Source organism: Peromyscus eremicus, unplaced genomic scaffold, assembly GCF_949786415.1.
Source record: "Peromyscus eremicus unplaced genomic scaffold, PerEre_H2_v1 PerEre#2#unplaced_124, whole genome shotgun sequence".
In the NCBI taxonomy this organism is placed as follows: domain Eukaryota; kingdom Metazoa; phylum Chordata; class Mammalia; order Rodentia; family Cricetidae; genus Peromyscus; species Peromyscus eremicus.
The window spans coordinates 84,246-156,334 of NW_026734363.1; the positions used below are offsets into that span (position 1 = coordinate 84,246).

The following is a 72,089-nucleotide window of genomic DNA, read 5'->3' on the forward strand; positions in this document are numbered from 1 at the left end:
GTGGCAAATGGGTACTTGGCTGCAGTGATTATGAGCACTGGGAATGAGACCTTTCTCTATTGTCCTGTGAAAAAGTGAACCTGGGGGTAGGGGTGTAGATAAATGTTGGTCTCTCATCTGGGAAGTAAAAGGCTGGGAATTTAAGGATTATTAGTATAAATAGGGAACATGAAGAGAGAAGACAGATGTCAGATTGATCTCTGCGGTTTGAGCATTCATAGAGATGTCATTCAAAAGAGACCATGCATTCACAAGGTCACAGGGCAGGAGCCACATGCCCCGGCTGGCCCTGAGGATGATCAGTCCTACCAGGAAAGGGAGGCAAGGCTGATTTCTCCTGTCTCCTGGAGGTCCAGATTCAGCACACAGGAAGCCATCACGTCCTCACCTGAAGGCCTGCTGCTCAGAAAGAAACCAGAGAATATTGTCACCAGGGGACCCAACCAAAGAGAGGAAAAGGAAGACACCATTTCCAGTGACTTCTAGCTTCTATTAGTCATGGAAAGGAAAAAAAATTTAGCGAATGGTTGTAAAGAAGCTCCGTCTTTAAGGACAAATCTGCCACCCTGTGGCAGTGGAGAAAAATACACTTAAAAAAACCCCTGCTTGGCGTTTCAGCCTAACCTAGTGGAAGACCCACAGCATGAGATTTCAGGGTTTTTATGCCATGTATGCTAAATATTACTTTGTATTTCTGTTGATTCATTTTGGAAACCTTAAGTCATCTTAGAAGGAGAGAACCAAATAGCCTGGTTCAAGAAAAGACGCTTGTCTTTGTCTTAAAGAATATTTATGTATATGTTTATGAATGTCAAGAATGTGTGATAATTTAGACTCAAAAAACAGAGAAAAATATATCCTTCTCAGTTGTTAACATGGTGTTTACACAGATAGCCAAGAAAATACTCTCACTTCTCTTTCATATTTGCTGTCCATCTTCGCAGAAAGCAGCCTTCTACCTAGAGAATTGCATCCCGCAGAGAATTCTCACCACAGTGGCATGTGTTGACTGTCTTATCAATAAACAGTGTACAGGGTGGTCCTTGACTTCACTATCAGGACAGAAGTCACCAGAGCACAGTGGCGAGTCACCAAGGGCACCGACTGCAGAAGCAGGCAGAACCTGGAGGTATGGGGAGTGCACAGGACTTGGGGTTTCTTTCTGAGTGGAAATAGCCTTGCCAAGAAAATGAGGTGGACATCTGGATTCCATAAATTTTAAAGGATTAAATACGATGATTTAGCTTAATGACTGTCACAAATTATGAAAAGAGTGGTGGCCAGTGGGTACGGGATATCCAAAGACACTAGGAAATAATTTTTAAATTTTGTAGAGTGGAGTAATAACATACTAGATATGCAGAATAAGTGATCTTGATCTTTGCAAGTGGCTGATCTCTGAGTTTTAAGCCAGTCTGGTCTAGAGACCCAGTTTCAGAAGAGCCAAGCTTAGGCAGTGAAGGACAGAAAGCCAGGAAAGATTTCAATTGAACAAGTGGGTCATGTTCCAGCTCCAGTAAGCAGCAGATCTTGGCAAATTTGGCCATGTGGTTCTGGCTTTAGAGTTAAGGATAGAAGAAATGGCATGTGTCAGGATGTCCCTGAATGGAGGCCTAGGAGAGAGGCCATTGTGTGAAGCTGGGAAGTTGAAGCCTGGATTTCCTTGGAGAACCCAATGTTAGAGATGCCAGTGTCATGGGATACCTGCAGAGGAGAGCTGCTGATGGAGAATGGAACCAGCTCAGGAGAGAGAGAAATGTGTTGCACTCAACAAAGTTGAACAAAGTTGGGCATCTGAAAAACTTTCTAACATCAGACATTGAAATGCAGCATTTGGAGTTTGTCTGGCTGATTTTCAGTCTTGCTTTGATCCAGTTTTCCTCACTATGCTCCCTTCACTGCATTTTGGAATGTTAATGTACATCCTGTGCTATTATATGTTGGAAGTATGTGATCTGGTTGTTTTATTTTGATTTTATAGGGGATTACATTTAAGAGACTTATGAATTTCAGAAAAGTCCTTGAACTTTGGACTTTAAAACATTGTTGAGATTGTGATAGACAATGGAGACTTTTGAAGTTGACTGTATTCATTTTGCATTATGATATTTTTACAAGTTTATGGGTACAGGGGAGTGGAATGTGGTAGTTTGAATGTAACTGACCCCCATAGTTTCATAGGGAGTGGCTATTAGGAGGTATGGTTTAGTTGGAGCGGACATGACCTTTTTTGAGCAAATGTGTCACTGTGAGTGTGGGCTTTGAGGTTTCCCATGCTCAGGACACCACTGAGTGTCTTAGTTGACTTCCCACTGCCTGCAAGATATAGGAGGCTCAGCTACTGCTCCAGCACCATGTCTGTCTGCATGCTGCCATGCTCCCCATCATGATGATAATGGAGTGAACTTCTGAAAGTGTAAGGGAGCTCCATCAATTAAATGTTGTTCTTCTAAGAGTTGCTGTGGTCATGGTGTCTCTTTACAGCAATGGAAACCCTAACTAAGGCAAATATGCATGAGGGTGAGGTCTAAAGTGCCATGGACACGCTAGGATGCTGGCGATGCAAGGAATGTGGGATGTATGTAAGCACGCTCACATTTAAAAAGTGGAATGAGCCTGAGAGAGGCCAGATGTACTGCAGGAGTTAAGGCTGAAAAGGGCCTCTCTATGTCCTTTGGAGTTCATTTCTTGTAATCATATTCCCCACTTTCTTGTGCTGGAGCTGCAAGCTTTGGTATTTTTCTCACTTGTATTTGGTCTCGCTCTTTTTAAGATTTTTGTGTACCATTACCTACACTTTCCTTTTAGAATGCTGGTCTTTAATTTGTGACTTTGTATGTTTAAAGACTCAATATTCATTCTGATTTTGCAAAGGATTAAAGCTTTGAGACTCAGAAGAGCCTTTGGATTTCAGACTTTTGTACATTGTTTGAATTGTGAATCATATGGGGACATTCCAAGTTGCAATAAATGCAGTTTACATTATGAGAAATTCATGAGCCTTATGTATGGAATATTCTTATTTATTTGTGAAGTGTCTTCCAGAGAGCCATCCAATAGATTCCTTCCCCAAAAATAGAGGTGCATTTTTTTAAAAGTTGTGGGATCTTTAAAAGTTAAGGAATGCCCTGTACAGTAGATCGCTAGAGCCACCCCTTTGAGGGATTATCCTCAATCTTTAGTTTCAGAAGTGCTCAGCTTATAGGTCAACCATAAGCGGAACATCTGCCACCTCACAGTTCAGCCACCTTCCACTGATTTCCTACACCATGCCTTCTTCATTCACATGGACTTAAACTCTCTAAAGTGATGTGCCAAAACCATGCTTTGTTTCTCAAATGGTGTTTGTCACACGACTTAAAGAAGTAATATAGTATCATGGAACAGACAACATTTCATAGTAAATTTTCTTTCTCCTCCTGTCCTTTTCAACAATGAAAGAATGAATTCTACTGAGCAAACATTGTCCAAAATAAATTCCCATCAGGGCTTGGTTCTGAGGCTTAAAGTATCTTAAAAACAAATATTGACATATCACATATATTTTTTCACATATAAGACTGTTTTTGAAACAGAAAATTCCTGCATTTATATTTATCTCAAACTATAAATAAGGACATAGAAAAGTGTTCCAATGCAGCAGTTTAACTAAAGCAGTGCTTCAGTCTTGATGGACAGGGAAGGAGCTTGGCCCTGTCTCAACTTGGCATATCATGCTTTGTTGACTCCCATGGGAGGCTTCATCCTTTCTGAGGAGTGGGTTGGGGAATAGAAATGAGGTTGGAGAGGGAATAGAATGAGAGAGGAAGGGGTGTTTGTGGGAACTGTGGTTGGTATGTAAAATAAACAAAAAATTTAATGAAAAAAAAGCAAAAAACAAAGTAACAAGAGAGGGACCAATATTTGCTGATTGCCTTGTATGGGACACTCAACAGTCAACAGAAAAGGCTTCAGTAGGTTTTATTTTACCCAGAATCACTGGAATGGCAGTAAAAAAGACATTGCAAAAGCAATTAGGATAGCTACTATACATAAAAGGAAGAAGTGTCAGAAAGGGTGTGAGAAATTGTAACCTTTGTGCATTGCTGATAGGTATGGAGAGTGATGTAGGAGCTGGGGGATACAGTATGGCGCCTCCTCACAAACCTAAATGGGGAATTACCATATGATTTTTTATACATATTTATATTTACTTCACATCTATATTTATTCCCCAAAGAATTTCATTTCAGGCCTCAGATACTCATGTACTTCTGAGAAAACACACTTCTGCATTGCTCATTATAATTGCAAGATACCAAGAAGAAATCCATTCATGGGTAAAAGAATAAACAATAGATAAACGAAAAAAAACTAAAACAGTGCTCATTTACATAAAGAAGGTATGGATGAACCATCAATGACCATCATCAAATACTGTATAGCTGCATTAGTAACTAGAAGAGCTAAAGGGAAATATAGCAATCAAATGGACTCGAACAACTTTGAATGGGTAATTAAATTATTATTTAATTATTATTAATTATTAATTATTCAATAACTTTGTACATTCAAAAATGATATCTTCTAAAAATATATTACAAAGCACATAAACATATATACATATAAACATATATACATATATACATATATACACATATACATAAACTATTTACATCAAGGGAAGGAAGGTAAATATAAAATAAACACTGAAGATAGCATAGCATATTAACATAATATAACATAATCTAATAAAACAAGATAAACATATGGAAATAAAAACTGAAGATAATATAATAGTGTAATATACTATAACATAATAAAACAAAATAAATAGGTGAAAATAACACTGAAGATTATGTAAGATTATGTAATATTATTCTAAAACATAAAATAAAAATATGCTTTTTTTTGAAGCAATTATTGGAGAAGAGACAGATTTTCTCCTGAGTTGTCTTATTGTGGATGGTCGGAGAAGTTGTCAGGCAATTGTCGAGGCTTGTCCAAGTTCTAGGATGAGAATAATTCATTTTAAATGCACAGTGTTCTCTTCTGCTTTATAAACTATATGGTGAAAAGAGCTAGTTAGAGCATTCATAAAATGAATTTCTAGAACATGTGTGCCAACAGAGACGTTTTTGTAAAGTTCACCTTTCATCCATCATGAACATTCCATTGACTACTTCACTTTCACGACAGATCGATATGCTCTATGACATTTGTGAACCTTAATGCTAACACCTAACTCTAACCTTAAATCTACTCTAACTATATAACAGGAAGCCTAATCGTAAAACTCAACCGAGCCTTAAACTCTAAATTGGGTCCTAACTCTAGTATGTAACAACAGTGAGGAAAACATGGAAGATGGTTAGGAATACCTTTTCTTTTTATCAATGAAACCTTTGTGTTAGAAATCGATTTATGTTCTTTTTACATTTTCAACACCATACTATTCCTTTTCTAAAGAATTTATTCTCTCCCTGACCACCAGACACACTGCCCCATTTTCCTCCTCTATGTCCAGTATTTGAAACTGTTCATATTCTTTAGCTCCCAGCTTTCTCTCTTCAGCTTTATTTCCTAATATTCCTGAACTTTTGAAATGTGACCAAAACATACACACACACATTCTATCTATCTATCTATCTATCTATCTATCTATCTATCTATCTATCTATCTATCTTACTATCTATATCTATATAATCTATCTAAATAACTGTATATATATGTATATATATGTATATATATATATATATATATATATATATATATATATATATGCGATTGATGACAATCTTGATTTAGCCAGTTGTTGACTCATGAGATAATCATTCCATTGACAGTTAACTCTTTTTATCCCCCATGCTGCACTGAAATACTTATACTCCTGAGCTGGAAAACTGAGTATATATTTTAGATAAACATTCTTTCTAATACATTTAAAAAATATAACTCTTACCATCACTTTTTTATGTTTTCTCTTCTATTTCTTGTAGTGGGAAGAAGAGCTCCGTTTTTTGGTGAAACATGCACAAAAGCATGCTCTTATAGCATCAATCTGAAAGAGATTATGTAAAATAAGGAGTTTTTAAACTGAAAATTAAAACAATGTCACCAAAGATTTGAACCATCCATTCAACTAAAAATGGCAACTATGGCTGATTGCATATTTTACGTACATTCACAATTTTAGAATAAGTTACAATAGTATGAGAATTAAGTACTAGGACTCCTTCAGAAAGGGAGGGACTCTGAGTTCTAGGCTTAGGCTACCTCTGATGTTCCAGAAACTCCAGAACCAGATGAAAGATTCTGACTTCCCTTTAGGACCACATAAGATACCCATGAACTTTGTCCTGGGGCCTGACTTGCATGATCTCCTACAACAACATAAGGTCCAGGGATTTTCCTCCAGAATCCCAGGCAGTATGACTTCCTACACCAAGTGAGGGACCCTGCCTTCTAGATGTTAGGCCCACTGATGAACTAGGCAAACTCCATGACCAGTTGAGAGGCTCTCACTGCTTTGATTCAACCTATGTATTCTGCTCAGGACCATTCCCACAGGTGGCTATGTTTCACCTGCCAGGCACCACCTGTATTGACACATGAACCCTGCTCTAGGCTTAAACAGAGGCTGACTCCCAGAAGAAGGATATCCTTCAAATCACAGACATATTTAAAAATCTCCTTTGAATGTAATTCTAAAATCTAAAAGAAATGGATGTATTTCTAGATTCATTGTATGTAATGAAATTAAGTCAGGAGGAATGATTATATATATATATATATATATATATATATATATATATATATATATATATATATATATACACTATTGAGATTGAAGAAGGAACAAAATACTTTTCAACTAAAAACTGACCAGGACCAGATGGAGTATTTGAAGAATTTTACTGAATACCAAAGAAAAATGAATATCATTGCTACTCAGATCATTTCATGAAATAGTAAAACAAAGGATTTCTCCAAAATTTTTATGATGCCAGTAATACCTTGATACCCAAACTAGAGAAAGATTCATACGAAAAGAATTAAAACCACAGACTGATTTTCATGATGAGAACAGATACAAAACTTCTAAATGTGAGATTGACAAGCTGGGGTTTGAGAAATGCCCCAGCATTGACAAGCAATGCCTATTCTTCCAGAGGACCCACTTTCAATGCCCAGCATCCACACCATATCTCACAGCTGTCTGTAACTCCAGTTCCAGGGAATTGGATGCTCTTTTCTGGCCTCTGAGTATACCAAGCACACATATCATGCACAAGAATACATGTAGGCAAATAACCATATATATAAAATTAAAAATGATATTGGCAAAGAGAATTTAAGACCATAACAAAAAGATTATCCATGATGGCCCTTTTGGTTTCATCCAAGAATGCAGGGTAAGAAAAATGTATGTAAATCAATCAATACAACAAATCAAATAAATGGAATAAAGAAATTCACATGATCATCCCAATATATGCATGAACGACCACTAACACAATTGAACATTTGGACCTTAATGATAAAAGTCAGGAGAGGCTAGGTATGGGTAGAGAATATGTCACAATTATACAAGCAATAAACAACAAGCCTACCATCTACATATTCTAAAATGGAGAAAAAATATTAATCTAACCATAATGATGAGAAAAAAAGGCAATCATTGTTCACTGTCTCTATTCTTTTTAATAAAGAGCTGAAGTTCTAGACAGACCCAATAAGGTAAGAAGAATATTAAAGCATACAAAGTGTGAGAGAACTCAGAATGCCCCTACTTAAGGATGGTAGGATTTTATCAGCTGTAAAAGGGTTGAGGCTCCACAAAAAGTCTTTCAGCTGATAAACACTACAACAAATTAGCATTTCACAAATTTAACACCAAAATCAGTGATAACAAACTGAATAAAAAAAATCAATGAAAGAATCCCACTCACCTGCCCTAGGATATAGAATCAACCTTGATAGCCATCAGCAGATGAATGGATAGGGAAAATGTGGTATATACACACAATGGAATATTACTCAATAAAGAAAAATAAAATAGTAAAAATTGCAAGTAAATTAATAGAACTAGAAGAAGTTTTACTCAATGAGGACAGCTAGGATTAAAAAAGCAAATGTGATATGCTGCCCTCATGTGTAGATATTAGACTTTTGTATGTTCAAATAGGATTACACGAGGAAACCTAGAAATTAGACGTGGTCTATTATAGATGGACCCATTGAAAGGGAGGTAGTAAAATATATGTAAAATTAAGTCAGAGAAGGAGAATACTGGATGTTGACAGTTTCAATCACGGAAGGATTGGAGGATAAAGGACAGAATGATGAGTGCCAAATAAAAATGAAGGTCTATGAATAAAGCCTTATAGGAACCAAGATCTTGCAAATTAAGTAAAATATAATTTAAGGGGAGGTAGAACACAGGTGACAAGAAATAACACTGGAGCGATAAGTACTCTGGGCTAAGGTTTAAGTGGCAATGAAGGTAGAAGAGTAAGTCAGAGCAGGGACTAAGGTGTAACTGAACATAAACTAAGGCTGTATGAAGGCTTGTGGAAGCAACTACTTGGTCAAATAGTTTAAAAGACATACTAAAAAGAGTTAGTTCTGAGGTACCTGGAATGTGTTGACTTATCTCATAAGACATGAAATTTATATTGAAACTCCAAAACAAGGGACAGCATACCTCCCTTTGAGTTGTCTGTCAAGTAGGCCTCCATGTCATCTCAAATAACAATCTATTTCTACACATTCTGGTTGTTTGTCATAACTAAATGGTAAGACTCTTTGTTGAAGATACCACACAGTCTGGTTGCAGGGCATTTAGAATTCAATCCCTAGCAGACAAGGAATTTCTGCCTTTCATCATAATAAAAGTTGTAATTCCAGCCACTGGTCATGAAATACATCAAGAGTCTATCCAGTCTTGGACCTTTCCTATGACAACAGTGACCAGCCAGGCAAGCTGTCCACAATGGTTGTGTGGTAGTTATGTAAATAACCAACCTTGTTAGGAATGGATGGGAGACCTGCACCAAGCAATGGATTAAATGTCTGATGCTGTAAACCTTGTCAAAAGCTTATGTCTGGAATAGTCATAAGCTAGTTCAGGAGAATTAACTAGTGCTATTATTATTTACATTTATACTCATAGGTTTGTTCTGCTCTCATTGTTGGTCATATGATATTTTTTTTCAGAGGGTAATGGTTAATGTTAATATTAACTAGTTAACATGATAAGGATAAGCCAGTGTGAAGGTTCATCTGCAGATGGGTCATTTGCATTGACTTTCCACTACTGAAAGCTCAAGAAACAATGAGGAAGAATGGTCTGAAAACAATGTAAGAGTTTGAAGTACACTGAAATGTTCTTTTGGGGACATGGCATAACGGATGCACAGATCAACTCAGAACAGTTGTGTCTTATACTAGACTTGCACAAGCTCAAGCCAGTCAAGATGCCAGCATGAGTGAGGAAACATCTCTCAAAGCCCCAGCACTAGATGAGGAGCAATTGGCCATGGCTGGTTGTGAAAGGAGGAGATTAATTTATCTGTGGGCTGTGGCTTAGGACAGATTGCTCATGTCCCAGAAAGTGTCTTCACACACATTCACAGATGGTCAGCCCTACTTGGACTCAGTGGGCTATTAATAGTAATTTTAAGAGCCAGGCAGTGGTGGCACACACCTTTAATCCCAGCACTCAGGAGGCAGAGACAGGCGGATCTCTGTGAGTTCGAGGCCAGCCTGGTTTACAGAGCAAGTTCCAGGATAGGTGCAAAGCTACACAGAGAAACACTGTCTCAGAAAACAAAAACAAAAGTTAATTTTAGGAGACATTAAGCAAAGAAGAGGAAGAAGAAGGAGGAGGAGGAGGAGGAGGAGGAGGAGGAGGAGGAGGAGTTCCACCAGCACAAGATGGAAGGAGTCAGTGGTGAATGTAGTTTTCAAAGAATAAATAATAAGAATACTTAAAAAAAAATTTACGTTCTATGTATTAATTCTAGAAGACATACTAAATTTAACCTTATTTGGCCTATGGAACATTACTGTGGAAACAGCATAAATGTGCAATGTAAACTGAAGTATATACTTACAAATGGCCGCTTAGTTTTTCTAGCACTGTGCTGCTTCTGCTCTTCTGAGGCATGCTCTTGGTCTTCCATGACAGATGCTGTTAAGAAGCGCACATATTTCACTAAGCAAAGTACAATGAACATTTAGGGGAAAAGCTGTCCATTGCTATAATGAAGGCACATTAGGGATGATAAAATATTTATTTTCGTTTTCCCAAGCAATAGTTTGAATTAATTATAAACTGCAGTGGAAATATTTAAATTTTCTTCCCTGCTTAATAAAGGATCTCTCTCCAAAACATGTGTCTGGGTGTGGTTTTTCTCTGAACAGAGGTTTAGGAAGCAGCCCCCACTGAATGGGAGTTCCCTTCACTTATATATTCAGATTGATCTCATATATTTCTGAAGATAAAGCAAATGAAATATGGACACCTGAGAGGTGGGAGCAAGGACTCTGTCTTTGACAAACAAAATCTTATCTGTTGCTCAGATTTGATAATGTGTGTGTTATTACCATTCTACTAATCCTTTTGCTTCCTATATGTGTAGTTGTCTGTCTATTACAGATAGTGTTCTGTTCTATACACAATCATTCTATAGAACAAATATATTTTAAAATGTAGTACTTACTTCTCTCCTGATGCATTATTACATTTTTTTCTGCATCATTGTCCATTTTGGATGAGTTGGGACCTGTTGTAGAAGATTCCTGTGGTCCATTAGAATCAGACACACTCTATCAAAAGGCGTATTGGTAACATATGTTAGAAAGGTCTTATTTGATTTCTAAGAACATACTTGAATTCCTAATTTTATGACACGTGTACTTGAAATTCTATGTAGTGTATATTGAAGACAAAGACATTTTAATAGCAAATCTATTGCGCACAGTAAAGTTTAAATCTATCCTTCATTTTTCATGGCACTTCAATATGTAAGAGGTACAAAGAAAAAAGGAAACACATTCAGAGGATTTGACCTGATGCACAATATTAACAAAACAAAAGCAACTACTTTTATATAAGAACTGTTAATGCTATTTATATTCCCAAATGAATTTGGAGATATTTATAAAATAAAGAATTGCCTACCCTATTATCAGGAAAATTTCTTTGGACAGTGTGGTACTTTGAATGCAAATGGGCCCCATAAGCTTATAGGAAGTGTCACTATCAGAAGGTTTGGCCTTGTTGGAGGTGGTGTGACCTTGTTGGGGGAAGTTTGTCTCTGTGGGGGCCATTTGAGGTCTCCTGTGCTCAAGTTACACCCAGAGTAGACACAGGCTCTTTTACTGCTTGCTGATCAGGATGAGAACTCTCAGCTCCTTATCCAGGACCATGTCTGCCTGCATGCTGCCATGTCCCACCATGATGATGGTGGACAAAACCTGTGAAACAGGAATCCATCCCAATGAAATGTTTCCCTAATAGGAGTAGCCATGGTCATGGTATCTCTTCCCAGCAATAGAAACCATAACTAATGCAAACAGTATTGATTTCTATTCTCCTATTTCTCTCCCTTTAATTTTGTTCTCCTGATTTATTGCTCCAGCTAATAGATTGAGCACAACATTGAAAAGGATTCAAGATGATAGACAAACCTGTCTCTTATCACCTCAATGCACTCATGTTTTCTTCCATTGAGGATGATGTTGGCTCTGAGTTTCTCCTTATATAATTGTTATTGTGTTGAGGTATTGTCCTTCTTGTCTTACACTCTCTGGACTGTTATCATGATGGTATATTGGATTTTGGCAAGGGCCTTATCTACATGTATTGAGAAGTTTAGGTGACTTTTTGTCTAAGTCTGTTTCTGTGCTTTGTTAAATCTGTTGACTTGTGTATTTCAAACCATCTCTGCATCTCTGAGATAAAAACAACTTGTTCATGGTGGATCATTGTACCTAGAGTTTTTCTGCCTGGCCCACAGTCAGGACAAATCTCTCTCACCTGCCAGTCATACAGATGCTAAGACCCAACCAAGTAAACACAGAGACTTATGTTGCTTACAAACTGTATGGCCATACCAGGCTTCTTGCTAACTGTCTTACAGCTTAAATTAATCCATTTCTATAAATCTATACCTTGCCACATGGCTCATGGCTTACCGGCATCTTCACATGCTGTTTGTCATCGTGGCGGCTGGCAGTGTCTCTGACTCAGCCTTACCAACCAATCAGAGCAACACATTTGCCATACAGAACATCCCATAGCACTTCCCCTTTTCTTTCTTTTTTTTTTCAAAAAGGGAGGTTTTAACCTTAACAAAATAAAATTACATATATTTTGGGAATTTGGGTGTAGCTTCTCTTACTACTTCCTGCTGGAGGGGGCACTGTATCTTATGGGGACACAAAGAAAATTTTAAGATTATGGAATAGCCCATGAGGGTGTATCGTCTGAGCCAGTTGCCTTCAAACCATTCTGGATGTTGGATCATTTGGGCCATGGTGTCATCGGAGACCTTTCAGGGGGTCTTGGCTGGTCAAACCTGATATATCTTAATCTGAAACAAATCCATAGCCTCTGGCTTTCTGTGGGAACAAAAGCAGAGCCTCCTTTCCAAAGCAACACATCCTTACATCCAAATTTTGAAGTCAAGGTATCTTTAAAATATACATACTGGTTTAACTCAACATCTTTTACAATCAAATGTTTTTCTGCAGTTAAAAATCCCAAAGACAACACAATCCAGATTCTCTGTGTAATATACATCTTTACGTGGCTTATTTTTTATATTAATTTTATTGTCTCTTTAAAGACTTTATTTTTTAAAACTATGTATTTGTTTCTATAACTGTATATATCACCTTTTTTGTCTCTTTCAAGCCTAAGTATATTTTACACACATTGTAAACTATTACATCTGAATCTGTCTTATTGTGAATCTATTGCTTTAAACTGCAGCATTTGTAAGACTGAAACGGTGCTAAATGGCTGCTGGCTCTGCCCACCTCAGTTTCCCAACATGGCGGTGGTACATTTACCGCCAGCTCTGAGAGCTATCGTGGTTCTATACTTTCATCCAAGCAGCGTGTAGCCCAGAAACCTCTTTTTTTGTTTTGTACTAGCAAAGGCTAAATCCACCATGCAGCTTAGTGTGCCACTTGCAGAGGCCTCATTCCTGCCATACTGCAGGTCGAGTGCGCATGTCAGGAACCCACAAGTAGCTCAAACGGGCAGGTGCTGCTCATTTAAGAGAGACTATTAGGAAGCTATTTTTAGCTCCGTTTTAGAATCTTTTCTCAGGTTTTAGGTGGAAACTCTTGCCAACTTGTTGGGCGCCATTTGTAGCTAGAGTTTTCCTGCCTGGCCCACAGTCAGGACAAATCTGTCTCACCTGCCAGTCCCACTGCCGCTCAGACCCAACCAAGTAAACACAGAGACTTATATTGCTTACAAACTGTATGGCCATACCAGGCTTCTTGCTAACTGTTCTTACAGCTTAAATTAATCCATTTCTATAAATCTATACCTTGCCACGTGGCTCATGGCTTACTGGCATCTTCACATGCTGTTTGTCATCGTGGCGGCTGGCAGTGTCTCTGACTCAGCCTTCCACTTCCCAGCTTTATTCTCCTCCTTGTCCTGCCTATACTTCCTCCTGCCTGACTACTGGCCAATCAGTGTTTTATTTAGCAACCAATCAGAGCAACACATTTGCCATGCAGAACATCCCACAGCAGATCATCATTTTGGTGTGTGTCTATTTTAGCTTTGAAAGTTATTTTATTGAGTATTTTTCAATCTCTATTCAAAGGCTCTTGTAAATTCTGTTGGTTGCTCTCCTGATCTGTAATATCCAGGGCTTAATATCACAGCATATATTAAATATTCACTACATGTGAATTACAACTTTTTGGTTTTATTTTAAATTTATTTATTTATTTCACATCCCAACCACAGCTTTCCACCCCACCTCTACTTCCTGTGTCTCTCCCTACACTGTCCCCCATGCACTACTCAGTTTCTATTCATAAAAAGGCAGGCTTCCCATGAATATCAACAAAACATGGCATCACAAGTTCCAGTAAGACTAAGCACAAATGCTTGCTTTAAGGCTGGGCAAGGGACCCAAGTATGAAGAATAGATCCCTAAAGCCAGCAAAACAATTAGAGAAAAGTTCTGCTTTCACTTTTAAGAGTACTACAAGAAGGAAGATCTACCCAACTGCCACTTATATGCAGAGGGCCTAGGTCAGTCCATGAAGGCACTCTGGATGTCATTTCAGTCTCAATGAGCTCCTATGAGGCCAGGTTAGTGGATTCTGTGGGTTTTCATGTGATGTCCTTGACCCCTCTGACTCCTATAATCCTTCCTCCCATTATTCAGCAGGATTCCCCCAGGCTAGGCCTAAATTTTGGTTGCAGGTCTCTGTATCTGTTTCCTTCAGGTGTTGGGTGAAGCCTGTCTGATGACAATCGAGCTAGGGCACAATCAAGTTTGTATTCTGGTTCTGGGTACCTCACTCAAGATGATTTTTTCCAGTTCCACACATTTGCCTGCAAATTTCTTTCCTTTTTCTTTTTTTGGTTTGATTTTGGTTTTTGTTTGTTTTCGATTCTTTTATTTATTTGTTTGTTTGTTTGTTTGTTTTACATCCTAACCACAGTTTCTGCTCTCTCTTCACCTGCCTTTCAGTCCCTCACCTCCATTCACTTTCTGTTCCCACCCCCCATCAACTCCTCCTCTCTTTTGTTTAAGAAAGGGCAAATTTTCCATGAGTATCAACAAAGCATTGCATATCAACATGACATGCCAGTTTAATGATGTCAGTTTTTTAACAGATGAGTAATACTCCATTATTTAAATGTACCACATTTTCTATATCTTTTCTTGTGTTGTTGGACATTTAGCTTGTATTGAGGTCTGGTCTGTTATGAAAAAATAACTCTGATCACAGTTGTGTAAGAGTCCTTGTGGTATGATTAAGTGTGCCTTGGAATATACCCAAGATTGTTATAGCTGCGTCTGGAGGTAGATGGATTCTCAATTTTTTGAGAAATCTCCATAGTGATGTCCAAAGTGGTTGTACAAGTTTCCACTTCCACCACCAAGAGAGAAGTGTTCCTATTGCTCCACATCCTTTCCATCACGAGCTGTCACTTTGGCTTTAGGTCTTAGCCATCTTGATAGGTGTAAGATGGACTCTATTGTAACTGTTTCTTGGCCATTTGAGATTCTTCTACAGAGAATTCTCTGATTAGATCTGTGTCCTGTTTTTAATTGAGTTATTTGGTTTATTGATGTGTAATTTCCTGAGTGTTTGTTTATATATTTTGGAACTATTTTCTTTTTTAGAAGTGAGGTTGGTGAAGATCTTATCTCATTCTGTAGGCTGTCATTTTTTTACCATTGATGGTGCCCTTTGCCTTAGAAAAGATTTTCAGTTTCTTGAGGCTCCATTTGTTAATTATTGACCTTTGTGTCTGCTCTACTGGTATTCTATTCAAAAAGTTGTCTCATGTGCCAATGGATTCAAGATTATTTCCCAATTTCTCTTTTATCAGGTTCAGTGTAACTAGATTTATGTTGAGGTCTTTGATCCACCTGGACTTGAGTTTTGTGCAGGATGATACATAGGAATCTATTTGCATTCTTCTACATGTCAACATTCAGTTATAGCAGCACCATTTGTTGAAGATGCTTTCTTTTTTCCATTGTATTATTTTGGCTTCTTGGTTGAAATTCAATATCCATACATTTATGGATTTACCACTGAGTCTTTGAGTCCATTCCAATCAAATACTGGAGCTAAAAGACATTATGACTCACATGGACCCAACAGATCTCCTGAGACCATTTCATCCAAACACAAATGAAGACATTTCTCAGCACCTCATGGAACACTCTCCAAATTGACAACATATTCAGTCACAAAGCAAGTTTTGTCAGATACAAATAAATTGAAACACACTCCCTGCATCCTATCAAACCACATGGATTAAAGTTGAATTTCAACAACAACAGAAACAAGAGAAAGTCTAAAAATTCATGGAAACAGAACAACTCTCCAGTGAATTACCACTGGGTCAAGGCAGAGATAAGAAAGAAATTAAAGACTTCCTCAAATTCAATAAAAGTTAATGCACAACATATTCACATGTATGGAACACATTGCACGGGTTGTTAAAAGGAAAGTTCATAGCACCAACTGCCTTCATAATGAATTTTGAGAGATCTCATTTTAGAGACTTAAGAGAACACCTGAAAGCTCTGCAACAAGCACACCAAGAGGAGTAGACTGCAGGAAATAACTGAACTGAGGGCACAAACCAATAAAATAGGAAGAACTTATCTAATGAATTCAATTTAGAGGATAGCACTTTCACACCATCCATTACAGAAACAGACTCAAGGACAAATAGCACATGATTATGTCATTAGATACAGAAAGGGTCTTTGACAATATTGATTGTCACTTTATGATAAAAATCTCAGACAGTCTAAGAATGAAAAGGACATATTTCTGCATAATAAAGCCGATAAAAAGCAAACACACAACTAACATATTGTTAACACTCAAATCATTCCTTCTAAAATCAGGAACCTGACAAGGATGACCACGCTTCCTCCTTCTGTTCAATATAGTACTAGAAGTCTTAACTAGAAGAGTAAGACAAGACAAGATACATGAAAGAAACCAAGAGGTGAAAATATTTTCATTTGTAATAATATGATTCTATAAATAACATATTTTGCCCAGAAAACTCCAATGGCTGATAAATACATTTAGCAAAGTAACAGGTTTTAATCTGAGCCTCCAAATCAGTAGCCTACCTAAAAATACTGCACATACTGAGAATAAAATCAAGAAAATCATGCTATTCCAAATAATCTCAAAGTGTAATGAATTAGGATAAATGTCACCAAAAAGTGAAACTTCAACAATGAAAGCAGTAAGAAAGTGAAAATAAGAAACTGAAGATATTTCGATAACTTGCAAAGACCTTCTGTGATCATTATTGTAGGGTTAATATTGTGAAACTGGTCATCCTAATAAAAGCGATATATGAACACCACATGGTCCACATAAAATTTCCAGTTCAATGTTCATAGAAAATGAAAAAGAAATTTTAAATCCCAAACGGAAACCCAAAAGACCAAGAATAGCTGAAACAATTTTGAACCATGAAACAAAAACAAAGCAAACTAAAAAGAACAAAAACAAAAACTTATGGAAGCATCACCATTCCAGATTTCAAGTTACGATAACCAATTGAAGTAATAAATAGAGTATGGCAGTGGTCCCCAAACAAACATTGATTGGTGGTAGAAAACTAATGACCCACATATAAGCCCACAGTCCTGCAGTCTCTTAATTTTTGTAAAAGAGGCCAACGATTCACATTGTAGAAAACAAATGGTGCCAGTCACATTGGACAGATTGGACTATAGGTGGATGAATGAAGTTAGAGCCTTATCTCTCACCCTGCATAAAACTCAGCTTCCAATGATCCAGGTATCTCAACACAAGGCCCAAATGTTACAGATTAATGATTAATTCTTTGGTATAGCTAAATACTTTCTGAGCAGGTCACTGGTACAGACACTATAAACAAGTAATTACCAAAGTAATAAATGGGATCCCAAGAAACTAAAAATCTTCTGTGCAGCAAAGGACACCATAAAGTGATTGACAAGGCAGCATGGAAGAATGGTTAAAAATCTTTACACATTGTACACATGAGAGAGGGTATGTAGAATATAAAGAATGCATTGTTACTTCAAAAACCAATCCATGATATTCACATTGAGTCTTGTCTTTACGCTGGTGTGTAAATACATTAAAAATAGAGCAATTACAATTATCAGAAACTTACTTACTATACATCAAAGGAAATATTTAGCAATGTCATGGCATTCTAAGAATACTTTGTAATTAAGAATAGATTAAATGTTTTCATTGTATTACTCGATTATTAATTTTTTGACTGAATAACGTGGTTTAAAATGTAGCATGTGAGTCTATGGCAAAGTCATTGAAGCAAACAATAGGAAATGAGAAATTTAAATTTAAATTTTACGTACAAATTCTTGATTTTCTGCACTCTTATCAAAACTTCTCTCATTTTCCACTTTAAATTCTGTTATTTCTTCTTCTAGTTCTTCTGAAAATATTATATCTTTTACATAAAAAATATGAACAACAATTAGGCAAAATAATACTCTATAAAAATAGAAATAATGTAAAGTTAGGGTTTTATTTTTTATATGTTATTTCAATTAACCACATGGTATAGGTGTATATTTACATCCTCAAGAAAACTTGTAATTGTAGACAAATCAACACTTGGACAGGTACTACATATTGGCCAGTTTTGAGTCATATACATGCTTCATATGATTTGTCAGGAAACTCATAAATGACCTATATGCTTACATCCACATATGAAGGAACTGTGGAAAATAACATTTTCATCCTGTAAACTATCCTTGCCTTGCAAGAGTAACTTAAGTAACTCACTGTTCACTTCCCCCAAATGGTACTTGGTTTACCACACATTTTTCTGTGAACAGGATAACATGCTTTTGCTCTGCACTGAAACTGCTCCTTTTTTTTTTTGGTTTTTTGAGACAGGGTTTCTCTGTGTAGCTTTGGAGCCTTTCCTGGAACTCGCTCTGTAGACCAGGCTGGTGTCGAACTCACAGAGATCTGCCTGCCTCTGTCTCCCAAGTGCTGGGATTAAAGGCACCACCGCCCGACAAATTGCTCTTTTATGACTCACTTTATCACATGGAGTCATTTTGTACTGTACATCCTTTTTTTCCCAAGAAAAATGGGTATTGCTGTAGCTACCCTAGCTTAAGATAATGCTTAAACTCTTCTTTTGGACTTCAACTTGAACCCACTTTGTTACGGTTGTATCCGTTTTTCTCCTTGACATGTAGAAACTATATTAAAGGTTATTCTAAGATCGGAAGATCTCATTTGCTTTTGTTTCCTGTTTTCTTTTAATTACTTTGTGTGATTCTGATAGGTTTTGACTTTTAAGTTTTGAAAGTAAGTAAGCCATGGCAGACATGGTTTCTTTACTGATATAAACACAGAGAGATGAGTTTCAGACAATAGAGTACAGAGAAATGAAAAGGTGTAAAAGCAAACAAGATGTGCATATAAGTAATGAGATTTTCAGTGACTGAACTGCCATATGTGAGTGTACCCTAATTTATTGAAATAGATTATAGATATGGTTTGAAAATGCCATTCCTATTCCTTGTAAATCAATTACAATGCTCTGCAGATGGAGGAAGGCAGTGCACTATGAGTTATAAACAACACAAAAATTGATTTTCTTTTCTGAAGAGGTGGTATATTGCTGTTTGTCCAGCCCAGAACAGAATCTCTGAGCTCAACATGTCTCTGCCCTGACCTTTCAGGGAGCTTTACTATAGGTGTGCGTTTTGAGACCTAGGTGTCCAGAAATGATGTTCAAACTTTAGGGAAGTCACATTAGTCTCATGATTGACTTACAGAAGTCACTAATAAACAGGGAATTTACACACTGGAAAGGTTAAGGTGAGTGAACCTGGGTATTAAACATTGAAGCTGTGCTTACATTTACTAATAATTCATATTGTCCTTGTGAATGTTTTAGAAGCATGTCTGCCACTAGTAAGATGGCATTGCTTATGTCAAACCCTATCATCACCATCATCAAGATATAATGGGCGTCAGGAAGTCTGTGTGCATTTGAAATGTATTAAAATAAACTGATCAGAAGAATATGACATACGAAATTTACCTGGTTGAGATTGGTGTGGTAGAGACTCAGGTTTGGAGATTGGACGTGAATAATCCCTCAGCTGAATGGATTTTCAAATGAGATACTTAATTAATGTTTTGGAATTCAATAAATATTAATCATTTAATATAAATTTTAAAAGTCATTTACCTCTGAGTGAGGACATTTTTCAGCCCACACTAAAAGAAAAAGGATAAATTTATTAATCTCCTACACAATGGGAAATACAAAAGTAACTTTATATAGGCTTTGGATGGCAGTGAGTTCTTATTCCCTTCTTCCTAAATAAACACCTATTAGTTTACTGGTTAGGACAACAGCTGACAGAAATGACTGAAACATTCTAAAAGCAATCTATAGATTTAATGTAATTCTCATCAAAACTACAACATAATTAGTCAGAGAAATTGAAAAAAAAAATAACCACACCAGCATGAAAAAGCCTTTCAGCTCCACATAGAAATAAAAACAAATGAACAAAGAAAAAACCCTGGAGAGAGGTAAAACAAACCCCAATACAAAAAGAGTTGGAGAAACCACCACCCCAGATTTCATGACTTTTACAGGTCTAGAGTAATAAAAACATCTTGGTTTTAGCATCACAGTATATGTGTTGATCAATGAAATCAAACTGAACACCAAACGTAAGTCCACACACCTATGGACACTATTTTTGATAAAGAAACTAGAAAGACACGCTGGAAAAAACCAGCTTCAATACATGGTGCTCACCAAACTTTATGGCTTCAAGAAGAATGCACAGAGAACTGTATTTCTAACCCTGAATAAAACTCAACTCCAAGTGGATCAAGGATCTCAAAATGAGACCAGAGACCCTGAGTAAGACAGAAGACAAAGTGTGTAATAGGCTTGAACTGACTGGTACAGGAAAAACACTTTCTGAATAGGACACCTGTGGCACAGGCACTAAGACCTACATTTAATAAATGGGACCACATGAAGCTAAAAGCTTCTTTATGGCAAGATATGTATACCAGTTATGGGATTTTAAATAATCACTCCATCATATGATGGTGTTATTGAAATAAATTATAGATATGAATTCTAAATACATTTCCTATTTCTTGTTACTAAATTACAGTGCAGTACAGATGAAGGTAAGATATACATTATAAATTCTAGAACAAAACAAAACTTGATTTTATTTTCTGAAGATGTGGTATACTGCTGGCTGTCCAGTGCAGAACAGAATCTCTGAGTTCACATATGTTTTTGCTTTGCCCTTTCTGGTAACTTTGGGTACAACAGGTGTTCATTCTGAGACCCAGGTATCAAGAAATCATAGACATTGGAGAAATCTCATTAGTCTCACGATTGACTTCTATAAGTAACTAATAAACAGAGAGCTTGCACACTGGAAAGGATAAGGCCTTAGATCATGAGTATTAAATATTAAAGCTGAGCTTATTTTGCAAATTTTTTATATTTCCAATGTAATATATTTTCCAGCATGTATGCCACTATCAGATGGCATTGCGTATGTCAAAGTCTACCATCACCATCATCAAGATATAATTGGCATCAGGAAGACTGTGTGCTTTTGAAATTTATTAAAATACCTTGATCAGGAGAATGTGACTTACAAAATTTACCTGCTTGAGATTGCTGTGTTTCAGACTTGGGTTTGGAAATTCGATGAGAATAATCCCTCTGCTGAATGGATTTTGAAATGAGATATTTAATCAATATTTTGGACTTCAATCAAGATGTAATTATTCAATATTACTATTAAAAAGCATTTACCTCTGGGTGTGGACATTTTTCAGCCCAAACTGAAAGAGAAAAATGTAGAGTCAGTCTCATGCACAACGAGATCACCAAAACTACCTTTATGTAGGCTTCAGATGGCAGTGAGATTTCATTCCCTTTTTTCATAATAAACTCCTATTATTTTACTGCTTAGGACAAAAACTGACATAAATATACTGAAACTTAGCAAAGCAACTTAAAGATTCAGTGCAAGAGCCATCAAAATTCTAATATAATTTGTCAGAAAAATTGAAAAAAAGAAAAACCAACCACAACAGCGTCTAAACACCTTTCAGGTTCATATGGAAATCCAAAAAATAAAAATAAAAAAATAAAAAACCAAACAAAAGAATGGAGAGACTCCACCAGCTCAGATTGTCCCCGTTCTCCTAGGCGCAGTTACAGGCCAGCAGGCAACACTCCTGCAGGCAGGTCTGATTCCCACCACCCCATCAGATCCTTTAATCACAAGTCCTACTCTGTCCCTCTAAGCCTACCCACTGCACCAAGACTGCAGCTGCTCCCTGAGACACACACTCTGCTAGCTCCAATTGAACCAAGAGGTGAATCATTGTTCTTCCAGCCAGTCACCCAGCCTCTAGGCCTTAGGCCCAGGGGCACAACCCATGCCCCCATTCCCCCACCCATTGCAGCCCCAATTTCAGGCCAGTTGGAAAGTCTCCTGCAGGCAGAACTAACTACCTCCACTCCACATAAGACTCTGTTATCTACAAGTCCCACTTGCTCTCCCAAATCCACCCATCCCCCAAGACCATAGCTGTTCCCTGAGACACAGACTTGGCTGGCTCCCATTGGACCAAGAGGTGACTTACTGTACTCCCAGCCGGTCACCCTGCTTCAGAGGCACAACCCAAGCCCCCTTACCCACACCCATTGTAGCCCCAGTTGTAGACCAGCAGGCAAGACTCCTGTGGTGAGGTAACCCAGGCTCAGAAAGACAAACATGATATGTAATCACTCATCAGTGGATACCAGATGTAAAGAAAAAAAATAATCAGACTACAACCCACAGCTCCAAAGAAGCTAGGAAACGAGGAGCCTAAGAGGGGACACATGGATTGCCATGGGAAGGAGAAACAGAGGAGATCTCCATGAGTAAAGTGGGGATGGGGAGCAATAAAGGGGATGGGATAGAGGAAGAGAACATGAGGGGATGATGGGATGGCTGAGCTGGGAGAGGGACAGAGTGGGAGAGCAATGAAAGAGATATCTTGATAGAGGGAGACATTATGGGGTAAGGGAGAAACCTGGTGCTAGGGAAATTTCTAGGAATCCACAAGGATGACCCCAGATTAGAAGACTGGCAATAGTGGATAGGGTGCCTGAACTGGCCTACCCTGGTATTCAGATTGGTGAATTCCCTAACTGTCATCATAGAGCCTTCATCCAGTAATTGATGGAAGCAGATGCAGAGATCCACAACCAAGCACCAGGCTGAACTCTGGGAGTCCAGTAGAGAAGAGGGAAGAGGATTCTATGAGCAAGGGGGTCGGGGTCAAGATTTGTAGGGAAATCTACAGAGACAACTAAACCATGTTTGTAGGAACTCAGGAACTTTAGACCAACAGCTGTGGAACCAGCATGAGACTGGACTAGGCCCTCTGCATATGGGAGACAGTTGTGTAGCTTGGTCTGTTTGAAGGCCCCCTGGTAATGGGATCAGGATCTATACCTGGTGCATGTGCTGGCAATCTGGAGCCCATTACCTATAGTGGGATGCCTAGCTCAGCTTTGTTGCAGTGTGGAGGTGCTTGATCCTGCCTCAACTGAATGTACCAGGATTTGCTGACTCCCCATGGGAGACCTAACACTTTTTTGGAGGAGGGGCTGGGGGTATACTGGAGGGGAGTCGGAAGAGGGATGAGAGGGGGATCTGTGGTTGGTATGTAAAATAAAATTTTAAATAAAAAAAGAACAAAATAATGAAAGACAACACTGAATAGAGATAAAAGGATACTTAATATGAAAAGAGGATGGAGAAACCACTATCTTAGAGTTCATGTTTTGTTACAGAGGTAGACTAATAAAAACAGCATGGTTCTAGCATCACAATAGACATGTTGATCAGTGAAATCAAACTAAACACCAAATGGAGGTCCACACACCAATGGACACATGATTTTTCATATAGAAACCGGAAATATACACTGGGTAAAAAACATCTTCCACACATGGTAATGAACTAATCTTGATTGCTGCATGGAGAAAACTGCACAGAGATCTGTATTTACTACCCTAAATAAAAACTTAATTCCAAATGAATCAAGGATCTCTAAATAAGACCAGAGACACTGAATATAACAGAAGAGAAAGTGTGTAATAGGCTTGAATTCATTGGTACAGGAAAAGACTTTTTGAATAGGACACCTGTAGCACAGGCACTAAGACCCACACTTAATAAATGGGACCACATGAAGCTGAAAGTTTCCTATGGCAAGATATCTATGTAAGCTTTGGGATTGTCAATGACTGCTCCACTATATGATAGTGTATGCTGTGTTATTGAAATAGACTGTAGATAAGAATTCTAAATGCATTTCATATTCCTTGTAATTAAATTACAATGCACTATGAGTGAAGTGAAGCAGTGTACTATGAGTTCTAGAGCAACACAAAAATTGATTTTCTTTCCTGAAGATATTGTACATTGCTGTTTGTCCAGTCCAGATCAGAATCTCTGAGCTCAAATAAGTTTCTGCCTTGTCCTTACAGATAGCTATGTGTGTAGGTGTGCATTCTGAGATCCATCAAGAAATTATGGTCACACACTGGGGCAGTCTCATTAGTCTCATGATTGACTTCTACAAGTCACTAATAAACAGAGATTGCACACTGGAAATGATAAGGCAGTCCAACATGAATATTAAACATTGAAGCTGAGCTGACATTTCTAAATGTTTTATGTTGTCAATGTAATAATTTTGAAGCATGTATGCCACTAGGGAGTTGGCATTGCTTATGACAAAACCTTCCAACATTATAGTCAAGATATAATTGGCATCAGGAAGACTGTGTGTATTTGAAATGTATTAGAACAAATTGATCAGGAGAAAGTGACTTACAAAATTTACCTGTTTGAGACTGCTGTGTTTCAGGCTTGGATCTGGAGACTAGATGACAATCATCCCTCAGCTATTTTGAAAAGAGACATTTAATCAATATTTTGGATTTCAACAATATATAAATATTCAATATAAATATTAAAAGGCATTTACCTCTGGATGTGGACATTTTTCAGCCCAAACTGAAAGAAAAAGAAAGTATAGTCAATCTTATGCACAATAAGAATTCCAAACCTACCTTTATGAAGGCTTCAGAGGGCAATGAGTTCTATTCCCTTCTTTCAAAATAACCATCTGTTATTTTATTGGTTAGGAAAGCAGCTGACAAGAAATATATTGAAATATATCAAAAGAAATCTATAGATTCAATTTAATTCCCATCAAAATTCAGAGAAATTTAAAAAACAACCACAACAGCATCAAAAAGCCTTTCAGGTTCATATGGAAATACAAAAAAATCTTGGATAGATTTAAGAAGATTCTCAATACTAAAATACGCTGGAGAAATCACTATCCCAGATTGCATGTTTTGTTACAGAACTAGAGTAATAAAAACATCATGATTCTATCATCAAAATAGACATGTTGATCAATGAAATCAAATTAATGTCAAAACACCTATGAATACATGATTTTTCATAAAGAAACTAGAAATACACACTGGATAAAAAAATAGCCTCCATACATGGAGATTACCAAACTTCATGGATACATGAAGGAGAATACACATACAAAACTCAACTCCAAGTGGATCATGAATCTCAAAATAAGACTAGATACCCTGAATATGACAGAAGAAAAAGTTTTTAACAGGCTTGAACTCACTGGTACAGGAAAGACTTCTGAACAGAACACCTGCAATAAAGCACTAAGACCCAAATTTAGTAAATGGGACCACATGAAACTGAAAGCTTCTATATGGCAAAGGACACCATCATCAGGCTACATAATAGGAAAAGAACTTAATCATTCAAACCTCTAATGTACAGTTAGTATCTAAAATACATAAAGAAGAAAAATTGGACTCCCAGGAAACAACTAACCCAATGATAATGGTGTTCGGGAATACAAAGACAATTTTTAAAAGATAAAACACAAACTGCTGACAAACTTTTAAAGAAATGCTCATCATCTTTCTTTATCAGGAGAATGCAAACCAAAAGTACTTTGAGATTTCATTTTTCTCCTGTCCAAAGGGCAAAGTTCAATTAAGCAAATGACAACTCATGCTTGTGAGGATATGACGAAAATGGAACACTTGCTCATTACTGATGAGAATGTAAACTTTTACAGCCATTAAGGAAATGACTCTGGCATTTTCTCAGGAAGCTGGCTACTAATCCTTCTCTAAAGCCACCTATACATCTATCTGGCATATACCCAAAGGACTCTATATCCTACTACAATAAATACCTGCTCATACATGCTCATTATTGACTATTTACAATAGCCAGATTTAGGGAACAGTTTAGATGTCCTTTAACTGGCAAATATATAATGAAAATATGGTGAACTTACACGATGGGGTGTTTTGCTTCTATCAAAAAAAGGAAATTTACATATAAGTGTAGGAAGCTAGAAAAAAATCATCACCAATGAGGAGACCCAGATCCAAAAGTCAAATACTGTATAATTTCCCTTATATGTGAGTGTTAGCATTTAAGTCTTCAACATGTGTGCTAAAATCCATAGACTCTGCATCAAGTAAGGGACTGCTTGCGAGGATCGTTCAAGTAAAGGGAAATAGAATATATAATTGTAAAGAGACAGTGGGGGGAAGGGCGATGCAAGTGAGAGGTTAGGGTAGGAATATGGGGATGGACAATTTACTAAAAACCATATGGAAACATACTGCTGTAGAATATTTCTAAATACATATGCATATAAAATAAATCCAAATGGAGTCTCCAAATAAAAGAGGAGATAAAGCCCCAATTAGACATCTTTTGCTAAACATGAAACCTTCAGTTATACCTAGTTGAGTCAATGGACAAAAGGGCAATTTAGGTATCTCAGGTAGAAGAGAACTCAGAGATCCTTCTGGGAGTATCTCAATTTTACACATCGCTCATGCATATTAACATATGGGGCTTATTACCACTTTTGTTGTCTTTTATTTAAGTGTAAATTTATTCAGTGATTTCTTTTGGTAGCACAACATACCAGCATTTGTCTTACATAAAGTCTCTTCATGATGACTCTTACCTTGAATTATTTCATTTTCTTCTAGACCATTTCCTATGTTGGATGACTGGGCAGCTTTCTGCAGTGGATTAGGGTAAAAGACACTCCGTCACGTGATATTAGTAGTGTAATTTCAAAAGGTCTCATTTTCTATTTCTGAACATATCATGATATTGGACTTTAAGAAAATTGTTCATGAGAATATATGCAGTATATATCAAAAACCATGGTATTTGAATGGAGAATCTTATATACACAGTCAAGTTTAAGTCTTTCATTTCCCAATTACATACAAGAAATATAGAATAGAGGAAAAACATCCATAGACAGAGTAATGCCTGATGTGTATGTATCAATAAAAGTAATTATTTTATATTACAATGCATAAAACTAATTTGTTCTTCTTAGTAAAGTTGGAGAATGTTAATGACACAAATGTTCACATCTTTAGTAAGGCCATTCCTCTAGGACACGATTAATATTAATCATGAGGTGTTATACAATGACATTATTTGTGTGGTTAGGCTTGATAGGAGATATGTATTATGTTAAAAAGCATTCATGTTATATCATGCTGATTGTGTAGTGAAGAAGGCAGAATGTGCTTAATTTCGGTAAAAGTGAACGAACAAAACTGACGTATTTCGTTAATTTCTTATAGATGGTAAATCTGGATCAAAATGATAAGCAGACAAGTTATTTCCTATGTTACCTTTAGACAATAACATTAGACCATTATGCAGTTTTAATATTTTGCAAATGTTTCTCAATGAACAGAAATCTTCCCCAAACACCATTTCACATTTTTTGCATGTTTAATAGAATCAACAAATCTTGCTTTCTCGTCATTCAAGAATTTTAAAAGTTATGAGAATATTTTGTCCACTATTCTATATGTACAGTAATGCCATCCTATTTGACAGTTACTGAGTGGACACTCCCTCATCTTCTAAAACATGTTAGGCTTCATACTTTGATCTCTGATATCAAAATACCATTCTCACTCCTACCCTGTATTAACGACAATTTTACCTAAATGTCTCTCTGTACCATATGTTTTCTTTATGACAAAATGCACCTATCTGAACTAAAACAGTTGCTTTTTACTTGTTTTGTGTTCTATTAATATAGCATATTAGGCTTCCCTCTGAAATTCTCAGTTCTTGATTTCTCAACATAGAGTAGATATTGACTATACAGATTTATGTAGGTTTAAAATATTAAAAATGTCTTCAGAACATACTCATACTTCAGTAAGTACCTAAAATTGTGTAAAAGGGAAACTATAGTGTCTTGAATCTATTTGAATTCTCTACATTAACTCAACTCCCAATATATATATTAATTAAGCATATTGGACAATAATGTGGAAATAATTAATTTTCTTCATTGAATTGAGCAAAATAATTGAGTTTTTCCTTCACAATGAAGCCTCTTTTATGGAATCAAAAATTCTTTCTGTTGGCAGATTAGTTGATTATATGTCCATATTATCTTCTCAAATGAGGACCTTGAAATAACCCAATGACCATAAGGAAAAAATTTCTCCTTGACATAACTGAGTATAATCATCACATAACAAATTTAGTTTCTGCAGGAAGAATCAACTTTATGAAATAAATCCAACTCTGAAGTCACAATTTTATATCATCCACTATTTTAAATAGAGAGCCATAAGACTCTCCAGCTACGTAAAGAGCTTAACATAAAGCACAAGTAATAATCACATAATTATTTACTAAATTACTTATAAAAGACAATGATTAGCTGTGTGACTGGATTCTAAGAATACCCTGTGTTTTATAATAGGTAAAAGACTTTCACTTCAATGTTAAATCATCATTGATGGACTGAATATAGTAGCCTGAAGTGTAGTTTCTTTTGGCCTATGGTAAGATCATCAAACCAAACAGTAGTAAGTGAGAAATTTAAATTTAAATAGTTACATACCAACTTTTGATAGTCTTCATTCTTATGATAAGCATTTTCATTTTCCAGTTTTAAATCCGGTATTGTTTCTAATTCTAGTTCTTCTGACATATCCACATATTTTATTTAAAAAATAAATATAACAATTAGATACACAATTTTCTATGACAATAGACTGAAATACATTCATAATTAGAATTTAGAAAAAAATTTACTCTTATCAAATATTTCAATTAAATGTACTTTATACATGAATATTTACATGCTTAGATAAATGCCCAAGTTGTAGAAATACCTGTATATCACTTGTACAGAAACTGCATGTTGCCAGCTTCAAGACATCCAAATACTTGACTAATTCATCTAGTAGTAACACACCTCTCATAAATGACCAAGCTCTCTAAAATCTACATTTTCAGACGTCATCCATTTTTCAGAACATTTATCATGTGCTCACACCCACAAGCACATTCAAAAATGTACAAATTAAAGAAATTGGAGAAGGATTATGAAATAATTTTTTTTATTGAAACTGGCAAAATAGTTTTAGTTGTAAGACCCTATTGCTCAAGACTCCACACTTTAGACACAGAATTTGGAGTAATTTAGCTGGACCTGACATAGAAACCTGCTCTCCTACTATGAGAACATGCTATGCAAAGTGCCAAGGGAGATAAGCAATCAGTAATCCCACCACCAAGATGTTGAAAGGCCTGGCAAGATAACGCTCATGGTAGGATAGCGACACTTTTATTTTTGGGGTAACCAACAGCTGTCCTATCGGTCCGGAGACCCACTCAATGAGAAATTCATTCCTGGTACTGGGAAACTAATCAACTATCCATGGATGGAGAAATCATAAACACTAGGAGTCATCAATTATTCCAGTTTTCTTATAACAGTATACTTACTGTGTTCTAAATATGGTTTTTATAGTCACGGTTATACCACAGAAGAATGTAGCTGTCATTTCTCCTCAAAGAATTTACTTTACACAGTACATAAAAGTATTACAGTATATACAATTAATCAGACTCCAAGGAGTGACCATAATATGCCGCAACTCCACTTACAAAGTCCTAAATCTAAAGATCAGGAAAAATAGCAAGAATTGGGTAGATAGATTGTAAAATCAAAGTACCAGCACTCTTGAAGCTACACAGCATCTTCTATGCATGACTTAGATATTGCTACCACGAAATTTCAAAAGTATGATATCTGAAAAGACACCTATATAAGGACAACACTTGATGAAATGCTACTGTGGGTGAAGTGAATCTCACAATGCACAACCCCTAGATGAAGATCTGTAGGCAATCAGTGACTGATAAACAAAGAAAAATCAGGTGATTTTCCAGAGATGAGCTCATCCTAGTAGGATAATAGGTTGTGCAATTCCAGTGATCAGTCCTAAACACATGTACATACAAGCAACACACTAAACAAATACACACAAGCATGCATGCACTTACACACACTCACACACGCACAGAGACACAAACACACATGCACACACATATTCACGCATGTACGCACGCATACACACACACACACAAAAAAATAGTGTGTCTTTACTAATAGTATAGAAGTCACACACATAGTTACTAAGGACTTGAGCACAGGAAAGGTTGTAGGAATAGCCAGACACCTGAAAATGATGTAAATATAGTACACAAGCATGAAATTATCAAAAGCTAAATAAAATAAAAGGCAACTCTTTTACTGACATTCTTATTTCAACCTTTGGATGAAAGTTTTTCTTGTCTACTATTACATTTTTACTTTTGTTTGATTTAATATGTATTACGTGGGTTATTTTATTTGGCTAAGGTATTTGTTGCCATGTTTTAAGCAAACCTCTCTGCCAAGTGATCTTACAAGTTAAGCATGTGCATTACCTTCTTGTTCTTCTACATTTTCATATTGTTTGGAAGCTATTGGTAAGTCATCCACACCACTTTTCAGACTATTCTCAGGAATATCTTGCTAAAATAATGAAAATAATAATGAGAATATAGTTGAATTTCCTATTTTGAATTCAACTAAACTTAAAAATAGGATAAAATATTTTCATAGATAACCTTTTGCATGCTCTTGAGATCAACCTGTCTTTTTACCCCATACAGTCACATATTCTAAAATCAAGCCTTGTAGCAGAAATAGAAAAAGATTATCTGCAGAATTCAATAAAGAACTAAACTCATAATATGAAACTTACATTCCTCACCAAAAATTAAACAGTTAAAGGATACATTTAAGTAATAATAACTGTTAATGTGCTTGCCATATCAAAGTATTTGATTTAAAAATCAATTCCTTGAGAAAATCATTTTAATATTATAATAAGGCCCTTTGGTTAGTATGAAAATACAAACTACGCCAGGTGGAGAAGAATTGAAATATTTTAGAATTAGTTTTGTTTATGAAAAGAAGGATGTACAAAAAATAGTTTTGTTAAAATCTTAGATAGAGAGAAAATAGTTTCATAAAATTAAAAAGCAATTAGTGATTCTTCTTTGTTCACATAATGCATGTAATCTTTCAATGAAATCTTAAACTCTTTCACAGTAAAAAATGGGTATCATTAGAGCATAACAAGCATTAACATGAAGGGAAGCATCAGAACATTCATTCTATGTCTGGAATGTTCCTGGTGCTTATTTATACTTGAAATAGTAGAGAGGTCCTTATGCAATTACACACTCAGCATTTTTAGTCATTTACTTGTGAGATAGGTAAGAAAATTTAAAGTTCACATAGATTCACTATTCTCTAAATGGCATAACACTAATGGTTATCACTTCATATTTAAGTCATATGAACTGGTAGTTTTAATTCAGAAAGATTCTGTGATGAAACATCAATGTCATTATGTCAGCTGAGGATTTGTAAGTCTTCAAATACTGTTGAAATATATGTCAGTCTGGTCCCAACATTCATAAAACACATGAAGAAAGGAATAAAAAGCTCTATTGACTATATGCTGAAATCCACATTTGAAGAATTTATGTATAGCTTATCACAATAAGACTTGAAGGACTGGGTGTGTGGTTGAGTGGTAAAGAATTTGCCTTGCATTCACTAATTTCATAGTTGATGTAATAAACGAAAAAACAAAAAAGAAAACTACAAAACTCTAATCACAAGTGATCTAGGACACCCAGAAACAGGAAGCCTAACCTCAGAGTGATTTTGGAGATTTAAATGAGCAATGAAACCACTGTGTAGACATCCTTTAAAATTTGAAGTGTTACATATGATGCAAAGAATTTCAGGTTACTTTTAAAGATTTTGAGTGCAAAAATAAGATGAAATTGAAATTTTGCCTTTAGCATTGGTTATCAAAGACCTTATTCTAGAACTTTCTACAATTAGGGGGAAACATGTATACCTCAATTATATGAAGAGTTTTTTCTTCCATTTTTGATTTAAAAATTTGCATGTACAATATATTTTGAACATATTTTCCCAACCAAAATACTCCCAGATTATTCCCCATCTACCTACCCCCCAAGTTTATAATCTTTCTCTCTTAAATCTACCCCCAAATTGAAAATACAAACTTACAACCAATAAGACAAACATGCCACAAGAGAACAATCAGCCCCCAACAATACCACAAACACAAAATTGAACACTGCTTCCTTTGTGTTGATCAACTTCCCCTGGTCATAGTGTCTTCTCTGGAGTGCCTTTGATATCCCAGTGATGCTTCAAGTAGAACACTGACTTTTCCTTTTGCCAACAGCTATCAATTACAAACTGTGTCCTGGTTATGGATGGCAGCCTGTGTCTTCTTCTGCCTCTTAGTGCTGGCACCCTGTCTTGTTGGAACCTGGGCAAATCATCTGTGTATGGGCGTAGTCTCTGAGTTCATATGTGCATTGGTCTTGGTCCTGTTGTGTCTGGAAGCCAAAGTTTCCTTGACCTTATCCATAAGCACTGGCTCTTATAATCATTCTGCTTCCTTTTCTACATAAACACTGAGCCTTGATGGAGGAGGTTTGATGAAGACATCCAATTTATGACTAGGTGGTCCAAAGTCTCTCACTCTGCATTTTGACCAGTTGTTGATCTCTGTGTTGATTCCCATCTACTGCAAGAGAAAACTTCTATAAGGAGGATCGGGAAAGGTATAGTGACATGTCTCTAGGACTCATTTTCTTGCTGTATTCATTCAGAAGAAGAGTAGCATTGGGTTTATCCATAGGCCCATACCCTACATTATCACGTTATTGGCCCCTTTGGCAGTGTTAGGTTTGTATTCCACCTTATGCAGTCTCTAAGTCCAATGAAAAAGTTATTTGTTATTCCCATAACATTTATGCTACTATGGGACCAGCATATGTTTCCGACAGGTCACTGTTGTAGGTCACAGGGTTGTAGTTGGTGATATCGTGATTACCTTTCTCCTCTGTGAGCAGGAGGTGTATCTTCTAGCACCACGAACATTAGTTAGAAGGTGTAATGATTCTATTTGGGCACAAATCCATCTACTCTATGTTTGGGTATTTAATATGTGGTTTTTTCACCAATAGGGTCTTTCTATTTGGTTGTGGAGTGAGACCAAAGGCCTTCACCATAGCCTGTTATGTTTGGATAATTCTATGTGCCTGTAGAATCATCAACAAATGGTTCAGGTCAAACTGGATGGCCACATGCAGAAGAACTAAGTAGATCCATATCTATCACCCTGCATACATCTCAACTATGAATGGATCAAAGACTTCAACATAAGACCATAAACTCTGATTAAGATAGAAGAAAATGTCTGGAAAGGGCTTGAATTCATTGTTACAGTCAATGACTGACTTTCTGAACCAGATACCAATAACACAGGCATTAGAACCAAAACTAGCAAGTGTAACTTCATGAAGATGAAAAGCTTCTCCTTAGAATAGAACAGCATCATGTAAAAATTTATGGCATGGAAAATGAATAAACCATTGCCAATTATACATCTGATAGGGGATTAGCATCTAAACCACAAAGAACTAATAAACTGAAAATCAAGAAAACAAATAACATGTTCTAAAAAATGGGGTACAGAACAAAGCAGAGATACACAAATGCCTGAGAAACACTTCAGTAAATGTTCAACATCCTTAGTCATCAATGGAAATGTAAATCAATGCCCCTCTGAGATTTCATTTTACCTAAGTCAAAATGGTCAAGATCAATAAAACAAATGACAGCTCAGCTGGGGAGTATGCAAGGAAAGGGAAACACTTGTTCCTTCCTGAAGGAAGTGCAAACTTATACTAGGATGTGAAGAGCCTTCAAACATTCTTTTTGTACCTCATTATATACCCATTGGCAGCCTGAGACAGAACTCATTAGGAACATCCTTGAACTCTTGGAAAGTTCAACCTGCCTCTGTCATCTGAATTTTAGGATAAAGACTGTGCCATGATGACTGGATCCAATATTTTATGAGAATGAATAATGCAAAGCTACAATTATACTTATTTTGAGAGAAAGATTTTGTATTTCTACATTTTAATCACTTTAAATAATACTTTTTTCTAGATAAAGTACCAAAATGCTGTGGGATGGTCTTTCTGTATGCTGTGAATATATGTTGCTCCCATGGGTTAATAAATAATGCTGTACTGGGCTATGGCAGGTCAGGACGGAGCCAGGCAGGAAAACCAAGAGAGACAGAGAAAGAAGAAGGGTGGAGTCAAGGAAGATGCTGCAAGCTGTCGGGAAGAGCAAGATGTAATAAAATACAGGTAAAGCCACGAGGCACATAGACTAATAGAAATGGGTTAATTTAAGATATAATAGCAATAAGCCTGAGCCATATATCAAACAGTTTATAATTAATATAAACCTCTGTGTTTTTACTTGGGACCAAGTGGCTGCAGGACACAGGAAAACTTCCATCTACACCAGACTTGAAAAATTGTTTTTAAATGTTAGTGTCCTGAGTAAGAGGGTGTTTTTTTTTGATATTTTTATTATTAAGAAATTTTCTATTCAGGTTACATAATAACCACAGATTCCCCTGTCCTCCCTCCTTGCACCCCCAGCCTTCCTTCCCAACCCACCCCCCATTCCCATCTCCTCCAAGGCAAGGTCTCCCATGGGGACTCAGCAGAGCCTGGTATATTTGGTTGAGGCAGGCCTAAGCCCCTCCCTCATGCACCAAGGCTGCTCAGGGTGTCCCACCACAGGCACTGGGTTCCAAAAAACACACTCACACACCAGGGACAGATCCCAATTCCACTGCCTGGGGGTCTGCTAACCAGTTCAAGGCAAACAACTGTCTCACCTATCCAGAGGGCCTAGTCCAGTCCCATGGGCCTCGACAGCTATTGGTGCACACTTCATGAATTTCCACTAGTTTGGCTGGCTCTCTCTGTACATTTTCCCATCGTGATCTCAATGTCCCTTGCTCATAGAATTCCTTCTCTCTCTTATCAATTGAACTACTGGAGCTTGGTCTGGTGCTTGGCCATGGATCTCTGCATCTGCTTCCATAAGTTACTGGATGAAGGCTCTATGATGACAGTTACGGTATTCACTAATCTGATTATCAGAGTAGGCCAGATCAGGCACACTCTCAACTATTGCTAGTAGTCTAAGGTGGGGTCATCCTTGTGGATTCCTGGGAACTTCCCTAGCACTCTGTTTCTCCCTGTTCCCATGATGTCTTCATTTATCATGGTATCCCTTTCCTTGCTATCCCATTCTGTCCCTGTTCCAGCTCAAACCTCCCATTGCCTTATGTTCTCATCCCCCATTACTTGCCCTCCATTACTCCCCCTCACCCTCAGTTTGCTCATGTTGATCTCATCTATTTCGCCTTCACTGTTTGATCTATAGGGTCTTCCTTGTTAGCCAGCTTCTTTGGAGTTGTGGGTTGTAGTCTGGTTATTCTTTGCTTTACATTTAATATCCATTTATGAGTGAGTACATACCATATTTTTCCTCTTGAGTCTGGGTTTTCATCCATTTGCCTGCAAATTTAATAATATCATTGTTTTTACTGCTGACTAGTACTCCATTGTGTGTATGTACCACATTTTCTTTATCCATTCTTCACCTGAGGGGCATTTAGATTGTTTCCAGTTTCTGGCTCTTATGAATAATGATGCTATGAACATAGTTGAGCTTGTGTCCTTGTGGTATGATTGAGCATTCCTTGGGTATATGCCCAAGAGTGGTATAGCTGGGTATTGAAGAAGACTGACTCCCAATTTTCTAAGAAACCACCATACTGATTTCCAAAGTGGCTGTACCAGTTTGCACTCCCACCAACAGTGGAGGAGTGTTCCCCTTCCTCCACATCCTCTCCAACATAAGCTGTCTTCAGTGTTTTTTATCATAGCCATTCTGACAGGTGTAAGATGGTATCTCAGAGTTATTTTGATTTGTATTTCCCTGATGGCTAAGGATGTTGAGCAATTTCTTAAAAGTCCTTTGGCCATTTGAGATTCTTCTGTTGAGAATTCTCTGTTTAGGCCTGTAGCCCATTTATTTGGATTGTTTGGAATTTTGATGTCTAGTTTATTGAATTCTTTTATATACTTTGGAGATCAGCCCTCTGTCAGATGTCAGGTGGGGTTGGTAAAGATCTTTTCCCATTCTGTAGGCTGTCGTTTTGTCTTATTGACTGTGTCCTTTGCCCTACAAAAGCTTCTCAGTTTCAGGAAGTCCCATTTATTAATTGTTTCTCTCAGTGTCTGTGTTATATTTAGGAAGTGGTCTCCTGTGCCAATGCATTCTAGGCTACTTCCTACTTTCTCTTCTCAAGTTCAGTGTAACTGGATTTATGTTGAGGTCTTGGATCCACTTGGATTTGAGTTCAGTGCATGGCAACAGATAGGGATCTATATGCAGTCTTCTGCATGTTGACATCCAGTTAACATGTAGTTGACATCCAGTTAACAGTTTTTAAAAGTTAGTATCATGAGTAAAAGATTTTTTAAAAGGTACTTTAAAAACTAATGCTAATTTCTGTGCCCTTCAATACATGGGTTGGATATGTAAGCTACCTTAAGTAACATAATGAATAGGTTAGTCTACATATTTAGAGAAGCCTGAAAATTATGTAAGTCATGCTATAAGAAATAAAAATAAAACTACTAATGTTTATTTGTCCAAATATTCCCAAATTTCAAATTCCCTCCACTGTGGTAAAACTATACAAACTAATTTTTCTGTGATTACTTATTTCTTATCTCATTTTTGGCTTTCAGAACCTTAAAGTAATTATTATGTTTTGGTACTTTTCACCATCAATATAGTAATATTGTCATAATTTTATAAAAAAATTCTAGCCAATTTTTCATCTAAAGTGATGACATTTTGACAACTGCTCTATTATACCATTTCAAACTCCACAAAGAAGAAATTCAGCACAAGAATTTACCTCAAGATGGCATTGATTACCTGAGTTTTCAAATTAGCTGTGTCCTCCATTGTTGCACACACGGAAATCAGTGACTCAGATTCAAAGTGATGTCTTTGAAGCAAAACACACAACAACAAATAAGTGAGTAGTGGACAAAAGCATTTGTCCTGAATGTTTAGTTATTTGAATAGCAGATGATGTTTCTGTTGTTATTAGACATCTGTTTTATAAAATTTGTTCAGCTGTTAATTTCTGTCTCCACTTCTCCTAATCTCTGCATTTGTCAAGAAAGAGTTCCACATAGTTCCACATCAAATAGTGTCAGTCAATATATTTGTGGAACCTGAAAATCATTTGTTTTGAAAACTGTCCTGATGATTGCATGCAAATTACAATGAATTGCTCACATACTCTTTAATCATTAATTTAAATAAAGGTAATAGCCCCAAATAAAGCAAAACAATAGTGTCCTCATTCTACTCTATTAATAAAGCATAAAACTATATAACTACTAAATGGCAACCTTCATTCTTGAGCATGGAAAATACCCATTGAAAGGAAACCATCACATCCATTCATTGTAAAACAACTAATAAAGTCATGAAAAAGATGTGAAATCCTTGAACATTAAAGTTATAAGTGAACAAACAAATGTGCACATTGAGGTTTGAAATCCTCTTATCATGGGTGTTCAAACATTAAAATGTAATAATTCAGTTATTACATTGGTAGAGGCTGATTCAAAAACTACCAAGCACTTAAAAACCTTCATATGTGCTTGGTTGATGGCAGAGACTTCTGGAAAAGCAGATCCCTGGGACTTTTGCCTCTGTTTCCCTCTATGTTCTCTAGATGTCTTCCTTATATAGGATACCACTCCTCGTTCCCGCTTTTGCAGTCTTCAGTGATGCTCTCTGGCCTTTAAATATTCATCCCAGGAAGGTGCAGATTCCTGAAAGTACAGGCTCAAAGAACCTGAAAGACAGCTAGTTCCCTGGTTCAGGCAAATAAGCTAAATGGAGGGTCAGCAACACACATCCCAAGCCTAGATATGTTACAAAATTCTATGATTATGTTCTGCAATTCCAATCTGAAAAGGACAGGAATTTGGCAAAGGTAACAGGAAAAGAAGCAGTGGCAGTGGATCACAGATATTTTTCATTTCAGCCCTTGGTTCTGAACATTCTCTAGCCCACCCTCTGTGATACCACATTCCCGTTTTCTATAAAGACTTCAGGTTGCTCAAGTAAGTTTCAACAGAAGAATCTATTTGTCATTTCTATCAATTAAGCACAAAAGGTAATATAGTTTCCAAATTACGTTCAACCCTATCCATTCCCAGATGATTTTCACCATCCTGTGTCTATGTAAATAACTTTATTGTCTTTAAAAAACTAATCACGAGGCCAAACTCTTAGTCCTATTGGCCTCCATGATTTTCCTTTCGAAATTGCCCTTCCCCTGTTAATGTCATTCAAATCATCCACCATTAGGCTACTTTTAATGCCATTCTTGGAACACTTGACTCATTCCCATATTTTCCTACAGAAATTCTCAATCAAATACTGGTCAGTAAGGACTGGTCTTTTAGTGAAGGAATGCATGGGAATCTAAATTGGGCCATTTGTATTTCCACCTCCATAGAATACTGTGTTTTAGTTTTGGCTTCTCCCTCAGAGCAACTGTTTATGTATAACGTTGGATCTAGTTTTCTGTGCTCAGGATATTTTTATTAGTTTTCAAAATTCCTTAAAAACTACAAATTTTTCAGATCTGAGATTTTCTAATAAAACAAGAAGCAGTACCTGGCAGTCAAAAATTCTAAACTATAGGTCAAGAAACATGAGGAAAAATAAATGTACAATAAAAAATTTCAAAATTCTTAGTGTCATGGGGAAACAAAGACTTGATGAAATGAGAAAAAAACTCTCCTGTACCCAGGCAGTCCAGTAGTTTGAAGAGAAAACAAAACTGAGTATAAGTTCATAACGTCTCTTAAATAGATGCTCACTTGTATCAACATAACATGGTATATGTGCACATGGACTACCATTCCAATAATGTAATTCCAAGCCTTCTGTCATCTTGCTCATTTCAAACCTATGGCACTACAGACACAATAAAGAGAGGTTTCCCCCTCCAATCTTGATAGCAATGTAGTGTCTAAGAACAACTTTCAAAAGAAAAACTATGGAGGTTTTAGATAGGTTTCTCAGGAAAACTCTAATCCAGAGTTGACACATAAGGAAAACTGGCTTTCTACATGAGATCATCTCAATGTAGTCACAGGAACAAGAGAGTGCACAGGCTGACAGTTCAGTCAAGAGATGGCAACTTGTTACCTATGGGATTCATAGAATTAATCAAACTCTCTGGATGACCTTTGCTAAAGTAGTAAGACACTTAGTCACAAGGATATGAAAGCTTTAAAACATATGATTATATTAATGCATCATGGACACTAAATAAATCAGATGGAATCAGTGAAGAACACAATATTCAATAAACATTAGTTCTTTTCCCTGGTTCTAATTATAAGTTAACATTCATATTCAAAGACCTTAAAATCTTACCCCGATAAAAAGACATCTTCAGGCTGATTTCCTATAATTGAATGAAAAGTAGACATATTTCAGTCGATTATATTAGTCTATAAAATACCGTAGGGTAAATCTTCTAGAGTAAAAAATCTTCTAGGGTAAATAATAACTATGGTACTGGAATATAACAAATGCATCAGGAAATCTTCACCTCCTTTGGATTTATTGAATAAAAGAATGAAAGAAATTATCAGCATTTGATACCTCAAAGTAGGTGACCATGTATACTGACAACAAGTCCAACTAATGGCAAATAGTGGCGTTGCCAGAATCAGTGCCTATCATCAATAAATAGCAAAGAGAGTAGTTTTCTGGAAGAATGGTACCAGGATCAATTTGAAGACAGCATAAATATTTTGTTATAACACAACAAATATTCCCCAGATGCACGGCTGCAATCCTTTAGGTAGGGATGAAACAACCTATCAGAGAGAACCTGAGGCAATGATCATTGTACTTATCAATCTCCCCTAAAATTATGGAAACCTATCTGGACAAGGTTTCTCATAAAGACTTGCAAGGTATCAGAAAAGAGAGGTAAGGTGAAATCAATGCTGCCCACCCTCCTGATCTCCTCTGTGGTTAGGTTCTAATGAGCTCTTTTAGATCTGGCTATAGTTTTCATTCTTACCTATGATACAATAAGGTAGAACCACAATTGCTATTGTCACCTTTGGACATAACTACTGGTAAGATCCCCTCCTAAAGAATATATCTATTCTGCACATGGTTAAAATACAGAAAATTAAAAGTATGTACTAGGAAGGCTAGGTCCGAGAAAGTTGCTTTGGAGGTTTGTTTATTATAAAACTATAAATCCATATGTAGGTATCTACATATATATCACTTAATAACTCACTTAAGATCTTTCTACTGGGATAGAAACCTAGTTCCCTATGGTGGTATTTTATTTGTGCTGAAATGCGATTTTATTTGTATGTTAATAAAGATGCCTGGAGGTCAGAAGTAAAACCGAGCCACTAAGCAGAAGTCAGGTGGTGGTGGCACATACCCTTAATCCAATCCCATGGCAGGTAGAGTCTCTGTGTGGTCAAGGACACAGCCAAGGAGTGGTGACCTGAACCTTTAATCCCAGTACCAACCATAGAGACCTGGAGGTCTGTATAGACAGGCAGTGACAGGGAAGTCATGTGGTTGGGTTTAGAGCCAATGAGAAGGCAGAACAGAAAGGCAATAAAAAGACAAGTCACACAGGAAGAAGGTCTCTCTCTCTAGAGAAGAGACAGCAGCCAGGTATTAAGATAAGGCTGTCTGGGCTCTTCACTAGTGCTCTCATCTCTTGGACTTTTAACTCTGTAGTTGGCTCTGTGTTTCTTATTTACTAAGACCATTTAGAATTTTGTCTACAGTTCTCCTTTTATATAAAATAAGAAAGACCACACATGGTGAGATCCTATTGACATTACCCTTGAGAAAGTATCTTCCCATGGAAAATGAAGACTAGAAATGTGCCCAAGTGGCAGAGCACCTGTCTTGCAAAAATAGGGTAAAAGATAAAATGGGATTGTGGATGGATAGTCAAGTATTCTCTGGTGTATGAGTGGCTTCATATTTACTGATAAGCACTATAGATATTAACGACTCACAATAAAAACAGAATTTAAATCTGGAATTAGTAGACTAGTTTCTTCTTTTTTCCCCCAAAGAAGAGGTTCATTATTTACTTCATCTACAGTATTCACATTCTAAAGGTTACTGCATATGGGAAAAAGCCATGTGAAAGACTTGACTACAGTTTGGAAAAGTATGACCTCTGGAGATTGCCTTTTGGCAGTCAAGAGTCAGTTTGGCAACACAAAGCAGGAAGACAAAAATAAACAAAAATAAAAATAAAAATAGGGTCATTGGAGTAGCAAACACATAGAGCACCTCCTTCTTAAAGTATGAAACCTTGAGTTCAACACCTCACAGATAAGAATATTAATTTCTAATTATACATTTAGGAACCAGACCATTGCCATACAGTAGAGCCAGAAGTAATCACCGTGTATATAAACATTTCAGTAACACTATGTGATATATTTGTTTAAATGGAAGAATTTGAATACAAAATTACCATTATTTTAGGTTTTGTGCCACCTTTATTGAATACGTCTCTTTTTGTCTGTCACCCCCCAAAAACTGCCATCAGTAAACTCACACCTGGTCCAGATCCAAGCTGACAACCCTCTTTGTTTGTGAGCCACCATTGTTGGGCAATTCTCTTTTTCCATTTCCCATCCTATTATCCCCTACTACTATCTCCAAACCCACATACCTTGCTTAAGAAATGCAGCAGGCATGGCCTCCATGTTTCCTAGCTACCTTTGCTAGCTAGGTGGCTACTTCATTTTCTCTGGAAGCCAACAATCCTATTCCAGACCCAAAGCTGTGAACCCTCTGTTGCAGGAATCCTAAATGTTATTTTAATTAAAAAATGGAGCCAGATATTGGGGAAAATGCTGAAAGATCAGAGAGACAAAGAAACAAGTCATAGCCAAGTCTAACCTCGCCAACTCCAGGAATCCTCTGACTGAATGCCTCTGAGTACTCAGCTGAAAGTGCTCCAGCTGAAAAGCCTCTATACAAAAGGGGTTCCAGCCAAAAAGCCTTTAGTTCCTGTCTCCTCATGCCTTATATACCTTTCTCCACCCAGCCATCACTTCCTTCCTAGTGTTGGGATTAAAGGCATGTGACATCCCAGTAATGGGATTAAGGGTTGGTGCCACCACTGCTTGCCTCTGTTTCTCTCCTAGACTGATTAAATCTCATGTAGTCCAAGGTGGATATAACTCACAGAGATCCAGATGGATCTCTGCCTCCCGAGTGCTAGGATTAAAGATGTGTGGCACCACTGCCTGGCCTCTATATTTAATCTAGTGGCTTGTTCTGTCCTCTTATCTTCAAGCAAATTTTATTAGAGTACACAATATATCACAACCTTTTCTGGGTAAGTCACTTCTTCCCTGTTCTGCCCCCACATTTTTTGTTTGTGGCTGTCACCATACACAGAAGACTAGGTCCAGATCAATGGCTGCAATAGATATAATACTGAAAATTTCAGCATGCCAATTAGAAAGTTCAGAGAAAACCCTTACCAATATAACAAATCAAACAAAAGATAGAATATGAGAATGTAAAGAAAAAGTAGAAAAATCTATAATTAATTAGCAAATAATATTAAAAAAACCATGCTAGAAGACCAGGAAAGAAATTTGAGATACTATCAAAGGCTCAAATCTTTGAATTCTATTGGCATACATGAGGAAACAGTATTCTCAATCAATAGCATAGACAAGATTAATAGAAAGATCACAGAGGAATTCTTCATCCAAGTAAGGAAATATATACACACACTGATACAAGAATCAAACAAAACCCCAACCAGACAAGATCAGAAAGAAAACTCCAAAGCATATAATAGTAACACCACCAAATATACAGGACTAGGAAAAAATATTGAAAGCTTAAGAAAAGAAAGTATACAAGTCATTTGGAAATGAACGTGCCCAGGGCAACAGCTGAATTATCAAATAAAACTCTGAAAAGCAGAAGAGCCTGAAGCAATGAACTTCAAATACTACAAGTCCATGCATGTCAACCAGGACTCGTGTGCCCAGTGAATCTGTCTGCCATAGCTGAAGAGGAAACACTTCCATGATACAAGCAGCCTGAAACAGTTATAGCAAATAATAAATTCTAAACAGACTACTAAATGTAATACTTCTAACTGAAGAGAGGAGTAAGTGTGAGAGGAGACTTTTAGAAAGAAAACAAGCAACACTATAATTTAAGGAAATACAAAGGGCATCTAACAACACAAAACAACAGGAAAATAAAACACTGCAATCTAGGTACAACTTTCAATAACGAATCCAGATATCAATGGCCTCAACACTCCAGTCAAAAGACAAAGGCTACCTAAACAAATTAAGAAACAAAATCCAACTATCTATTGTCTATGAAAAATCTCATCTTAGTTTAAAAGTCAGGCACCCTCTTACAATGAATGGATGCAAAATGTATTCTCAAAATGTATTCTAAGCAAACACTGTCAGGAAGCAAGCAGGTATCGGCATCCTAGTACCTGAAAAATCATTTTCAAACTAAAATGAAGCAGAAGAGACAAAGATGTGCACTTCATACTAATTAAAGTGTCAACAAATACAAAATATAATACTTACACACACACACACACACACACACACACACACACACACATGCAGGTGCACCCAACTTCACAAGAAACCTAATGGAACAAAAGGCACAGATCAACACAGACCCGATAACATTATATGATTGCAAACACTGATTTTTCCAATTGATTGGTCATCCAGCCCAAGTACATACAATCTCAGAATTAAATGACATCTTCATTCAATTGACCTAACCAATAATTAAATATTCCACCTCAATACGAAAGAATATATATTCCACTCAGCAGCACAAAGAGGCTCCTCTTAAATAGAGCATATGCCTAGAGACAAAGGAAACTTTAAGAAATACAGAAAATTGAAATAATGCCATGTACAGTATGCAACCACTGAGTCATAAAAGTTAAAATTGGCAGCAAAATAAACTCCAGTATGCATATAAACAAATAAATGACCTAATGATCCAAGTCAAGAATTTGAAGAAAAAAGAACAAGAACAAACCAAACCCCCAAACAGTAGATAGTACGAAATAATAAAAAGTAAATGAATTAAATAGAAAAAAAGAAAACTGTACAAAGAACTAATGAATCTAATAGCTATTTTTCTGAGAAGATAAAGATGACTCCTTCATCAAGATTCTCTTGAGTCTCACACCAGAATGTAGACATGAAGCAGAGATCAGCAGAGTCTAGGGATCCCAGTCTCAGTTGATAAATCAACATTACAACTCCAGCATCTCTAGCTCAGGGAACATCACAGAACAGGCAGAGGGAAAGACTGCAAACATCAGGAAGTCTGCTGTGAAACAGTCTCTCATGGAAATGGCTATATTAACAAGCTCTGAACAGAGACAATATCAATAGACATGCTAAGGAAGAAGTAGGGAGGAATCTCCGAGGGCCATGCTCCTGGACAAGGAACTGCAGGAAACTAATGACTGCTGAGATAGGGATAGTGAGTCTCTCTCAGACAGGAACCCCTAATTGCTTGACTGATGAAATTGTAGTCAGCACTGAAACCATGTAACTACAAACAAGAAAACTGAACTCAGTAGGTTGTAGTTACACATTTGTGTCTCTGTGTGTGAATGTGTGCATTGAAGAGTAATTATAAGGGAAGAAGAGACTATCAATTTGAGACCTGCGGGGACATGGAAGAAGCGGGAGCGTGGGGAGAGTGCTGGAGGGAAGAAAGGGAAGTGGGAAAGTGATCTAATTGTACTTTAGTTAAAATCTATAGAAAAGAAAACATTCCTTTAATAACATACACAGGAAAGGAAATCATAAAAGGATTGAATATTGTGTCTTGTTTAGCCATACAAATCATGTTTTCTATGATATGTATAACAAAGTAATTGTGTTCACTTACTGCAATGCATTCATTTTTACTGTGAGAAAATAATGTGTTTTTTTTATAATGTGTGTGGATAGCTAAGAAGACAACTTAGAAGTTAACAGCATGCATTGCTCTTCAAGAGGACCTGTGTTCTGCTCTCAGAACCTATGTGGTATTTTACAATCACCTGTAACTCCAGTTCCAAAGAATACAACACCATCTTCTCTCTCCCACAAGCACCAGACATGAACATGATGCACATGCCTGGTGTACATGCAGGCAAAAACACTCACACATGAAATAAAATAAACAAATAAAATGAATTACAATACAGTGTAGTGGAACTATTAATGAAGTAGACACTATGTTAACATTTTTAGAAAAAAAAATGTATGAAGTACACTAAAATGTGCTGTGGGCTGGGGAGAGGCTGGCATCTCATCACAGTATGGTAATTAAAAAAATATTTTTACATGCAAGTATGTAATTCCGGTGTAAAACTGAGAAACTTTTTAACAAAGCAGTTTCATACAACTAATTTCTTAAACAATTCAGCCGTCAATAGACACTTGGTTTTTAAAACTGCCTAGGAGGAGCTGGAGAGAGGAATGTAAAGGAGGAAAGGATATTAATTCTATCATAATTTAAATGCATTTTAAAAATAAAAACTGCTCTTTGCGAGTGAAGGGGAAGGGGAACACTCATCCACTCACCCAATGGTAAGGGCAGTACAAACATATAACCACTATGGAAATCTGTTTGGCCATTATTCAAGAAGCTGGTTATGGATCCACCTCAAGATCCAGCTACACTATTCTTGGGTATGTACCCAAATAATATCTAATTACAGAGAATTGAAAAATTCTAAATGCAACATTTTTAATCTAAAGAAGGGCTACAGAGAAGGAAACTTCAAAAGACTTACGTGTGAAGGTATTTTGTTGTCTCCAGAGGAATAAGTCGTGCTGAATAATCACCATTTTTCTGCCAAGTATGGAAATGGTGGTAAACAACGTTATTATTTTAATATGGATGGAAAATCATTTATCAATATATTAAATATTTAAGATATTTCAAAGACAATATAAGATTCCATCAAGTCATCTGGACATACCCTTCAAATTTATTAGTTCTAAAAGATTTTACAAAGTGTCTCATTTTAGAGGGAAAGAACAGAGTGAGATGGTGTAGATTTACTATGGTTCAAATCATCTGGATTATCTTGACAGGATGGAAAGTGCCCTAATATAGGTAGGAGTCCTAAGTATACTCGCTCTGGGAAAGTGTTTCCTTAGGCTCCAACTTAAGTTTCCAAAACTCAGGATTTCCCTACTTTAGTTTAAAAGTTTGCTATGAAAATTTCACCACCTAAAAACAGGCACAGAAATAGTAAAGCAGTATCTAACTTGCTTCTCAGTCTTGATCTGATTAGAATCCTAAATGAAAGCACTCTATAATTCATGAATGGACCTATTATCAAATGCTACAGAATTCAGAATTTGATATTACTGAAATAAAGAGTAAGCCCATGGTGAGAACACTAATGAATTCCAAGACATAGGTTGCTCTATTGCTGGTCTTCCTTTAGCCAAGAAGGAAACAATGATCTGAGTTTTGTCATAATGATCCTGAATCGCAAGTGGAGTTGACTAAAATGCTTCCATTCCAAAAGCATTTAAATAATGAAGTCACGCTTGGTTAAAATACAACATTGGTAAATATTTCATGTCTAAATTTAGTTTCAGTTAGCGTTTTAACTTCTGGACTTACGTTTTGCGTTTCCCCATAATGGCATAATAAAGAGCACTCCATCCAAATGTGTCCTTTAACTGGTGATCAACACCTTTCTTCAGTAAAATTTCAACCATATCTTCACAATCCCATCTAACAGCATACATGAGTGTTGTTCTAGAATGACAGAGGCAATTCAATTACTTAAATGGTGAACTGTATACATTTTACCATATAAGTATAAGGCCTTTGTGTGTAGAATGGACCATTAACTAAGTAGCCTTAAGCATCCTGAAAGCAGAGTTCAGATTCCTAAAATATGTCCAAGGCTAAAACTAGAAAACAAGCAGAAAACTTCTTAGCCCACTATGATACTTTATAGAGTAGAATTTGTATTTTAAATTGTTTATGGTGAATAACTGTTTGGAGAAAATTGACCAGAAGTACAGAAAGCTTTATATGAAAAAGAACACCATTTCCTTCCTATTCTATTAAAATACAATTCACTATTATATATGGAATTGAAATTTGCGTAAAATGATAGTAATAATGTTATCAAATAATTTTAATGTTAAAAATGAATGTTTTCAAATCCTGATACTAATATCATGCCATATATGTAAGTTTACAACTACCATTCATGTATCATCCTTCTCTGCACACCACCAAAAGTATTTGAAGATTAAAGGGTGTTCACAAGGTTGTGTGATTGCAAACCTGAAAACACTGGGACTGACACTGTAAATGTACAATCTAATATAAATGCTATCAACTCATAGAAGATCATATGGCAGTCAAAATAAAAATCAAAATAAAAACCTCTCATTATGAAAGGGAATATGAACCTGACTATCATTCTTTGGCATAACCATTTCATGTAATAGATATTTTTAGATATGTAACTGATATTTTATTGACTTTTTCTAATCTAGTCCCATAACACATATGAAATGAATGATTTTTACTATTCTAGACTATTTTCAACACAAGTAGTGTTTTAAAAATGCAAAGTGTAGTACCTTAGATAGTGATCAGATACGTGAAGATTCGCACCGTGTGTGATTAGGTATGCTGCCATGCGGGGTTTCCTTTCTCGGAGTGCTAGCAGCAGAGGGGTCAACCCATCCTGTAATGATATCAATTAATCATTCGCAATACCGCATATTTCACAACTGAACTGAAAATCATATATGTAGCCCGTGATCGTAATGTTTACCATAGACTTGACCACAGTAGTCTTTTCCTTATTAGCCTAATGCACCTGCTAATGATCCTCAAGATTGCAATATTCTAACCATGGCTGCAGTTGTCACAAAGTCCTCTAGTCCATTACAGAACTCATGTGACACCCATGGACCTGTGGTTCCTGTCACAGAAGTTGTCATGGTACTTTGAAGCCATGGCACTCTCCCCTCAGAGTTTATCTGAAGAGACACACACCGACACACAGTGGCAAAGGTGTTAGATCCTAAGTTGCATGGATGAGCAAAATTGTCTTTTCTATGTCAGAAATTCTCCTGTATTTCAAAAGACAGTTATGTGGCAGATGTAGCATTTCCAAACAGAAAAATTCAATTAAGGACAATGACAAAACTATGGAATTGTCCAGTATTTAAAACCTGATTTCTGAAGTACTGTTTGGCAAATCTTCTGTGGGGCAAATATCAGCAACAGCAGAAGTTGTTTCACAGGCACAATTCTCAGAGTATTGTAATGATGTGGTATTTGCTGAGGACACAGAGGAAGCTCTTCTTGATTCTCCATTCAGGAAGGGCCAAGGGTAACAATGTCTGCCTCTTGCTCTGAACAGGTCACCAAAGAAATGACCTCAAAATGAGTAAGAAATCAAAGAATCTTTTTTTTTTTTTGAACTCACAAAGATCCGCCTGTCTCTGCCTCTCGAGTGCTGGAATTAAAGGCGTGTGCCACCACCGCCCAACTCAAAGAATCTTTGATTGCTTACCTTGAAATGTATTCTGTCCTGTTACAAGTTGAAAACTGTCTTAGTGTTTAGAAAATCCAGTACATTTTTAAAATGTTTTTATTTATATTATTTTTAGACAGTTTCCTACATGAGATCTGTATTTACATAGTTTCTACACCCTCACTCCTCCAACTCCCCCTAACTCCCTCTGAAATTCAGGACCTGTTTTTTATTACTGTCACACACACATGTGTATTATGTACAACCTACTGGTTCCATGTAATGTGAGCAGACTCTCTGTGTGCCTCTTTTTTATGTCTCTGCCTCTCCTTTTCTCTTTCCCTCCCCCTCTGTCTCTCTCTCTCTTCCTGTATGTGTGTTGGTTTGTGTGTGTGTCTGTGTGTGTCTGTGTGTCCATGTGTGTGCATGTGCATGTGTGTAAGTGTGTGTGTTTAAGCATGGCCACTGTGGTTAGATAAACTATTGAGGAGTTTAGAGTGTATCCCTGGAGAAAATTGAATTCTACTCTCAGCAGTTATGGATAATTGGCAACTCTTTATTTACGAGTGTAGTTTTGAAGTTTCCCCTATCAAGTGTTTGCATGTCAACTGGTGTTTTCCTTGTGCATGTCTTATTTAGGCAACCATATTATTGAGATTTCATAGATGAATTATCCCTTTTGTATCTAGAAGACACTTTTCTGCAACAGTCATCCTGGTCACTGGAACTCAGAGTTTGTTTGTTTGTTTGTTTTTTCAGAACTTTCTTTCTCAGTGTCACCCGAAACTTAAGTGTGGGTGTTGTATTGTAGATGTAGGATTGTGGTAGGCACCCATGGTCCTTTTGTCTTTGCATTTTCACTAGTTGTGGATCTCTGTTATACTCTGTATTTGCTGCATTTTAATCATCATTGCATCTAACTCCAATTTACTGAGTGACTGTACTGTACTATAGCTAGTGCATACAGATCTGTGTAATGGAAGTTTTAGAGATGGGCAAGGCATTGCTTTCTTTCTGGTTTATATTTTGCTTAGAAAACAACCTAAGCAGGAATCAAAATAGAGCAATAATTTAAAAGTATTTTAAACATTAGAATTCAGAAATGAAGGCACAACTGTAATCCCATCAATAGAGTGCAGGGTATTATTGCAGGAGGATCGTGACTTCTAGGAGAGTCTGGGCTACATAGTGAAACCCTATCTAAAAAATTAATATTGGAAGTCTATGATGATTTTAGGATTATCAATATCAGTGAGATTAAGATGATGTATTGTAATTTACATGAAGTTATGCAACAAGGGGTGGAAAAGCCTTGCCCAACTCCACAGATAACAAAATACACAGTGCCAGGCAGGTAAAAATTCCCTAGACTTTTTGGGAGTTCCAGAGATTTCCCAAACAATATGAGCTACTGCCAGTGTTCTTGGTTGCCTCCAGTCACTTAAGTGTAAGATCTTGCTACAGAAGACACCAAATCCTTTGGAGAAAAGACTAGCAGGAATAAAGCTGGAACTAACCCAGTGATTCCTATCCAAGTACTAGCTTCCTGTGGTGCTCTGCAAACTGCCAAGGGAGAAAAGGAATCTTCAGACATCCTAAATTTATATCAAACACTAAGAAATAAGGCTAGTAGACTGAAACACCTGTATCGGCAAAGCAGGTGAAATGGGATTTGTTAGCAAATAAAACACACTTGGAGGTTGGATTGTGGAAGTACCTGCAGGGAACCGTTCCATCATAGGGGCTCAAAAGCAAAATGATTTGATTTGTTATAGTCAGGATGAAGCATAGTTTTTAAAATTCTCTTAGAGATTGAGCATGCACTGCATTCCTGGAGAAAATGGAGGTTATGAATGGACTGCGCTGTTCCATAGCCCTTTGGTTTGTTTACTAAAATTTTAACCTCTGCTGCATGCATACTAATGGATGTGTGGAAATCAAGTGCTTGTAGTGCAATGTACCATGCTTCAGTTGCAAATATTCAGTCTGTGATAGCATTTTGAAGGTGAAGTATCACCCACAGCCTGAAGTGATTTATATCCCAGCACAGCTTGTCAATATTTTGAGTAGGTGTTGAAGCTTTTGGAATTGGATATTTGATGGGTGTGATATTGGTATGTAGGCAGTTTTGTGGTACACCTATTCTGAGTTTTTCAAGAGGCCACTGATTCTGTTTCTGTGGAGATATGAGGAGGAAGGAAGGATTACAAGTTCCTGATACCACAGACAAAGTTATATCCAGCTGCCTATAGGAAGTTATCTTGATGGCTAACCAATGAAGAGAACCCAGCCCCTGGTGGGTGGCACCACAGCCTTGTTTCAGAACATGGCTGTGTAAGACTTTACAGAGATAGCTGCAGAGTAAGCAAACAGGCATCCTGGACTCATTCATTTCTCCCTCTCTTGAGGATAGATGATATGTCAACAGCTTTCTCAAGATCCTGATTCTGTGCTTTTCCCAGTAATACACAGTAACTTGGAAATGTAAGTCAAATAATCCTTTTAGTCCATTATCTATTTTTATCAATATTTTCCATGGCTCCATAAAAGTAAGCTAAATTCTCTAATGTTGATTTCAATAAATTAACATTTACTTCTCCCCCTTTGGAAATAATTTTGAGAGCTATATTCAGTGCAATTTAATCATATTCACCCCTTCCCTTTCACTACTTTCCAAATGCACCCCTCTTCTGTACCCACCCATCTTTCTAACCTTATTGATATAAACCTCCTCTCAAGTCTCTGGGGTCACTGTAGAAGATCAGGTTAAAGCTTGTAAGAGCCAGGTCCACTGGATGACCAAAAGCAAAGAGTGTCTCATGGGCACACCAGCGTAGATGTTCATATGACATCACAGTCACCGTGAAAACATTCAGAAGATGATGGTTGGAAGCTCAAGTGACACAAAATGTCATTATGCAAGCAGGAATTTAGCATGAAGTTCTGCTCTGAGCTGAGAACTTCTTGACAGTTATAGCTGCTAGGACTGGATAGTCATTTTCATTTAAAGGTGTGGCCTGGGTGGACTGAGCATGCTCCAGTGGATGGTCACATACCCAAGAGTATGTGGGCAGCACGAATTGGACTCAATGGGGTAAAAAACAAACTATAACAACATATCAATACTTAGATGGATACCGATCAAGTTATTTCAAAGTGCCAGTCAAGTAATACTTCAACTTCTAAACGTGAATAAATTGGACCAAGATATGACAACTGTTAAAGCATATAGTTTTCAAATACTTGGGGATTCAATTTAGAAAATTTTTACCTTTGTAGTATCTTCAATGTTTCCCCCAAATTCAAGAAGACTGCTGGCAATATCTGGCCTGTCTACATACACTGCATGGTGAATTGCTGCTTCTCCATTGCAATCTTTAATATTGGGATCTGCTCCACGATCAAGTAGGACAGACACGATCTCTGTCTCCCAGCTTTGTACAGCCTGTGGATATCGTTACCAGGAAAACACTGTCAATTTAAAGAACACACAAGAAACTTCCCCCAACTTTCACCATGATTTATATTTAAGTGACTTTAATTTTACTTTCATTCTAAACACTTAGATCAACTTAATTACTGAAATTGAAGTCTTTGAAATACCTTCATTAGTGGTGTGGACATTTGATTGTCAAGGGCATTAATCTCACAGGCCTTAAATCTTAACAGAAAACGAACCAGATTGATATGGCCATAGAAGCATGCAAAGTGGAGCGCAGTTCTGTGGGAATGAGAGACATTTTGAAGGAAAACTGTAAGGCACTATTATCAACATACACAATCACTCTGGCATTTATAAATATTATATAGTATTTAAGTCCATAGACCCATAAAAATATTTAACTTCATTCAAAATTTATTTTTATTTGCTCTTATAATTTACTGTATTTAAAAATTTATTGCAACTATCATTTATCGCAGTGTGAATAATACACACAGCTGTTGCAGCCTAGATAAGTGCTCTATTAGTGAACTACGTAGTAAAGAGCAGCCTATTTGAGCAAAAAGAACATGACTATTGGGTGAACTCATTTTCAGTTTGAATCCTACTCTAGACACTACCATCAACCAACTACTCTCAGCCTTCCTGTGTTGTGAATTCTTGTCCAGAAAATGGGTGTTAAAAGGAATACTTCTATCAAATTAGGATGACTCAATTAGATTCTTTGCAACTATTCAGAAAATATTCTTCAACAACAACTTAACAATCTTTTCGGTATTTAAGTTATGAATGTTAACACTGTAATAAACATATTTCAAGTCAATGTTAGTTCCATTATCTCTATTTTGTAAATATATTAAGGAGTATAAATTTTAGAGTCTAAGGATATCTCTTCAAAACTTGAGACAAGTTCTGCAATAAACTTATGCTTCTGCTGCCTCAGCCTGCAAAGAGCTTGGATTGTAGATATGACACACCACTGAGCTTGAGATTTGGTTTTTCACGCATTCAGCTAAAATTGAAATGTCATTTACAATTCATAATGTACAACAGTGACTGCCAAAACTTAAAGACAATTTTTAATACATAAGATAGCATGTCATTGTGCCATGCATGGTGTCTCTACTAAGTGAAATGTGATATATAATGTGATATACATATACATACATATATACATATCCATAAATATAAAACATTTCTAGACTTTTACTGGATTTTTTAAAGAAAGCTATGAAATGTACTATTGATAAAAACTGAAAATTATCAACAGCAAAATCTAAATGCACAGCAAACTTGGCTTTGATTTTTAAGGAACTTTAATTCAAAGGAAGTAAGTATGGAACTTCAAGTCAAATACATAAGAATGCCCATTTTTGATAATAGTTAAATTCATAGCATACAGAGAAATTAGATGTATGCTATGTCTAACGTCAGTATCTAATATCAATTTCACAAAGGAGATTTAGGACACTGTGGGCCATCTAGTAAACCCAAAATTGGGAAAGCAAGACAGTTTGTTGATTTGTAAATCATGAAATTCACTGCAAGTTCCATTCACCTCTATCAGAAGTAAGTAAAGATGTCAGAAGTAACTTTCAGAGAACTTGGAGCTTGTCAGCACATTGTGTTATTAAAATGGTGGCTGATCAAGGCCACACTGAATAAACTTTCAGAAACATATGAAGTAATGAGTGAAGGAACTTAAGAGAAATTTACAGAGATGGGAGAGTGATATCCCCAGGAAACTAGTGAGAAACAACAAGACAATGAAGGAGCAGCAGGAAAAGGAGCACACACCCATCTGTCAAGTTTAGATTATTTCTGTTATTTTCAGTGAGGAATATAAATGTTAGTACACACAGATAAAAGATCCATATTGAATGTTTTTGGGTGATTTTAGGTGGGAGGAAGACATTATGAGGAACACTACTTGATCTCTGTAGTTTCTACAGTTTATACAACATTGTGTTTATTAGGTACATTGAAATTAATTCCCATTTCTTTATAGTTTGTTAGATTATTCTATTGTGTATTCGATGCTCCATAAGAAAATGCTCCATAGGGGAATTACAGGGTGACAGTAAACCTGCTGGAGCTTTGGTCTTATGGTTCTCCTCCTCCAGAAGAAGATCTGGACACTGGAACTTTGTGATCACAGGTACCAAGGAGACTGTAGTCCAGAAAGCACAGCTGGTCTCTCCTCACCCCTATTGCCCTCAACAGAGCTAGGAAAGGTAGGTTTCTCCCATCACCCGATTTCCTCAAGGCCCCTCATCCTTATCTTCCAAGTGTTCTTACCGTTTCCCTTCATCCTCATCGTTCACATGAAATTGGTTCTTCCTGAGGAGACGCACCACCACTTTGCGCTTTCCCATGCATACTGCCTCATGAAATTGGTTTTCAGGGTCATAAGGCTGGCGGTACCTGTCTTCAGTTCCACAGTGAAAGCAGGACAAGTATCCCGTTCCCCTGCTTGGGCCGTCACAAAACCCCAAGGGGGTTTTCGGCTCCTTCTTAAAGAAGAAGAGCTTCCTCAGGGTGGACAGCATAGCAGTGACCACCTTTCTATCAACTCAACACTAAGTAATTTTAGGAAATGATGAACTTTTAACCACTGACCGTCTAACAACCAGAGCCTAACTCTGCGACTCTCACAAGTGCGAGGCTATGGTTTGACCAGTCAAACCGAAGCAGGCAGTTATAGAACAGTCGTTGCTAAGCAACACTGGTAAACAAACGCATGCTCCTTCTTCCTTAGGCATAACTGACAGTTTATGGAGCAAATAGTGCTCACTGCGCATGTGCAATATAAGTGTGGCGGTCTCCTGGGCTTTAGTTTGTGTATATCCTGCAAGATCTCGATCTCTTTATTTCTTTATTCCCCACAACAATCTTGCTTGGTACTTACTTTCTTTGTGGGTGTAATTACTCATTATGATATCTTTTTTTGGTTTTGTTCTTGTTTTGCTGAGTGTTTGTTTTTTTATTTCCTTTTTCACTAAGAGGTCAAGGATGGGCTTGTCTTTGTAAGGAAATTTCTCTCTTGAAGCTTCTCCCTGATATTTTTGGTTCAGTGTTCTTTGAATTTTCAGTGTAGTGAAAAGCTGTAAAATTACTATTTTCTGAGCTCAGAAGTGATGGTACACACCTTAATCCCAGCCTTTGGCAGGAGGCAGAGACAAATGGATTTCTGTGAGTTTGAGGTCAGTCTGGTCTAGTGAGCCAGAGCTGCATAGTGAGAACCTCCTTAAGAAAATGAAATGAAAAAATGTTTTTAATTTCACATGATTTCAATACTAAGTGGAGAAGTTTTTATCCAGTCATGTCTGTTGTGATTCTAAATGTATTCTGTGTACTTGGGTCTATTTATTTCTCTTGATACGAGGAAATTTCTGCTGTTGTTTCATAGAACATATTTTCTATCCCTGAATATCTCCACACATTATCTGTAGTGTTAGATACATATATTTGCTGTGTGAGGTACTTTTGAAAGAGAATGTACCCACAGGTTTAGATAATTGAACACTTGTTCCCAGAGGGTAGTGCTAATTGGGGAGGATGTGGAACGTCTGGGAGATGGAGCCTTGTTAGATGACATCCATCCCTGGAGACAGGCCTTGAATGGTCATAGTCTCCGCCCATTGTGTTTGCTCTCTGCTTCCTGAGTGTGGTTGGGATGGAACCTCTAAGCTTCCTTTTCCTGCCCCCAGGTTGACCATTTGTGCTAAGTCTCCCCACCATGATAGACTCCTATGCTTCTGGAACTGAAAGCCTAGATACACTCTTCCTTCTGTAAGATGCTGCTGGTCATGATGTTTTATCACAGAAACAGAAAATTAACAAATGCAATCTCTGAACAGTAGCATCTCAGAGATCATAAAAGATGTGCTCATTACTTTTAATTTATTAGTGTCTAAATATAATAATACACATACCTTAGTATCCCTGATGTTTTTGTACTGGATTTTCACTCTATTGCTGACTCTTTTGAAAGAATTTCTATGCTTTGTGTATAGAGATATATTTCCATTAAAAAAAAACCTGTAAAAGTAAAATTCCCAATAGCCAGCCACTCCAGTGAGTACATGAGCAACACAAATTGTACTTGGTGTATTTGGAGCTGGGTCACAAATGTTGGATGGTGGACCTGGGAGAACTGGGAAGCTAGTGTGACTGTTACACATTTTTTGAAATTCCCAATAAGCAATACAAATATTATGTTGGAAAAATTACTGTGATAGTTTTCACATTCTTTCTCCTGAATTTCACATCCAAGTTGTGTATTAATTTTCTTATACATTCAGTTGTTTTATGTGTATCTTCACTGTAGTAATGGATGTTTCATTTCTAATTATTTTAAATTTTATTTATATAGTAGTTATTCTTCCCACAGCTCCAGAGAAGCTAGGAAACAAGGCGAATCCTAAGAGAGACACATGGATCACCTTGAGAAGGGGAAATAAATGAGTTCTCCATGTGTAAACTGGTGATGCGGGGGCAATATAGGGGAGGGGATGGGAGATGAAAACATATGGGAACAGGATAGTCAAGTGGGGGGAGGGATGGAGTGGGAGAGCAATGAAAGAGATATTTTGATAGAGAGAGAAATTATGGGGTTAAGGAGAAACCTGGTGCTAGGGAAATTCCCAGGAATCCACAAAGACAACCTCAGATTAGACTACTAGAAATAGTGGAGAGAATGCCTGTATTACCCTACCCTAGTAATCAGATTAGTGAATACCATAACTATCATCATTATGATGGAAGCAGATGCAGAGATCCACAGCCAAGCACCAGGCCAACCTCAGGGAGTCCAGTCAAGGAGAGGAAAGAGAGATTATACGAGCAAGAGGGTCAAGATCATGGTGGGGAAATATACAGAGACTACTGAACCAAGCTCATAGGAACTCATAAACTTTAGACAGCTGTGGAACCCACATGGGACTGGACTAGGCCCTCTGCACACAGGAGACAGTTGCGTAGCTGGGCCTACTTGAAGGGACCCTAGCAATGGGATCAGGATCTATTCCTGGTACATGAGCTGGCTTTCTGATCCTATTACCGATGGTGGGACCCCTTGCTCAGCCATGATGCAAGGGGGAGGGGCTTGGTCCTGCCTCAACTGAATGTACCAGGCTTTGCTGATTCCCCATGGAAGGCCTTTCCCTTTCAGAGGAGGGGATGGGGGTTGGGTCAGGGGGAGAAAGGCTGTGGGGGAGTGGAAGGAGGTATGAGAGGAGGATCTGTCACTGGTATGTAAAATGGATAAAAAAAATTCTTAAATTAAAAAAATTAAATTTTTCAAATGGCTGAAAGACATTTAAAGAATTGCTCAACATCCTTAGCCATCAGGGAAATGCAAATGCAAATGACTCTGAGATACCATCTTACACCTGTCCAAACGGCTAAGATCAAAAACACTGAAGACAGCTTATGTTGGAGAGAATGTAGAGCAAGGGGAACACTCTTCCTTTGTTGGTAGGAGTGCAAACTTATACAGCCACTTTGGAAATCAATATGGCAGTTTTTCAGAAAACTGGGAGTCAATCTTCCTCAAGACCCAGCTATACCACTCTTGGGCATATACCCAAGAAATGTTCAATCACACCACAAGGACACATGCTCAACTATATTCACAGCAGCATTATTTGTAATAGCCAGAACCTGGAAACAACCTAAATGCCCCTCAACTGAAAAATGGATTAAGAAAACATGGTACATATACACAGTGGAGTACTACTCAGCAGTGAAAAACAATGACATCATGAAATTTTCAGGCAAATGGATAGAACTAGAAAATATCATCCTAAGTGAGGTAACCCAGACTCAGAAGGATAAACATGATATGTACTCGCTCAAACATGGTATGTACTCACCCAGACTACAACCCACAGCTCCAGAAAAGCTAGCTAACAAGGAGGACCCAAAGAGGGACATATGGATTGTCCTGGGAAGGGGAAATAGATGATCTCCATGAGTAAACTGGGCATGAGGGGTGGGCAATGGAGGGTAGGGGATCGGGGATGGATGAAAACATAAGGGAACTGGATGGTTCAGCTGGAACAAGGGTGGAGTGGGAAAGCAATGAAAGAGATACCATGATAAAGGGAGATATCATGGGGATAGAGAGAAAACTGGTGCTAGGGAAGTTGCCAGGAATCCCCAAGGTTGACCCCAGCTTAGACTACTAGCAATAGTGGAGAGGGTGCCTGAACTGGCTTACCCTGGTAATCAGATCGGTGAATACCCTGTCATCATAGAGCCTTTCTCCAGTAACTGATGGAAGCAGATGCAGAGATCCACAACCATGCATCAGGCCGAGCTCCAGGAGTCCAGTGGAAGAGAGAGAAGAGGGATTGTATGAGCAAGTGCATCAGGATCATGATAGGGAAACCTGCAGAGATGACCAAACCAAACTAGTAAGAACTCATAAAATTTGGATCAACAGCTGTGGAGCCTGCATGGGACTGAACTAGGCCCTCTGCATCATGAGACAGTTGTGTAGCTTGATCTTCTTAAGGGGCCCATAGCAGTAGGATCAGAATCCATCCCAAGTGCATGAGAGGCTTTTTTGGAGAGCACTACCTATGATGGGACACCTTGCATAGCCTTGGTTCAGGGGGTGGGGCTTGGTTGGACCTGCCTCTACTAACTACCTCCCCATGGGAGCCCTTACCTTCTTGTAGGAGGGAATGAAGGGTGGGTTGGGAAGAGGAGGCTGGAGGGGCAGAGGGAGGGAAGAAGAGATCTTTGATTGGTATGTAAAATGAATAAAAAAATTCTAAAGAAAAAAATAAAATAAAATACAAATATATGAAAAAAATAAATTTCTCTGTCTCTGTCTCTCTGTGTATTTCTATGTGTTATGTGTGTGAAGGTGCTTGAGGTGGCTAGAATAAGGTGTTGTATTCCCTGGAGTTGAAGTAACAGGCAGTTGTGACCCACTTGAACTGCATTCTAAGAACTAAACTTTAGTTCTAATGGAGAGTAAGAAACACTTTAAGCACTACACAGTATCTCCAGTTCTGATTTTTCAATTCCATGTTATATTTTGATTAACATATAAATTATATCACTTTACCTTTTTCTTTCCTTCCTTGATCTCTTCCAATGTTTTCACCTTCCAAATTATTCTGTTTTTCCATTACCTCTTAAACTGATAGCCTCTTTTTAAAATTATTACTGTTACACACACACACACACACACACACACACAGAGAGAGAGAGAGAGAGAGAGAGAGAGAGAGAGAGAGAGAGAGATTAATGCAACCTGCTGAGTCCACTTCATGTTGCTTTTGTAAATATGTACCACATTTTCATTATCCATCTATCAATTGAACTACATTAAGATTTTTCCATTTCCTAGCTATTGTTAAAAGAGCAAGAATGGACATGATTGAAAAGGCATGGATGAGGAGAGGGTATGTACATGAAGGGCATGGGAAACTCACTGAGCAAGAGCCTTAGGTTCCTTCCTAAGTTGGAGGTCTGGCTATTTAGAGTGTGTGATTAAATACTGTTACATGACGACTAGGGGACTTACCCCTGGAAAAGACTAATTTTCCCTCTTTCAGTAGTTGTTAGCTGTCTATTGTTCCTTTTAAAAATTATTTTTTTAATGTTTAAAATGTTTCTTTTTTAGATTCATATTTTTAGCAATTACAAGATTACTGGTTTTCAAAATTTCATGCAAGATATTTTGACCATGCTTTCCCTTCCCCCAACTCACTCCAGATCCTCCCTTCCACATTATGAACCTAAGCTTTTGTTTTCTCTTTTCTTTTTCTTTTGCAATAATACCACAAAACAAATGTAAAAACAAAAATGAGAAAACACAAATTCCCCCTGACACATACACAAAGAACCTGGAATTCATTTTTGTTGGCCAACTACTCTTGGCCGTGGGATTTTGTATACACAGAGTCACTCCGTTACAGAAAAAAGGTTTTCCCTTTCTGGCAGGTATAAATTTCAGATACCTTCTTTATTAGGGATGGGAACCCTACTTCATTTTCTACCCTCCTCAATGCTGGAACTCCATGTAGTTGAACCTGTGCAAGTTTTTTGTGTACTGCCACAGTCTTTATGAATTCACTTGTGCATCAGATCCATTGTGTCTAGAAGACATCATTTCCATGGTGTTTTTTTTTTCATTTCATGACAGAAACTCATGTTAAAATTTTGTCACGAATGAATATATTCTTTTTATGTAGCAAGATTCTCTATTCTCATTTTAAGACATATAACACATGAACAAGAAGCATGATCTAGGTAGATTTGCACTCTGGAGAAATAGTTACCACATTGGATAATGCAGTTACATGATAGAGAAGAAAATGAAACACTGTTCTTTTCCAAAACAAAAGTTTATGAATGGTGCATTCTTCACTATTAATGAAGAAGCTGTGTGAAAAGTATACACTAACTATCGCATTTTTAAATCTTATAGCACTATGGACAAGAAGAATGTTAGAATTTTTTTGAAATTGGTTACATAAAAGTTTGGAAGACACTTCACGTTCATCCAGTATTTGATAATTGAAATGTAGTCTATGAGGCATGATTAACACAGAATGAGTAGATTCTATTTTGTGAGCACATCTTTACAACTGTACAATATTGAGCTACTTGCAAACTTATGCAAAACATGTAGGAGAGCATTTAAATTATGTAACTGGATAAGAATGTGGCTAATTTCTCCAATCCACAATGAAAGTTTTGTCAAATGCTGTGAAGTGGTCTTTCGGAACCCTGCGAATAGGTGTTGCTCTTATGGGTTGATGAATGAAGCTCTTTGGCCTATGGCAAGACAGCTTAGAGCCAGGTGGGAAATCCAAGGAGACATACAGGAAGAAGAAAGACAGAGTCAGGGATGACAATGCATGCCTCTGGAGGAGCAAGATGTAATAGAACACAGATAAACACATGCAATACATAGATTAATAGAAATGGGCTAATTTAAGAGGTAAGAGCTAGCTAGCAATAAGCCTGAGCCATACACAAAACAGTTTGTAATTGATAATAAGCCTCCGACTGATTATTTGGAAATAGGCAGGTGGGAGAGATTCATATGTCTATAGTCAATATTTCTTCTATATCACACAGGTCCCATTTTATAAGCCCACATTTCCTCCAGCTCATTATAGGAATGTAAGTGTTATGGAAAATATCTTTGGCATTACTCCTATTACAATATACAGAAGGAAGAAAATAAGAACTGTCTATTTAATTTGAAAAATTATATTTGAGGATCTATCATCTAGAATAAAGAAATCTATTTTCCAAGAACATACTCTCCTTACATGATTATCAATCAAATGCACTGTTCTGGAAGACTTAGAGATGATTACTAAACAGAAGGTGTAAAGATGTGGCATTCTTTCAGGCCATGAGAGAACTCCTATGATGAATACCTCATAAAGATTCTATTTCAGAGGAAGACATTTTCTCTGGTCATTATAGGTCTATATCATTTTATTATAAATACCTTATTAGAGAACTTGTGAAATGCATTTCTAACCAGGGTGCATGAGAATGTACATTCCGTCCCATTCCTTTAGACAAGCATTTATATAATGCATCACTAACCTGGGAGAAACAGATTCCTTTTATGAGTGCACGAACCCTGTAGCTCTTTTAGACTATTTGGATTAGTGTGAAGAAGAATATGTTTCTCAAATCCAGTAACAGAGAGTGGAGAAATTAGAGTAGAACTTTTCATTTCACATAGGAAATTTTATGATTTGCCCTGGAGAAGATGGGAATGGGGGGTGGGCTGCAGGAAGGCGGGGGTTGGGGGGCAGGAGGGGGGAGGACAAGGGAATCCGTGGCTGATATGTAAAATTAAATTAAATTATAAAATAAAAGGAAAAAAAGAAGCATAAAAAAAGAAATTTTATGATTAATCTTTCACCTAGAAAAATAAAAATCCGTCTTAAATGCACATATAATGGATAGCTCTTTATAGGTCTGTACACACTGGTATAAGGTTCTAGTTAGAGTACTCATAAATTGCATTTGTATTTACATATTTACAAAATTCGGGCTGAAACATCTACATCACAACTCTTACATCTCCAGATTTCAGGGAACATCACTGAAAAAGAGGTGGAAAGATGATAAGAGTTGGAGTATTAGTATATCTGTTAAAAGATTGTGTCTTCCAGCTATGGCTGGGAAGCTATACCTATGAAATCTCAATAATATGGCTGCTTAAATGAGATCTGAAAAATGAAACGATCAGTTGAAATGCTAGTTTGGATTAGGAAAATCTCATGAGAGCTCATCACTGGATGGTCTGTAAGAAATATTTAATGACCTCTGGCAGAGAAAGAATTAGTCTTTTCCAGAGATGTGTACCAGGAAAGATTATCCCATCCCATGTATTTAGACATAAAACATATACATAAAGAAATATTGAATGTAGAGAGCAAGTATATATTTTCAAGTCTAAGGTGATCTCTTCAAAACTTGAGACTTGTTCTGCTGTAAACGTATGGTCCTGCTGCCTCAGCCTCCAGGGAGCCTGGGTTGTAGATATGGCACAGCACTGAGTTTGAGATTTGATTTTTCTCACATTTTAATTAAGCTAAAGTTAAATGTCATTTACAATTCATAATGTACAACAATGATTGGCAACACTTAAAAGCAATTCTTAATACATAAGGTAACATGTCATTGTGCCATGCATGATGTCTCTACTAAGTGAAATGTGATATATGATATATATATATATACATATATATTACACACGCATCATTATTAGTCTTTATACTGTTTTTAACATAGTTATGAAGTGTACTATTGAGAAAAAGTGAAAAGTGTCAACAGCAAAATCTAAATGCACAGCAAAATTGGCTTTGCTTTTTAAGGAACTTTAATTCAAAGGAAGTAAGTATGGAACCTCAAGTTAAATATGTAAGAACGGCCATTTTTGACAACAGTTAAATTCACAGCATACATATGAATTAGATGTATGCTATGCCTAACGTCAGTATCTAATATCAATTTCATGAGGATTTAGGACACTGTGGGCCACCTCGAGTAAACCCAAAATTGGGAAAGCAAGATAGTTTGTTGATTTGTAAATCATGAAATTCACAGCAAGCTCCATTCACCTCTATCAGAAATAAGTAAAGATGTCAGAAGTAACTTTCAGAGAACTTGGAGCTTGTCAGCACATTGTGTTATTAAAATGGTGGCTGACCAAGGCCACACTGAATAAACTTTCAGAAACACATGAAGTAATGAGTGAAGGAACTTAAGAGAAATCTACGGAGAAGGGAGAGTGATATCCCCAGGAAACTAGTGAGAAACAACAAGAAAATGAAGGAGCAGCAGGAAGAGGAGCACACACCCATCTATCAAGTTTAGATTATTTCTGTTATTTTCAGTGAGGAATATAAATGTTAGTACACACAGATAAAAGATCCATATTGAATGTTTTTGGGTGATTTTAGGTGGGAGGAAGACATTATGAGGAACAACACTACTTGATCTCTGTAGTTTCTACAGTTTACACAACATTGTGTTTATTAGGTACATTGAAATTAATTCCTATTTCTTTATAATTTGTTAGATTATTCTATTGTGTATTCGATGCTCCATAAGAAAATGCTCCATAGGGGAATTACGGGGTGACAGTAAACCTGCTGGAGCTTTAGTCTTATGGTTCTCCTCCAGAAGAAGAAGATCTGGACACTGGACCTGTGTGATCACGGGTACCAAGGAGACTGTAGTCCAGAAAGCACAGCTGGTCTCTCCTCACCCCTATTGCCCTCAACAGAGCTAGGAAAGGTAGGTTTCTCCCATCACCCGATTTCCTCAAGGCCCCTCATCCTTATCTTCCAAGTGTTCTTACCATTTCCCTTCATCCTCATCATTCACATGAAATTGGTTCTTCCTGAGGAGACGCACCATCACTTTGCGCTTTCCCATGCATACTGCCTCATGAAATTGGTTTTCAGGGTCATAAGGCTGGCGGTACCTGTCTTCAGTTCCACAGTGAAAGCAGGACAAGTATCCCGTTCCCCTGCTTGGGCCGTCACAAAACCCCAAGGGGGTTTTCGGCTCCTTCTTAAAGCAGAAGAGCTTCCTCAGGGTGGACAGCATAGCAGTGACCACCTTTCTATCAACTCAACACTAAGTAATTTTAGGAAATGATGAACTTTTAACCACTGACCATCTAACAACCAGAGCCTAACTCTGCGACTCTCACAAGTGCGAGGCTACAGTTTGACCAGTCAAACCGAAGCAGGCAGTTATAGAACAGTCGTTGCTAAGCAACACTGGTAAACAAAAGCTTGCTCGTTCTTCCTCAGGCATAACTGACAGTTTATGGAGCAAATGGTGCTCACTGCGCATGTGTAATGTAAATGTGGCGGTCTCCTGCACTCATTTGCACATATCCTCAATCTCTTCCTCAGGTTTGGTGGATCCTTTCCTCCCCACTGTAATCTTGCTTGGTGCTTCTTTTCTTTTGGGACTGCAATTATTCATTATAAAATTTCTTCTTGGGTTTGTGGCTTGTTTTTATTTACATTTTTACTAAGAAGTCATGGATGGATTGCTTTCGTAAGGACATGGAATTTCTTGAAACTTCTCTCTGGTGTTTTTGGTTCTGTGTTTTTGCAATTTTCAGTGAGGTGAAAAGCTGTAAAATAACGATTTTTGTGTGCTTGGGAGTGATGGTACACACCTTTAATCCCAGACCTTGGCAGGAGACAGAGACAAATGGATTTCTGTGAGTTTGAGGTCAGCCTGGACAAGTGAGCCAGAGCTGCATAGTGAGAACCTCCTCAAAAATGGCAAATTCTTTCTTTCTTTCTTTCTTTCTTTCTTTCTTTCTTTCTTTCTTTCTTTCTTTCTTTCTTTCTTTCTTTCTTTCTTTCTTTCTTTCTTTCTTTCTTTCATTAAGAGATTTTTCTATTCATTTTACATATCCACCAGGGATTCCCCTGTCCTCCCTCCTCCCACTCCCCGAGCCTTCCCTCACAACCCCCTCTCCCATTCCCACCTCCTCCAAAGCAAAGTCTCCCCTGGGGAGTCAGTAGAACCTGGTATGTTCAGATGAGGCAGGTCCAAGCTCCTCTTCCCAGCTTAATGTCTTTACAATACAATGTGGAGAAGTTATTATCCAGCCATGGCTGTTGTGGTTCTAAATGTCTTCTGTAGAGCTGGTTCATAAATTTCCTTAGATATGAGGAAATTTCTGCTATTGTTTCACAGAACTTGATTTTTATGCTCTGATTATCTCCACTCTATCTTCAATGCCAGATATTTATATTTAGTCTCTGAGGTGTTTTTGAACAAGAATGTCCCCCACAGGTTTAGATAATTGAACATTTGGTCCCAGATGGCGGTACTAATTGGGGAGGATGTGGAACATCTGGGAGATGGAGCCTTAATAGATGACATCTGTCCCTGGAGACAGGCCTTGAATGGTCATACTCTATGCTTTCTGAGTGTGGTTGAGATGGAACCCCTAAGCTTCCTTTTCCTGCCCCCATGTGAGCCATTTGTGCTAAGTCTCCCCACCATGAAAGACTCCTATGCCTTTGGATCTGGAAGCACAAATACACTCTTCATTCTGTAAGATGCTTCTGGTCATGGTGTTTTATCACAGAAACAGAAAATTAACAAGTACAATATCTGAATAGCAGCATCCCAGAGATCTTGAATGATGTGTCCATTACATTTAATTTATTAATGCCTTAATATAATAATATGCCCACCTTGATTCCCAGCCCTGATGTTCTTCTGCTTGATTCTCCATATTGCTGATGCATTTTAAAGTTTCTACACTTATTACACAGAGATATCCATGCAGAGAGTCCCCCGGTCGCCCCCTCAGCATTCAGAGCTCTGCTAGCACCCGGCTCCCCCGCAGCGTCCTGGACTCTGCCAGTCCCCGGTCCCCCCCGCAGCGTCCTGGCCTCTGCCAGTCCCCGGTCCCCCCGAGCGTCCTGGGCTCCGCCCGTCCCCGGTCGCCCTGCAGCGTCCCCAGTCCCCCCGCAGCATCCTGGACTCTGCCAGTCCCAGGTCTCCCGGCCGCGTCCTGGGCTCTGCCAGTCCCCGGTCCCCCCACAGCGTCCCCGGGCCCCCCGCAGCGTCCTGGGCTCTGCTAGTCCCAGGTCTACCCGCAGCGTCCTGGGCTCTGCCAGTCCCCGGTCCCCCCGCACAGTCCTGGGCTCTGCTAGTCCCAAGTCTCCCCGCAGCGTCCTGGGCTCTGCTAGTCCCCGGTTCCCCCTGCAGCTTCCCGGTCCCCCAGCAGCGTCCTGGGCTCTGCCAGTCCCCAGTCCCCCTGCAGCGTCCTGGGCTCTGCTAGTCCCCAGTCCCCCCGCAGCGTCCTGGGCTCTGCCCGTCCCTGGTCCCCCAGCAGCGTCCTGGGTCCAGATAGTCCCCGGTCCCACCGCAGTGTCCTGGGCTCTGCCAGTCCCCGGTCCCCCCGCACCATCCTGGGCCCGGCTAGTCCCCGGTCCCCGCAGCGTCCTGGGCTCTGCTAGTCTCTGGTCCCCCTGCAGCGTCGCCGGTCCCCCAAGAGCTTCCTGGGCTCTGCTAGTCCCCGGTCCCCCCGCAGCGTCCTGGGCTCTGCCATTCGCCGGTCCCCCCCCCCCCCCCCGAAGCGTCCTGGGCTCTGCCATTCCCGGTCTCCCTGGAGCGTCCTGAGCTTTGCCAGTCCCTGGTCCCTCCGCAGCGTCCTGGGCCCCGCTAGTCCCCGGTCCCCCCACAGCGTCCTGGGCTCTGCTAGTCCCCGGTCCATGGCAGCATCCTGGGTTCCCCTAGTCCCCAGTCCCCCCCGCAGCGTCCCCGGACCACCCGCAGCGTTCTGGGCTCTGCTAGTCCCAGGTCTCCCCACAGCGTCCTGGGCTCTGCTAGTACCCTGTCCCCCTGCAGTGTCCTGGGCCCCGCTAGTCCCCGGTCCCCCCGCAGCGTCCTGGGCTCTGCTAGTCCCAGGTCCCCCCGCAGCGTCCTGGGCTCGACCAGTCCCCGGTCACCCCGCAACTTCCTGGGCTCTGCCAGTCCCAGGTCCCCCTGCAGCGTCCTGGGCCCCACTAGTCCCCGGTCCCCCAGCAGCGTCCTGGGCTCTGCTAGTCCCCGGTCCCCGCAGCGTCCTGGGCTGGGCTAGTCCCAGGTCCCCCCGCAGCATCCTGGGCTCTGCCAGTCCCCGGTCCCCCCGCAGCGTCCTGGGCTCTGCTAGTCCCAGGTCTATCCTCAGCCTCCTGGGCTCTGCTAGTCCCCGGGTCGCGCAGCGTTCTGGGCTCTGCCAGTCCCTGGTCCCCCTGCAGCCTCCTGGGCTCTGCTTGTCCCCGGTCCCCCCGCAGCGTCGCCAGTCCCCTGTAGCTTCTTGGGCTCTGCTAGTCCCTGGTCCCCCCGAAGCGTCCTGGACTCTGCCAGTCGCCGGTCCCCCCCCCCCCGCAGCGTCCTGGGCTCTGCCAGTCCCTGGCACCCCCCGCAGCGTCCTGGGCTCTGCTAGTCACCGATCTCCCCCCAGCGTCCTGGGCTCTGCTAGTCCCTGGTCCCCCTGCAGCGTCGCCGGGCCCCCAGCAGCTTCCTGGGCTCTGCCAGTCCCAGGTCCACCCGCAGCGTCCTGGGCTAGGCCAGTCCCCGGTCACCCCGCAACGTCCTGGGCTCTGCCAGTCCCCGGTCCCCCTGCAGCGTCCTGGGCTCTGCTAGTCCCCGGTCCCCCCGCAGCGTCCTGGGCTCTGCCATTCGCCGGTCCCCCCCCCCCCAAGCGTCCTGGGCTCTGCCATTCCCGGTCCCCCCGGAGCGTCCTGGGCTTTGCCAGTCCCTGGTCCCCCCGCAGCGTCCTGGGCTCTTCTAGTCCCCGGTCCCCCCCACAGCTTCCTGGGCCCGGCTAGTCCCCGGTCCCCCCGCAGTGTCCTGGGCTCTGCTAGTCCCTGGTCCCCCCGCAGCGTCGTGGGCTCTGCCAGTCCCCGGTCCCCCCGAAGCATCCTGGGCTCTGCTAGTCCCCGGTCTCCCCGCAGTGTCCTGGGCCCTGCTAGTCCCCGGTCTCCCCGCAGTGTCCTGGGCCCCGCTAGTCCCCGGTCCCCCCGCAGCGTCCTGGGCTCTGCTAGTCCCCGGTCCCTGGCAGCGTCCTGGGTTCTGCTAGTCCCCAGTCCCCCCCGCAGCGTCCCCGGACCCCCTGCAGCGTCCTGGGCTCTGCTAGTCCCCTGTCCCCCTGCAGCGTCCTGGGCCCCACTAGTCCCCGGTCCCCCAGCAGCGTCCTGGGCTCTGCTAGTCCCCGGTCCCCGCAGCGTCCTGGGCTGGGCTAGTCCCAGGTCCCCCCGCAGCGTACCCGGGCCCCCCGCAGCGTCCTGGGCTCTGCTAGTCCCAGGTCTACCACAGCGTCCTGGGCTCTGCCAGTCCCCGGTCCCCCCCGCACTGTCCTGGGCTCTGCTAGTCCCTGGTCCCCCTGCAGTGTCGCCGGTCCCCCGCAGCTTCCTGGGCTCTGCTAGTCCCGGGTCCCCCCGCAGCGTCCTGGGCTCTGCCAGTCCCCAGTCCCCCCGCAGCTTCCTGGGCTCTGAGAGTCCACGGTCCCCCCCGCAGCGTCCTGGGCTCTGCTAGTCCCTAGTCCCCCTGCTGCTTCGCCGGTCCCTCACAGCTTCCTGGGCTCTGCTAGTCCCTGGTCCCCCCGCAGCGTCCTGGGCTCTGCTAGTCCCAGGTCTCCCCACAGCGTCCTGGGCTCTGCTAGTCCCCTGTCCCCCTGCAGCGTCCTGGGCCCCACTAGTCCCCGGTCCCCCAGCAGCGTCCTGGGCTCTGCTAGTCCCCGGTCCCCGCAGCGTCCTGGGCTCTGCTAGTCCCAGGTCCCCCCGCAGCGTCCTGGGCTCGGCCAGTCCCTGGTCACCCCGCAACGTCCTAGGCTCTGCCAGTCCCCGGTCCCCCTGCAGCGTCCTGGGCTCTGCTAGTCCCCGGTCCCCCCGCAGCGTCCTGGGCTCTGCCATTCGCCGGTCCCCCCACCCCCCAAGCGTCCTGGGCTCTGCCATTCCTGGTCCCCCCGGAGCGTCCTGGGCTTTGAGAGTCCCTGGTCCCCCCGCAGCGTCCTGGACTCTTCTAGTCCCCGGTCCCCCCCACAGCTTCCTGGGCCCGGCTAGTCCCCGGTCCCCCCGCAGCGTCCTGGGCTCTGCTAGTCCCCAGTCCCCCCCGCAGCGTCCCCGGACCCCCTGCAGCGTCCTGGGCTCTGCTAGTCCCCTGTCCCCCTGCAGCGTCCTGGGCCCCACTAGTCCCCGGTCCCCCAGCAGCGTCCTGCGCTCTGCTAGTCCCCGGTCCCCGCAGCGTCCTGGGCTGGGCTAGTCCCAGGTCCCCCCACAGCGTCCCCGGGCCCCCCGCAGCGTCCTGGGCTCTGCTAGTCCCAGGTCTACCACAGCGTCCTGGGCTCTGCCAGTCCCCGGTCCCCCCGCACTGTCCTGGGCTCTGCTAGTCCCTGGTCCCCCCGCAGTGTCCTGGGCTCTGCTAGTCCCAGGTCTCCCCACAGCGTCCTGGGCTCTGCTAGTCCCCGGTCTCCCCGCAGTGTCCTGGGCCCCGCTAGTCCCCGGTCCCCCCACAGCGTCCTGGGCTCTGCTAGTCCCAGGTCTATCCTCAGCCTCCTGGGCTCTGCTAGTCCCCGGTCCGCGCAGCATCCTGGGTTCTGCTAATCCCCAGTGCCCCCCGCAGCGTCCCCGGACCCCCTGCAGCGTCCTGGGCTCTGCTAGTCCCCTGTCCCCCTGCAGCGTCCTGGGCCCCACTAGTCCCCTGTCCCCCAGCAGCGTCCTGGGCTCTGCTAGTCCCCGGTCCCCGCAGCGTCCTGGGCTCTGCTAGTCCCAGGTCCCCCCGCAGCGTCCTGGGCTCGGCCAGTCCCTGGTCACCCCGCAACGTCCTGGGCTCTGCCAGTCCCCGGTCCCCCTGCAGCGTCCTGGGCTCTGCTAGTCCCCGGTCCCCCCGCAGCGTCCTGGGCTCTGCCATTCGCCGGTCCCCCCACCCCCCGAAGCGTCCTGGGCTCTGCCATTCCTGGTCCCCCCGGAGCGTCCTGGGCTTTGAGAGTCCCTGGTCCCCCCGCAGCGTCCTGGACTCTTCTAGTCCCCGGTCCCCCCCACAGCTTCCTGGGCCCGGCTAGTCCCCGGTCCCCCCGCAGCGTCCTGGGCTCTGCTAGTCCCCAGTCCCCCCCGCAGCGTCCCCGGACCCCCTGCAGCGTCCTGGGCTCTGCTAGTCCCCTGTCCCCCTGCAGCGTCCTGGGCCCCACTAGTCCCCGGTCCCCCAGCAGCGTCCTGCGCTCTGCTAGTCCCCGGTCCCCGCAGCGTCCTGGGCTGGGCTAGTCCCAGGTCCCCCCACAGCGTCCCCGGGCCCCCCGCAGCGTCCTGGGCTCTGCTAGTCCCAGGTCTACCACAGCGTCCTGGGCTCTGCCAGTCCCCGGTCCCCCCGCACTGTCCTGGGCTCTGCTAGTCCCTGGTCCCCCCGCAGCGTCCTGGGCTCTGCTAGTCCCAGGTCTCCCCACAGCGTCCTGGGCTCTGCTAGTCCCCGGTCTCCCCGCAGTGTCCTGGGCCCCGCTAGTCCCCGGTCCCCCCGCAGCGTCCTGGGCTCTGCTAGTCCCAGGTCTATCCTCAGCCTCCTGGGCTCTGCTAGTCCCCGGTCCGCGCAGCATCCTGGGTTCTGCTAATCCCCAGTGCCCCCCGCAGCGTCCCCGGACCCCCTGCAGCGTCCTGGGCTCTGCTAGTCCCCTGTCCCCCTGCAGCGTCCTGGGCCCCACTAGTCCCCGGTCCCCCAGCAGCGTCCTGGGCTCTGCTAGTCCCCGGTCCCCGCAGCGTCCTGGGCTGGGCTAGTCCCAGGTCCCCCCGCAGCGTCCTGGGCTCGGCCAGTCCCCGGTCACCCCGCAACTTCCTGGGCTCTGCCAGTCCCAGGTCCCCCTGCAGCGTCCTGGGCCCCACTAGTCCCCGGTCCCCCCGCAGCATCCTGGGCTCTGCCAGTCCCCGGTCCCCCCCGCAGCGTCCTGGGCTCTGCTAGTCCCAGGTCTATCCTCAGCCTCCTGGGCTCTGCTAGTCCCCGGTCCGCGCAGCATCCTGGGCTCTGCCAGTCCCCGGTCCCACTGCAGCCTCCTGGGCTCTGCTTGTCCCCGGTCCCCCCGCAGCGTCGCCAGTCCCCTGTAGCTTCTTGGGCTCTGCTAGTCCCTGGTCCCCCCGAAGCGTCCTGGGCTCTGCCAGTCCCCGGTCCCCCCGCACTGTCCTGGGCTCTGCTAGTCCCTGGTCCCCCTGCAGTGTCGCCGGTCCCCCGCAGCTTCCTGGGCTCTGCTAGTCCCGGGTCCCCCCGCAGCGTCCTGGGCTCTGCCAGTCCCCGGTCCCCCCGCAGCTTCCTGGGCTCTGAGAGTCCACGGTCCCCCCCGCAGCGTCCTGGGCTCTGCCATTCGCCGGTCCCCCCACCCCCCGAAGCGTCCTGGGCTCTGCCATTCCTGGTCCCCCCGGAGCGTCCTGGGCTTTGACAGTCCCTGGTCCCCCCGCAGCGTCCTGGACTCTTCTAGTCCCCGGTCCCCCCCACAGCTTCCTGGGCCCGGCTAGTCCCCGGTCCCACCGCAGCGTCCTGGGCTCTGCTAGTCCCCGGTCCCCCCGCAGCGTCCTGGGCTCTGCCAGTCCCCGGTCCCCCCGCAGTGTCCTGGGCCCCGCTAGTCCCCGGTCCCCCCGCAGCGTCCTGGGCTCTGCTAGTCCCCGGTCCCTGGCAGCGTCCTGGGTTCTGCTAGTCCCCAGTCCCCCCCTCAGCGTCCCCGGACCCCCTGCAGCGTCCTGGGC

The 72,089-nt window shown here is 40.1% G+C and overlaps 1 protein-coding gene across 3 annotated transcripts; it reads right to left on the reverse strand.

Moving 5' to 3' along the window:
- Window positions 1–4,848: 4,848 nt before the first annotated feature.
- Window positions 4,849–54,868, reverse strand: LOC131901616 (POTE ankyrin domain family member B-like). Of its 3 annotated transcripts, none has more exons than XM_059252719.1 (22): window positions 54,637–54,861; window positions 52,500–52,617; window positions 52,168–52,341; window positions 47,992–48,098; window positions 47,012–47,149; window positions 46,167–46,225; window positions 39,725–39,755; window positions 37,190–37,262; window positions 30,688–30,775; window positions 28,811–28,890; window positions 26,882–26,939; window positions 24,830–24,858; window positions 24,686–24,746; window positions 21,588–21,616; window positions 21,437–21,497; window positions 19,974–20,002; window positions 19,824–19,884; window positions 18,109–18,203; window positions 10,708–10,813; window positions 10,099–10,175; window positions 5,943–6,041; window positions 4,849–4,989 (listed from the first exon to the last, which is right to left on the reverse strand). In XM_059252719.1, the coding sequence occupies exons 1-21, from the start codon at window positions 54,711–54,713 to the stop codon at window positions 5,967–5,969; spliced, it is 1,626 nt and encodes a 541-aa protein (XP_059108702.1). In that variant the 5' UTR covers window positions 54,714–54,861; the 3' UTR covers window positions 4,849–4,989; window positions 5,943–5,966. The 3 variants fall into 3 exon arrangements, with proteins under 3 accessions (XP_059108702.1, XP_059108701.1, XP_059108703.1); XM_059252718.1 differs by having other exon boundaries at window positions 28,811–28,893; window positions 54,637–54,860; XM_059252720.1 differs by lacking the exons at window positions 4,849–4,989; window positions 5,943–6,041; window positions 10,099–10,175; window positions 10,708–10,813 and adding an exon at window positions 12,242–12,582 and having other exon boundaries at window positions 28,811–28,893; window positions 54,637–54,868.
- Between the last annotated feature and the right edge of the window lie 17,221 nt (window positions 54,869–72,089).

Excerpts from the sequence above, each read along its gene's own strand:
- LOC131901616 (XM_059252718.1), bottom strand. The coding sequence starts at position 54,713 with ATGGGAAAGCGCAAAGTGGTGGTGCGTCTCCTCAGGAAGAACCAATTT. Across the intron at positions 52,342-52,499 it reads TGTCCACACCACTAATGAAG|GCTGTACAAAGCTGGGAGAC; the intron begins GTATTTCAAAGA and ends CGATATCCACAG. Across the intron at positions 6,042-10,098 it reads GAAAAACTAAGCGGCCATTT|ATTGATGCTATAAGAGCATG; the intron begins GTAAGTATATAC and ends AATCTCTTTCAG.